General features: G+C 38.2%; 1 long non-coding RNA gene across 1 annotated transcript; it reads left to right on the forward strand.

Moving 5' to 3' along the window:
- The first annotated feature begins 38,474 nt into the window (after positions 1-38,474).
- On the forward strand, positions 38,475-40,230 carry LOC147370071 (uncharacterized). The gene is made up of 2 exons (XR_015168637.1): positions 38,475-38,591; positions 39,485-40,230. It is a non-coding gene; the product is annotated as an uncharacterized LOC147370071 (long non-coding RNA).
- Positions 40,231-60,948: the final 20,718 nt, after the last annotated feature.

Below are 60,948 nucleotides of genomic sequence, written 5' to 3' on the forward strand. Positions count from 1 at the left end.
CTTGTGGTGATGCAAAGATAGATTAGATGTTTTCTTATTCTCAAGGAGCTTGGAGATGAATGATTTTCTTATTATAAATAACTTACCAACAAATAAAATGTGAGGAGTCAAAATCAGATTCTGTTACCCTCTTCTCTTTATAATTCTCTCACTGTCAACATTGCCCCCAAATATTGTTCTTAGCGATTGCAATACCCTTTGACATTTCATCAGTATCAATTAATCAATAAATCTTATTTAAATCTCCTTTAAGTCCTTCAAGCTGGCTTCTTCCATCTATATTCAGGTTAAATGTATTCTTCATTCCAGCACCGAAACCTTTGAGTATGATTATTTCAATTTCATTATCTTCTCTAACCATCTTCAAATAGAGTTCAGTAGCCAGTGATCTTCACTTCCTTTTGTTCAATACATGCTGACGTTTGTGAATGTCAGGTCTACAGAGTCACCAGTGACACACTTTTATTCATTTCACATCAATAAATATTTGGTGCCTGAATTTTCTAGTGACTGAATGAGAAGAGGTTCTGCAGTCATTTGACTTATGCTTTCAGACTCTATCTACACCTCCAGGTTTTGTTTCTCAGGCTTCTGACAAACATTATGAATGCATTAAACTCGATTGTTTTGCCTACTCTACAGCCACAATTACACCGCATTCGAGGCTTAAGACACTGTAATTGTTTTCAGTCCCCAGTCTCATTACCTCCTTACCCTTCTCAACCTCCAAATGTATGCACCATCTGTCAACTCCTAAGTACTTTCCAACAGAATCCAAAGCAGCATACCCATATTCTCTTTCATCAGTCTAAGCAATTACATTTGTCAATTTGGGAGACTGCAATAATGTTAAGTCATATACAATCATCATGAATTTAACAAGTAGATCAGGGAGTCAAGGGCTACCAGGTTTACCCCTCTTCCTAGTTTGTATTATTCTCTTGCAAATTCAATTTAATCTGTTGCATTTCCACATTTAAAATGATATCTTCTTAATCTGTTTTCCTTGCTATGCTTCTTAGCTTGCTTCAGATGCATGTCTGCTGTGAGCCAAGGCATCAGCTGCTTTTCAGAAATTAAATCATTAGTCCTATTGTTTTATTTTCATCTCATGTTTTTATCCAATTACACATTTTGCAAAATTAATTTCACTTTATTAATGTGTTCAATATAATCTATGCAAATGATGTGAGATTTACCTATCTCCAGCCAGTCTTCTCCTTGCTTCTTTCTTGAATCCTGAAGATGAGAATAAGGGGTAGAACCTCCCACTTTGCCCTCTGGGCTTAGCTTTCTTCCTCACTTGGTTATTGAACAGATTCACTGGAGGTCTTATTATTTTCCCTTGCTTCTCTTCCTACAAATCAGAGATATAATTCATCCAGGCTTGGTGCTTTCTCAATTTTTAATAGCTCTAATTGCCTAATTATTTGCTCTGGTGCAATTATGAAACCTCCATACTGAACTTGTTTTCAAGAATATGCACATTGTTATTTTGCGTGAATATACAGCAGTTTGATTCTTAAATAAGATATGGAAATTTTACCTGCAGTGATACCCATTGTACACCACACTGTTCCTTCCTGTTGAGAAGTGTGTGTTTCATCATAGTGAGTACATGGTAGAATTGATCAATCAAAAATTTTATCACAGATCAACCTCTACGGAAATTTCTATGGAAATTTTAGATCCCATTTTTATTTTGATTCTGCAAACTTACTTGAGCTTTGGCAATGTGCCCTAACTTTCTCACAACGTTCTGTGAATAGTCCATCTGTGAAAAAAGTGGTGTGAATAACCTTGTATGCACATTAAAAAAGAGTAAAACAAGACTCTTCATAATATGCTTGGTCCTTGGAAGAAAAGCTATAACAAACTTTGCATATTAAAAAGCAGGGAAATTACTTTGCCAACAAAGGTCTGTATAGTCAAAGTTATGATTTTTCCAGTAATCATGCATGGTTGTGAGAGTTGGACCATAAGGAAGGCTGAGCACAGAAGAATTGATGATTTTGAATTGTGCTGGAGAAGACTCTTGAAAGTCACTTGGAGAGCAAGGAGATCAAGCCAGTCTACCCAAAAGGAAATCAGCCCTGAATATTCATTGGAAAAAGTGAAACTGAAGCTGAAACTCCAATCCCTTGCCACCTGATGCAAAGAGCCAACCCACTGGAAAAGATTGATGCTGGGAAAGATTGAGGGCAGGAGGAAAAGAAGGTGACGAAATCATTGGATAGCATCATTGGTCAATGGACATGAATTTGAGCAAGCTCTAGGAGATATAGATGTCCAAAAAATATGTCCTTTTCATTATAGGTGACTGGAATGCAAAAGTAGGAAGTCAAGAAACACCTGGAGTAACAAGCAAATTTGGCCTTGGAGAACAGAATGAAGTAGGGCAAAGGCTAATAGAGTTTTGCCAAGAGAACGTCCTGGTCATAGCAAACACCCTCTTTCCACAATACAAGAGAAGATTCTACACATGGACATCACTAGATGGTCAACACCGAAATCAGATTGATTATATTCTTTGCAGCCAAAGATGGAGAAGCTCTATACAGTCAGCAAAAACAAGACTGGGAGCTGACTGTGGCTCAGACCATGAACTCCTTATTGCCAAATTCAGACTGAAATTGAAGAAAGTGGAGAAAACCACTAGACCATTCAGATATGACCTGAATCAAATCCCTTATGACTATACAGTGGAAGTGAGAAATAGATTTAAGGGACTAGATCTGATAGACGGAGTGACTGATGAACTATGGATGGAGGTTTGTGTCACTGTACAGTAGACAGGGATCAAGACCATCCCCAAGAAAAAGAAATGCAAAAAAGCAAAATGACTGTCTGAGGAGGCATTACAAAAAGCTGTGAAAAGAAGGGAAATGAAAAGCAAAGGAGAAAAGGAAAGATATACCCATTTGAATGCAGAGTTCCAAAGAATAGCAAGGAGAGATAAGAAAGCCTTCCTCAGTGATCAATGTGAAGAAATAGAGGAAAACAACAGAATGGGAAAGACTAGAGATCTCTTCAAGAAAATTAGAGATACCAAGGGAACATTTCATGCAAACATGGGCGCAGTAAAGGACAGAAATGGTAGGGACCTAACAGAAGCAGAAGATGTTAAGAAGAGGTGGCAAGAATACACAGAAGAACTGTACAAAGAAGATCTTCATAACCCAGATAATCAGGACGGTGTGATCACTCACCTAGAGCCAGACATCCTGGAATGTGAAGTCAATTGGGCCTTAGAAAACATCACTACGAACAAAGCTAGTGGAGGTGATGGAATTCCAGTTGAGCTATTTCAAATCCTGAAAGATGATGCTGTGAAAGTGCTGCATTCAATATGCCAGCAAATTGGAAAACTCAGCAGTGGCCACAGGACTGGAAAAGGTCAGTTTTCATTCCAATCCCAAAGAAAGGCAATACCACAGATTGCTCAAACCACCACAGAACTGCACTCATCTCACACACTAGTAAAATAATGCTCAAAATCCTCTCAGCCATGCTTCAGCAATATGTGAACCATGAACTTCCAGATGTTCAAGCTGGTTTCAGAAAAGGCAGAGGAACCAGAGATCAAATTGCCAACATTGCTGGATCATTGAAAAAGCAAGAGTTCCAGAAAAACATCTATTTCTGCTTTATTGACTATGCCAAAGCCTTTGACTGGGTGGATCACAATAAACTGTGGAAAATTCTTCAAGAGATGGGAATACCAGACCAACTGACCTGTCTCTTGAGAAACCTATATGCAGGTCAGGAAGCAATAGTTAGAATTGGCCATGGAACAACAGACTGGTTCCAAATAGGAAAAGGAATACATCAAGGCTGTATATTGTCACCCTGCTTATTTAACTTATATGCAGAGCACATCCTGAGAAATGCTGGGTTGGATGATGCACAAGCTGGAATTAAAGATTCCTGGGAGAAATACCACTAACCTCAGACATGCAGATGACACCACCCTTATGGCAGAAAGTGAAGAGGAACTCAAAAGCCTCCTGATGAAAGTGAAAGAGGAGAGTGAAAAAGTTGGCTTAAAGCTCAACATTCAGAAAACTAAGATCATGGCATCTGGTCCCACCACTTCATGGGAAATAGATGGGGAAACAGTGGAAACAGTGCCAGACTTTATTTTTCTGGGCCCCCAAATCACTGCAGATGGTGATTGCAGCCATAAAATTAAAAAGACGCTTACTCCTTGAAAAGAAAGTTATGACCAACCTAGATAGCATATTAAAAAGCAGAGACATTGCTTTGCCAAAAAAGGTCCATCTATTCAAGGCTATCGTTTTTCCAGTGGTCATGTATGGATGTGAGAGTTGGACTATGAAGAAAGTTGAGCGCCGAATAATTGATGCTTTTGAACTGTGGTGTTGGAGAAGACTCTTGAGAGTCCCTTGGACTGCAAGGAGATCCAACCAGTCCATCCTAAAGGAGATCAGTCCTGGGTGTTCATTGGAAGGACTGATGCTGAAGCTGAAACTCTAATACTTTGTCTACCTGATGCAAAGAGTTGACTCACTGGAAAAGACCCTGATGCTGGGAGAGATTAAGGGCAGGAGGAGAAGGGGACGACAGAGGATGAGATGGTTGGATGGCATCACCAAGTCTATGGACATGGGTTTGGGTAGCCTCTGGGAGTTGGTGATGGACAGGGAGGCCTGGCGTGCTGTGGTTCATGGGGTTGCACAGAGTCTGACATGACTGAGCGACTGAACTGAACTGAAATTTACTGAGGAGATAGGAGGAACAGGGAAAGCTGGCATGCTATAGTCCATGGGATTGCGGAGTAGATATGATTTAGTGACTGAACAAAACAATACATTGTTTAAAAAGCAGATTTTAGCACTATGTATTCAAATGGACAATGATTGCATTTTTCCCTTTCATTTATATTTAACTTTCGTTTAAACATATTACCAAATTCCATTAAACTGATTGCTAAAAAAGCACTAGATTCATCAAAAATTATTGTTGGTAGCATCATTTCTCAGGGTCACATAGGTACAGGCTACATAAAGCTTTCTTTTAGATTGGAGATTTGGAAATGAAGTTCTCTTTTCCCCAAAAAGAGTAATTGACTAGAATGAAGGCTTAGATTTCATAGCTTTACAGTGATTCATTTGTTCTGGGTCTTCTTGATTGTAGTGTCATGTTCATTTGGGTGCCATTCTTTGAATAAGTACACTCACTTATGATATTGTATGATATTTAATTAAATACTATAAAAGTGTTGTTTCTTAATTCTTCTTTAGCACATTCTGACTACCCACAAATGTAGTACATTTTTACACATACTGCATCTATTTCACAAATGTATTTTGAATAAATGTGTGATAACAAGTGGAAAAGTGGAAAAGGAGAAAGAAATATATATTTATTTTTACTGAAAGTGTAGTTCATAATGAATTGTAGAGACTGGTGGTAATGTGAAAATGCAGCCCCTTCTTACAATTATAATATCTTATTTTCAAAGTGCTTTATAACTATTAATAATTTCAACCCAGTCGTATAACAATCGCCTTTGCAACTCCCAAATATATGAGAGCAGAATCAGCTAGGGAGCTCTGCTGGACCCAAGGCAATATGCTCGTGTCTACTTGATGATGGAGAGGGAAATGGCAACCCACTCCAGTGTTCTTGCCTGGAGAACCCCAGGGACAGAGGAGCCTGGTGGGCTGCTGTCCATGGAGTCGCACAGAGTCAGACATGACTGAGGCAACTTAGCAGCAGCAGCAGCTACTTTGATGACATAAAATTCTGACTGTGTAGCTAGGGTAGCTCCACAGTATGATCTAGGCTTCTTTGACAATATATTAGTTTTTTCTTGTGCACAATAAAGTACACTTTGTTTTTTTTTTTAATCTCACTGTTTATTTGGCTTAGGAATTTAGGTTTGGACTTAGCTGGGTTCTCTGCTCAGGGTCTCACAAGGTTTTTTTTTAATCTTTGTTTTTTTTTTAATCTCACTGTTTATTTGGCTTAGGAGTTTAGGTTTGGACTTAGCTGGGTTCTCTGCTCAGGGTCTCCCAAGGTTGCAACAAAGACACCAGTCCTTTCTGAAACACAGAGTTCTCCTCTGTACTCACATAGTTTGGGCCGAATTTAGTTCCTTGGGGCTGTAGGACTGAGGCTCCTTAGCTCTGAGAGAGTGCCACAGTGCTCTCTCATGTGGCTTTCTCCATAGGCAGCTCACATACAGCTGTTTGCTTCTTTCCAGCAGGAAAGCATCTCTGCTGCTTGGTCTCTTGCTTCAAAGAAGGTCTGGATCCTTTTCTAAAGGACTCACCTGATTAAACTAGCCTGATCCATGATAATCTCCCTTTTGAATAGCTCAAAGTCAGCATATTAGAGAACTTAATTACATCTGCAAAATCCCTTCACCTTTGCCATATTCTGTTGGTCAAGGAAAATGGATCATATAGAGGTGTGGGTAACAAGAAATAGGACTATGTTTGAGTTCTCTGTACCACAGTGGTGTTAGAACTGAGCCATTTCTCTGTTCCCCTTGATTTCTGATCATTACTTCTGATCATTTTCTACTCAGTGCATCCAAAGCTCTTAAGTTGTTAAATGCTTTCTGTAGGCAAGGTGTGATGGGTACTCTAGGGATACAAAAATGTGAAGATCTCAATTCATTAAAGAGAATCAGTTTAGTAAAGAAGAGAGAGAGAGAGAGCAAACAACCATCCTTCAAACTGTAATATAACTTAAACTGTGCTCCATGATCAAGGCTCAAAAAAAATGTGAAATTATGAGGAGAGAGGTGATATCAGACTAAACAAGTGTGTGGATCACTTCATAAATTAAATGTTACCATTGGCATATTTAATAATAATAATAACTTCTTCCCAGGTGGTGCTAGTGTTAAAGAACCTGCCTACCAATGCAAGAGATGTAAGAGATGCAGATTCGATCAATGGGTCATCAAGATCCCAGCATGGCAATCCACTCCAATATTCTAGCCTGGTAAAACCCATGGACAGAGGAACTTGGCAGGCTACAGTCCATAGGGTCACAAAGAGTCGGACACAACAGAAGCGACACACACACAGACACGCGTGCATTGGCATATAGATAGTTGCTATCTTAAATGCCCATAACTAAGCAGAACAGGAGACAAAGCGTGGACTAATGTCTATTTTAATTAACTAGTGACTAGATAATATAAGGAGGAAGATTTTAGTTTATTAGCCACTTTATTTGAGTAAGAAAGAACTGCCAAACATCTGCCAGTCAGAGATGTCTGTACATATTGAAAAGCAATAGATTTGACTTCTTTAAATTAACCACAGGACACAATCCCCACTCCTCAGTAATGATAAACATGAATATTTCTTTATGGGGTTGTATTTTAATTTGCTACACATTGAATTCTTCTACCCACACTCTGTGAATTTGATATTGTAAAAAAAAAAAAAAAAAACCATTCTGATCATTATTACTATACTGCTTATTTTAATTGCATTTTATTTTAATTTGCTACTCTTTGGATTGAAAAGACTCATACTGTTTTTCTATCTGGGACAATAGATTTATAAACACTCAAACTGGGCACATTTCACAAAAGGAAGAACCACAGGAGCCAAGATATGGAACCACGGGGTGGGAAAAGGTTTTTAAAGTAACCCCTGAAGACATTGTGTTTCAGGTCAGATTATATTTCTTACCTTATTCTGTAATATCTTGGGAGATTTTCAGTTTAATATTAATGGATGCATATATTATTTTAAATAAATTAAAGGATAATTTTAGAAAAGAGCAAATACTTCTAACTATAAGAAATAGAAGTTGTGCATAAATAATTATCTGCTATAAGCAGTTAGCCTGTTTAGAAAGTGTCATTTTTGGTGCCTCTTTGACTCACAAAACTCTTCACATCTGAAACATGATTGTCTGTACCTACTCTTCATTTCAGGTCATGATATGAGGGGGGAAAATATTGCATAGAGTATCCTACAGCTGTCCTCCCAAGCATTTATGAGTTAAACATTTACTAAATAAGGAACAGAACTCTTAGCACCCCTTGCTTTAATTTATTTTTCTCAATGTCATGCTGCTTGTAATTTTGAATAACTGCTTTTACCTGCTGTGAGGAACAGTAACCACTGAGCATTGTGTTTTTGCTCAAATCCTATTTGTTGTTATGGAAACAGCATCTCTATTAAGCTTCCTGCTGCAAAACGATTGTAGAAAATGTTACTTAAAATGTTCACCAGCAAAGGAAGGGGGGAAAGTGAATTCAAACAATACCTGACTATTTCTGTTGTATGACATGAAGATGTTTGAAATATAAAGTGTAATAATGATGACTGGGCAACTTCATTATCCCAAATCAATGCATTGAATAAGAAAGGGACTATTGTGGAGGTATGCAAATTAAAAGGAAAAAAGTATAATGGATTATTCAATTTTACAGAGTTCAAAATGGTTTGAGTGTTTGGAATAAGAGGTTCTTAATTTGATGGTTTCATGAGGGATGAAACACAGAGTTCACCTAGGTAGAAAGCTGGATTTAATTGTCTGTTATTCTATAGAACACTTTTCCTACACAAAAAGCACTTGTATTTAGGTAGCACAGTTACATGACATTCATTTGTTTCAAAGTGTATCGGTAGATTTATCTTAATTTCCTTATATAATTGCACATTGGATGATAAAGCCTCTGATTGTGCATCAGGTATTTATACACATTGTGTTCATGATCCAATGGACATTGTTAGCTACACTTCAGTATTTCAGCCCTGTGTAATATTTAAACGAGAAAGAGAAACAGAAACTCAAATCCTATGGTACAAAACTTTTATCCTTCTCTCCCCTGTTCCTGTGGACAACTTCTAAAAGTGAAACATGTTTACCCACATAATTGAGAGTCAATATCATTTCTAGCAGGGGGAGTATGCAACACTCCTTCGGGTAAAGTTGTGGTTCAGTTCTGTATCAACATGCACAAAACGGAAGCCACCAATCCCTTGTCATTTACAATTTCTACAGCAGACAGTGTGCCGTGTCCTCTACTGACATTGTATAGAGCCTCTTGTAAACATAGGGAGACTGGTAAACTGGAAGTTGTCCCTGTTTTACAGATGAAGAAACGAATCCCTGAATAGAAATAACTTTCTCAAGCTCACCAGCTGGGGAGTGACAGAGCCGAGATTTTTCCCTAAGATTTTTGTTTCTCTAAAAAACATGTTCTAAGAACATTTAAGGCAACATTTCTATACAAGAAATACTCAATTATCTAAACTTAACTTTTCTACTGCCTTTTTTTTTTTTTTCTTGGAGGGGGAAGATGGAGGGGACTAGATTTTTCAGAAAATGGTTTCATTGTGTTTGTCATGTATATAAAGTTGCGTCTGTATGCAAAAACAGAAAATAACTGGCTTGATCCACTCATTTACTTAATTGGAATAATGAAAAAATTTTGAAATATAAACAAAATTAAAGTTTGGTATGCAAATGTCTGCGTGCATGCCTCTATAGATGTGTATACATGTATGTGTGAATAAGATTGCTTGAGGTAGCAATAAGGATCATGTGTAATGTAAAAAAGCAGAAGCAAGGAAAACTTTCACTTGTAAATACCACAAAAAATTGTGTGTTTATATATATATACACACACACACACACACACACACACACACAGTTGTTGCTGCTGTTGTTCAGTTGCTAAGTTGTGTCTGACTTTTTGTAGCCCCATGGACTGCAGCACGCTAGCTTTCTCTGTCCTCCACTATCTCCCAGAATTGGCTCAAGCCCCATGTCCATTGAGTTGGTGATGCTCTCTAAACATCTCAGTTTCTGCTGCCCTCTTCTCCTTTTGAGTTAAATGTTTCCGGGCATCAGGGTCTTTTCCTCTTTGCATCAGGTGGCCAAAGTATTGGAGTTTGAGCTTTAGCATCAGTCCTTCCAATGAACACCCAGGACTGATCTCCTTTAGGATGGGCTGTTTTGATCTCCTTGCAGTCCAAGTGACTCTCAAGAGTCTTCTCCAACACCAAAGTTCAAAAGCATCAATTCTTCGGTGCTCAGCTTTCCTTATAGTCCAACCCTCACATCCGTACATGACTACTGGAAAAAACCATAGCTTTGACTATAAAATTTACATGTAGAAATATAGTATATATATGTATGTATATATATACATGAAAGTGAAAAGTGGAAGTGAAGTCGCTCAGTCGTGTCTGATTCTTTGCGACCCCGTGGACTGTAGCCCACTAAGCTCCTCCATCCATGGGATCCTCCAGGCAAGAATACTGGAGTGGGTTGCCATTTCCTTCTCCAGAGGATCTTCCCGACCCAGGGATCGAACCTAGGTCTCCCGCATTGCGGGCAGACACTTTAACCTCTGAGCCACCAGGGAAGCCCATATATATATATATATATATATACACATATGTATTTCTATATAATATGTACATATACTGTATATATTCCTCATAAAGCACCTATCAACTGGAATACTAAGTATTATGAGATATGCTATATAATATTGAATGTAACCAATAAAATCCTGATGCAACCTTTTGTTACCTACCCTTTAAAATACTTTATAAGGCATTTCAGATTTTTAAAAGATGAAAATGATACAATTGCTTACTATTTTAAAATAGAGCAGTTCAGTTATGCCGTTCTTACAGTTAATTAGTAAACTTTTGTTGTTAAGCCTAGGAATATACCTGAACTTCACAAAAAAGTCACCTTGTTTGCAGTGATGGTGTTGACTTTCATTGCATAGAAATTATGGCCTTCTTTTCATATGAAAGAAAAATACAAATTTCTCAGAAATAGCTCCTAAGGCTATAATTTTTGCGATCACTGGGAAGTGATTCTAAATGATACCTAAAACAAAAGCTTCCCGCTGTGTAAATATGCTGAAACTATACTCCAGAGTAAAATATTCTGATTTCTTACACACCTGTAACATTTGTAGAAGGAACAGACAGAGCAGATCAGTACTAAATGGAAGGGGTATCAAAACGGGGAAGGAAAATTGGAACGAGTGTGTTCTTGCTGGTCATAGTTGCCTCTAACGGGATCCACACTTAGGAAGCTTGCTAAACAGCACCTGCAGTAGCAACAGGAAGTGAACACTTGAGGCACGTCCTCCGCCTCTCACCTCCCGCCGGATTCCTTTTGAGAGCTGAAGGACTTCTTTATCCAGTTCTTGAAAATTCTTCTGGATCACCACCCTGTAGCACCTTATCCTAGGCTAGAAAGAGTTGCCTAATGTACGGTCATGACCCGTCCCCCAATATGCGTGAGTCTATTAACTAGTCAATGCGAGAGTGTAAAGGCATGGTCGCCTGTTGCAGCACAGGACCACCCTGGAGGCCATCCCAGCTTCAGAGCTCCCCGAAGCTAGTGGACTTAGTTGAGGCCGTGGCTGAAACCATCACGAGGCTCAACTTTTATCGAATCCATTTTCTCAGAAATCTAACTTGCAATCAGAACTAATGTTTATTAAGTCCATAATATATGCTAGTTGTTTTTTTTAAAGCATTTTAAATTGATTCATATGTTAATTCACATATTCTTCTCTATTAATTCATATGTTCTTCTCCACACAATTATGATCTGATATTTGAGATAAGAAAATTAAATCACAGAGAAGTTACATTACTGGCCTGAGATCATATAGCTACAAAAATGTAGATTGGGTATCTGAAAGTCTCATTTCAGAGGGTATGTTCTTAAACACTGGGCTATACTGAATTAGGGCTCAGTAAGTAAAGAATCTACCTGCAATGCAGAGGACCTGGTTTGATTACTGAGTCAGGAAGATCCCCTGGAAAAAGAAATGACAACCCACTCCAGTATTCTTGCCTGGAGAATCCCATGGACAGAGGAGCCTGGTACAGTCCATGGGGTAGCAAGAGTAGGACACGACTTAGTGACCAATCCACCACCACCATACTAAATAAACTATTTGTGAGTTTGTTACACTCTGCATATTTCACTATTGTTTGCATTCTGTCAATATTTAGTGCTGAATTACACATGGTGAAAGACAGCCATATAGCAAATATATTTTGTGAAACAAAGTAAATGTTAAATACATTAAAGGAAATATTTAATGTCTTAAAAATAAATAATTATTTTTATTCAATGTGGACTGTAGGCCCACATTAAAACAAATAGTTATAACACTTTCAATATGATCAAAGACAAAAGTGGCTAGTAAAATTGGAGGGAGGTCAGCATCAATGTAGAATTCTTGAAGAAAGCTTTGTAGAATAGAATAGAATTGATCACGTCTTTGTAGGATTAGTAGGATTCAAATAGACAGTGAAGAGGCAGGAGATATTTTGATGTGGGAAACAGGGTTGGCAAGGAGAATCCGATTTGCAGGGATTTGGATTTTACACATGACACTGTCTTTCAGTGTTAGGTATAGGAGAATAAACACATACACACACAGACACACAGGTATGCACACATGTATGCAGACATGTGAACCATACACAAGGAAAGACATGTGTGGCCAAGGAGGAGGAAATGCATTAAATTGCACATCATCATCTACATGAAGGAATATGTGGACCAAATACGCTAGAGTGCATTAGAGCAATGGCGAGCTTGTGGCCTAAAGAAAGAACCTAGATGTAGTAAATGTTATTTATAAATACCTTGGTATATTTTTCTGTTCTGGTTTTCTACAATGAATTGTATAGCTAGCGAATGCAAGAGGGAAACACACCTCCCTAAGCCTTCTTTACAGTTTAGTTTCTGTAATAATTTGAACACTTAATATTAGTTTTTGTTTGCATAGTAATGTGATAGCCATCTCAGAAGTATTCTCTTTTTCTATCATATGATATTTTATACATAATACATCTGCTTATGTAATTTCATCAACATATTAATTTGTAAATTTCAGTGTCACAAAGAAATGTGTCTGATCTTAAATAATTTTTAAGCCAAAGTTTCAAAATTTGGAATCATGAGAATAAGTTAGAAAAACATGACTTAATTTTTTCCCCAAATTAATATTCTCTTGTTATACTTAAAATAGGCTAAAAATGATTAGGAAATATATATTAAAACATTTATTGCTCTCAAATATACCAGTGTGCATGGGGGTATGGAAAGCCACACTTCCCACTAATTTGAACACAGGAATTTTAATCATTGGATTTTTTTGTGGATTAGTGTTCTGTGGAATACAATTTGGGACACACAGTTTTAACTTGTAGTTGATTGTCTGTTGTGCTTGTTAAAAATATATATGAATATTCTGTTGTGTGTTCTTTGGAAGAAAATGGCTTGATAAGCAAAATTCTGCTTTGTTCGTTATTTCACTTGGCTTGAAGTATACATATACCAGCCCCACCACACACACACACACACACACACACACACACACATGCATACATGCAAAGGGGTTATGGTTTAGCTTGGAATAAGCAGTGATTTATTCAGTTTTTATTAAGTGATTTACAGTTTTTAATTGGTTCTAGTCTTAGCTTTTGCTGAGTTGCAATTATTATCACATACGATTTTACACAGAGAAAATGAAATAATATTCCCTTCCCTCTTGCTGCTGATGCAATCAAGATTTAACAGCTTCTGGATGTAATTCAAGCCACACCAAAATCTAAAATGCAGCGGTCCCGTTCTTGATCCAAGCTGCTTATACAGTTTTTTCACAGGTCAGCACGCCCACTTCCTAGAACTTGTTACAAATGCTCTATCCTTGGCCTTGGCTCACTGACACATACTTGGATCAGTGTGGATGGGGGTCTAAGACTCTGTATTTTAATCATCCATCCAGAGAAGTCATGCTCAGTGACCTTTGGGAATAAGGATTTGAGCCAAGCTAAGTATTCTGTGGAGGAAACACAACAGTGAAAAGGCTAGGGTGGGTGAGTAGGTGGGGTAGGGCTGCAAGAATAGCTGTTTCTCCTGGGGTGGTTTCCAACCTGGTGACACTTTTAGACAATGAGAGAGACAGAGAAAACACGCAGTGGGAAGGAGGTGCCCTTTTTCATGCTTCCTATACAAGCTCCGTCTGGCTTCATGTTCTGTGTGGCTGCCAGGGTAACGTAGAACATCTGAGTCGATGCTATGATGGAGGCCTGGAACTTGAAGCAGCAGTTCATTAGTTCCCTGAGCAGTAATAGAGTTTTTAAGCTATTATTATTACTTTATTTCTCCCCTATCTTTCTTTCTGCCTCCTTTTTTTTCACCTCTGTTTTTGCTTTGCAGTAACTTTCCATATTTAGGAAGAAGGAAGAAAGAAAAGAGATAAACAACAGGAAAAAGAAAGGAGATAAAAGGAGAGACTACATTTAATAAGCTGAATTTAATCCAAATGCATGCCTTCATGTCCCATGCACCCGTCTAAGCTTCACTTGTGTTTATTTAATTTTTGTGTTAAGGACATAGTCCTGCATTTAAAGACAGATACAAAAATCTTTTGCTCTATTTCCATAGACTTGATCTAAATTAATTGGATTAAATTAATTAATAAGCTGTACTGTTCTGAGCAAAGCCTGAGACCTTTTATTCAAAATATCTATAGTAGCCTCAAACCTACCCTTCAAAATGAACCTTTTTCTCTTTGAAGCTTGGATGCCAGCCATGGATGCAATATAAGTTAATGCCAAGAGAGATCGTTTAAGTGCGGTTATTAAGGAGACTATGATTGATGGAGTTTGTAGCTGGTAATGTGATTCCCCTTTGGCTGCTCAGTGAACATCGGCAACAGATCAATATCTCATCTGCATGAGATTACAGCCACTTTTGACAATAGCAGTGAGAAGAGTTTAAAAAAAAAAAAAACACAACATATTTGGCCAGAAATCATGATGGTTATTCCAGTTTAAAAGGTAATGCAAATAACTCCTTTTTCAGATAGGAATTTTTTTTGTTGTGGCAGTTTTTGTTCAGCATTGATCAGACCGATTTCTTTTTACCCCTCTTGTTCATTTTTTCTGTTTTAGACAAGGTAGATTTCTAACATGAACATATAGAAAACTGTCCACCTACCAAAAGAAATCACAACAGGTTTGACAAAAACTTGAACGTTTTTCCATCTAGAAGTATCCCAAGTGTTTAAATAATTTAGAAACCTTGAAGGAATATCAAGACTGTAGATATTCTCATTTAACTATTTCTTTTGCATTGATTGGATGAATTATGCTATGAGTCTAGTGAAGTGAAGTCGCTCAGTCGTTCCGACTCTTTGCGACCCCGTGGACAGTAGCCTACCAGGCCCCAAGGTCCATGGGATTTTCCAGGCAAGAATACTAGAGTGGGCTGCCGTTTGCTTCTCCAGGGGATCTTCCCAACCCAGGGATCAAACCCGGGTCTCCTGCATTACAGACAGACGCTTTAACACTTGAGCCACTAGGGAAGCCCACATAGGTCTAAACCTGAGTAATTCTATGTGGTCTCTCTCACTGGTGCTCTATTTCTCTGCTCTTACTCTACGAACCCTCTATTGCTCAGCACCTGCATAGCCCACCACATTACAAAGTTAGATTCTTGGGTGACTTGTCTATTCCTTGACCCTGCTCTGGATCTTTCTGATTTGCTGAAAGCAAGATCTTACCAGTTATCCTTACCTAGCCTCTGTCAAACTGCTTTTAACATACAGAGTACTGTCATTTTCCAACTAAATACTCCCCTTCAACAGTAGTATCCTGCTTCTTCTAAGAGAGACCTGAAGGATAAGGAAGGGAGTGTACACACTACCGGGCCCTTTGACAAAAGGAAGTTCAAGTGCAATCACATGAAGAATCAGAAGCTCTTAGGACTATGTTACCAAGCCCTTGAACTGAGGCGGGTTTGTGTAGGTACAATGATTTAGTGTCTTTTGTTAAAAATAAGTACGATTTTTTATTTAGATTAGATCTTAAGTAATGCGTGGCAAACTTATTTTCAAAGGTGGTAAAATTCTTCTCCATGAAAATTATGTTGAATCATCTTCCTATGCTATCATATTTTCTGCCCTTAGGCTCCTGTTTTTATTCAATTCTGCAGGCTATTTATTTTGATATCATAAGCTCCTAAAGTCCTGGCAAAACAAGTAGAATTGAAAAGAAGGGATTATATAAAGGTGTAAAGCTTAACAGAAATAAAGTTCAAAATAAGATCCGAAAATCCATTTCTGGCATAGGATTTACTTATTAATATGGAATAATTTTCAGACTGAGCTTTTAGAATATCATAATGCTGTTTTAATTTAGATTCACATTCAAACAATTTGATTGTTTAAATTTTCTTTCAAAATTGATTTTATATATACTGATCTTCATATTCATATACATGGGCATATGAAGAGATAGATAGATAAGATTCATATTCCTTTGAAAAGATTTAGTGACCCAGCAATAAACAGGTCTTGTAAATTGTACTGTGTCCTCTGAAAATCTAACTCAGACTGAGATTTGCAAATTGAGATTTAGGATTACTTATTAATATGATTGTCCTTGAATATTAATGGAATGTGTGCAAAGATTCCTTGCTGACAGAAAAAAAAAATCAAACAATTGAATCTACCCTTTGAGGCTGACAGGCTAGTTCTGATAGGCTTTCACAAAAACAGTTCAAAATTAATCATACCTTTCTGTGTATTGCTGTTAAGGTTTAAGTTATTCTTTTCTTTTATTTTAATGGAATGGGGAAGAGGATCATAGTATAATGGGGTCCACATGTTTTCTGAAAATTCTCTGAGGAGTAAAATCATTTGTAACCTATAAGGCATCCATCTAAAGCAAGTGAAAATGAGCCACGCTAGTCAAGAATTAGAGAACCGAATGCTCTTCTAAAATCGCTCTTTCTTAAGCTCAGGAGTTTTGCTTTTAAGAATTTACTTCTGGTCCCACTTCTGACAGTCCCAATTGCACGTCCTCATTTAGACTCAGGAACCTAACAAACTATTCTTATTGATAAGGCTTTTTAAACTTTGATTTCTTGAGTTTATACTCTTCTATTTGACTGACCTAATCCTCTGAGCTGACCCTGTAGTTTTAAAAGTGTTTCCCAGGAGAAATTAAACACCTATCGATTTTAATTCTTTAGGAAAGGGGCTTCCAAGGAAAATTTATCTTCTCTAATGTGTAGAAAGAAAAGAACAAACAAGTATTGGACCAGTTTTTGGCTCACATGATAGCAATTGTTTTTAGACTGACTATAATATGTGTCAAAAGTCAAATTCTATAACTAGTGTTTTATATGTATGTATATGTAGTGTTGCATGTATATAGTTGTTGCTATTACTGTTGTTTCTTCATTCACACTGAATTCTTGTAAAAGCAAATTGAAGCTATATTATATATTATGGTTCCAAATGACATATATTGAATATTTTGATAATTACTTTCTAAATGAAACTTCGAAGTAATATTTATGTCTGTTCTCTGAGTCGTTCCCTATGTTGATTAGTAATTGTATGATACCCATTTACTCCATAAGTCTTGCAATGAGCATTGAGTGAAAAGCTATGCAAAATCCAAGATCCGATTTTGTCAATACCCCTTCACCAATTGTGAAAGAAATATTTTAGTAAGAATATTTGAGAGCAGTTGAAGCTTTTAAAGAACTGAATGCAAGACATGGGCTGCCTCTGCCTTTATATGTTAATATTACCCATTTCTTCTTTTCTATTACCTGTCCCTGTTGTTAAGCTGGTTCACCTTAAATTACTAATCCAAGAAAATTTAAATATCTGCTTTCAGAAAGCAAGTTTATCCTGTCATGCAACACACTTTCCCATAACAACTACACAGCCAGACAAGCAAAACAAGATAATTTTAACCTAAGAGTTTCTCCTGCCAACTAAGACAATAATAGAATCAGCCCCCTGCCTGATGGTCCTCCCCCTCCACCAGGACATACTGGAGTTTGTAGCTATGAAGGATCCAACCTTATAGGTCAACGGTTGGCTTTGAGGCTCTAGAGCAACAGTTCTCAAATTATCTGTGTTGAAGGAACACTTTTTCCCCCCACCCATTTCAAAGACCAATATTCTTTTGAAAGTGAAAGTGTTAGTCCCTCAGTCATGTCCAACTGTTTGGACCCCAGGGACTGTAACCCACCAGACTTCTCCGTCCACGGGCTTCTCTAAGCAAGAATACCAGAGTGGGTTGCCATTCCCTTCTCCAGGGGATCTTTCTTATCCAGGGATGGAACCCAGTCTCCTGCATTGCAGGCACATTCTTTGCCAGGTAGGCCACCAGGTGATACCCCCATATTCTTTTACAATACAATAAAAATGCATCACTTGAAAAATATTCCCTTATTTGGATGTCACAGGAACATCAAATTGCTATAAAAGTTTCTAAATGCTTTAGGAAGGCTAGTAACCGCTACAGTGTTTGAGCTATTTTATCTTGGTGTAAACAGTGTACCTGCTGGCAGGCTATTGAGGGCCCTGGCTATTGTTTGGGGAAGTGTGGAGATAGGTATTTTGCAGAGCTCTCTCTGTATTCTTCCAATGAGTGGAGAAATAGCAAGTGATTACAGACACAGGGACCAGAGAAGACGATCGTTCCTTCTGGGATTTAGTTCTCATTTAGTTCTCAGTGGGTCTAATAAAATCGATGGTGATGATGCTGGTGACAGCAGAGAGAAGGCAAAGAAGAGGAGGAGGAGGAGACAGTGGTCACTACTGCTAGCGTAGACTTCTCTCTTTTTTTAATTAATTTATTTAATTGGAGGCTAATTCCTTTACAATATTGTGGTGGTTTCTGCCATACATTGACATAAATCCGCCACAGATGTACCTGTGTCCCCCATCCTGAACCCCCTTCCCAGCTCCCTCCCCACCCCATCCCTCAGGGTCATCCCAGTAGCATATACCTCTTGAGTCTACCCCAGTCCTGAAACTTGGAGGATTAACTGCAGGGCTCATTACAATGGCAATGGCACTTTACTTCTTTTGCACTGAGAATTCGCCTCTCTCTTTTGTCCTGTAGAAACCCTTAAAAACCCAAATGGAGAGGACTAGACGAGCAAACAGTAAGACATCAATCCATTGCAATTTTCATCCCACAGACACCAAGAATTTAAGATAGATGATAAATCCGTCAAAGCTCTGTGGCCAGTCTTTCATAAAAACCTGCTCTAGGATGCACTCACTACTCTGCACCATTTTTTAAAATTTGCTTGAGAGTAATAGCATGTATTCATGGCAACCTTCATGAGATTACTACCTATAAATTTCTCAATTCAACCAAGGTAAATGCAAAAACCACTGTCAGGAATGATACTATCTGGCAATCTGTCTTGTACAGATAACTCGTGCAGGGCTATGGTGGCCAGAGATAACCGTGGGATGGGATTTGGAGCACTCAGCCATTCTGTGGAATCACTGTCAGTAACTTCTTCATACTGTGAAGTTCATCGTCAATACCTCAGAAGACTGCCATTTTTGAACACAACTTAACGATTGTTTAAGCGAATGCTTCCTCAGAAAACTTCAGTAAAATCTGGTAGAACAGAAAGAATTAAACCCCTTGCCTTGTTTTGAGGGTAGATGACTCACACATTGCAGTCTGTGGAGCTGAATACTAGGAACTCAGACAGAACAACGCTGGAAGGAAATTTCCTTTTCTGATTCTTACCTGCTTCTTAGAAACCTGATGTATGAGCCTGTATGTCACTACCTGGAAAGTTTCCAGAACTTATCCTATATTTAGCTTATAGTTAGAGTTTTATTAAATTAAGATAAATCCTCTGGGTCTACCAGATCTTCTGTTAAATTTCTAGGATAAGGATTATTAGTTGAAAATCTTAATGTTATACACTGGCCTTCATTGACTGGGAAGCATTGTATCTGACATAGCATGGTCAGTGATGAATTATTGCTAACAAATGGATTCCCTGGTGGCTCAGACGGTAAAGCATCTGCCTGCAATGTGGGAGACCCAGGTTCGATCCCTGGGTCAGGAAGATCCCCTGGAGAAGGAAACAGCAACCCACTCCAGTACTCTTGACTGGAAAATTCCATGGATGGAGGAGCCTGGTGGGCTACAGTCTGTGGGGTTGCAAAAAGTCAGACACAACTGAGCAACTTCACTTTCTAAGAGAAGAATGAGAAAGCTGGCTTAACACTCAATGGTTATGTTTTTCAAAAAAATCATCCAACAAGAAGAAAAAAAAATTTTCTGTAAAAACGTGGTTCTACTCATGTGAATTATTCATTATTCACTTACGGACATTAAAGAATATAGACTGTATAATCAGTCAACTTGAATTTTGATATAATATTTGCTATTTCTTAGCAATTTAAACTTGAACAAGATACCTTATTCCACTTATCTCAATTCTCTTATGCTGTAAATTGTAATAATAATACTACTTACATCAAGCATATCATACCCTTCCTAAGAAACTTATATACCACCCCCTCATGAGAGAATCTAATGTTTTCTCCAGGAAGCATCCATTGTGTTGTTGATAATGGTAGCTATAGTGTGATTTTATCCTTTCAAGAAATAATTCTGATAAACAGCTTGGCGGGAAGTGGCATGAGAAAGTTGCCTTCCTGATTATTGTCATACCCCAAAGCTGGCCCATCTTGAGTTCAGGGTCATTCATTAGTATTGTTGGAAATGCTGCAGGTTCTATGAACATCTAACCCTGGGTCTTTAGTAGAAGATATGAAGGCTAGAAATCATTGTTTGGATGTGGGCTGTAGCTTAGGAAAGACTTAAGGGCTTAAATTACTCACGTTCAGATCTCAGCTGTGCTGCTTACTAGCCTTGTGAGTTTGAGTAAGTTTAACTTCTCATAGTATCTGTTTTCTTTTCTGTAGAATAACAGCAAGAATTGCTACTTTATAGGATTATTTGAGGACCAACCATCAATAAACACAAAGAGAAAACACCATGAAAGTCACTGTACCAAGGTCAAGGTGCCATGTAATTTGGAGTGTTTTGATAGTTACTATGCTACGCTCTCCGGAGAAGGCAATGGCACCCCACTCCAGTACTCTTGTCTGGAAAATCCCAGGGACGGAGGAGCCTGGTGGGCTGCAGTCCATGGGGTTGCTGAGGGTCAGACATGACTGAGCGACTTCACTTTCACTTTTCACTTTCATTCACTGGAGAAGGCATGGCAACCCACTCCAGTACTCTTGCCTGGAGAATCCCAGGGACGGGAGAGCCTGGTGGGCTGCTGTCTCTGGGGTCGCACAGAGTCAGACACAACTGAAGCAAGTTAGCAGCAGCAGCAGCAGCAGCATGCTATGCTCTCAATTTCATTTATACAAATATTCTCAAGACAGTTTCTCACTGCGGCAGAGCATGCACCACACATCCTTGAAATTAAAAGTAGATGTGCATTGCATATTCCTGTAAAGTTAAGCAGAAACCATTTATTTCCACAAGCTAAGCAGAGCCATTTACAAGCCAAGTTACATTTGATCTTATCTGAAGATATTTTATAACTAATCTTACAAACTTTGAACTATTGTGTTCAAAATACTGTGGATAACTTCTTACTCTAGCATACATAAATACTATAAATGGAATCCACTCTTTATTTTCTGAATCTGAGTTTTATTGCCTGAAACATTTCCTTGGACAATTTTAAAAATCAGCTTTTCATCAAGAATTTTAAAGTGTTTTTTTTTTTTTTTTTTAAGAATTACAGAGTCAGGGAAATCCCAAATTTGGAATACAATTCCAAAATCCCTCCCAAATTTATTGTTCAGACAGGTGGCTCGACTCCCCAGTTCAAGCAACAACGCGTTCAGCAGTGTTTAAATCTCTGAATTATTACAAATGCGGTAGTGAGAATTGTGTTAACAGTAAGTGCACAGGTTTATTAAAGGTCTTTGTGTTAGGTGAGACAGAGGAAGAAATCTTTCTATAGCACAAATGTAGGCAGTAAATTATCAGAATGTACATGATCCTATAACATCATCTTTACTTTGTTAACCTCAAAATTAATGAAAGTTGCTTAGCATATACATAAAAGAAAACAAATGAAATGATGTCAAATGGCAATAAACTCCAAGCCCTTTGGCCACTGGTAAATGTTAGTATTGATGGGAAGTTTTCTCTAGTTTCTATCCATAATTCTTCAAAATTTACATTTCTGAGATACTTAACATTATATATTGGGGTCCAGCTTCCTTTTAAAAAGTAATATTATCCCCATCATTAAAAGATTTATATTTGACAGTTCAAGAAATAGGTAGTTTATGTTTTCATCACTAATTATCAGTTTGACCAAAGCTATCTTGAACCAGTTTTTTATTTTATTTATTTATTTTGGTCTCATAATATACGGAAAGAATAAAATCAAAATGAACACATTCACACACAGGAAAACATTCCCTGACATAAAAAACTGACTCTAAGATCATTTAGGTGCTTGGAACATAGAGATGTTATTCTGGTTATTTCTGCACAAAGTTGGAGTGAGGTGATAAAGAGGCAGAATATAAAATATGGGGAAAGAGTGTATCCTAGCAAAACGGTCCAAACGTGATTAACTTGATTTAATCTCAGCTCAAACACACTGATCTAAAACAACAATGTTACTTCAGTTTTAGTTCAAATGTTTAGAATGTTTGAATTGGATGTAACTTTTATTCAGTTTTACAATTTTCTTTGTCAAGGGAAAGAGAGGAGATATTGTAATTCAGTGCTTATCAGAAATTCAGTGCTTTCTTGGTTAGAAATCTTCACATGTAATAACTTAAAAAAGTGTCATTAATCCTTTTCTATATATACTTTTTTCTATGCTGGAGACAGGAAAATATCAGCTTATAACATCAAAGTACTCTGTGGTTTCTAGCACATTGTATTTGAAGGAAACTGAGTTTTGAACAATTGGTTCTCATTTTTGAAATACCATTGCATATGTAGCTTTCCCTGATAACTAACACAATTGTACTTACATTCTATTTCCATTCATTTTATATATTCTAGATGGGCCTGGGTGGTAGTCTGTTTTTCCTACATAAAAGGAATGTGCAGGATATTTGAAATTCGAATAGTAAATTTTGATGATCAGTTTTACTGATTGTAAAAAGCATCTGAGAGAAAAATATCAGTGAAAATGAAGGGAATGGCAAACACTATAAAGGAATTAATAGTAACTCATTAAAAGATTTGAGTTCTATAGAAAACATTCTTTTATATCCACAGCTCAGTTATGGCAGCAAATAAGAATTTGTATAGCCAGACTTCAATGAATGTTTCAGCTTCTAAGATATTTCATAGTTAAAATCAATTTATGTTGTTTAAAAATGAAATACAGATGTAACATATCATTTTATACCTGCTACGCAGACAGTAATGTAGAGGTATACTGAGGGGAAAAGTGAAGAATCAAAGCACAAAATCTGAAATAAATGTGGGTGAGTCATACAGTATATATCATCCAAGCTCTCAAAATTGATTCCTTAGAAATCTTGGATGTATCAGGTGTAAGTGAGTAAGAGACAGAGAAAACTAACTTGCCTCTGTGACGTCAAAATTCTAAGTCATTTCGAGCTTGGCTTCCATATCTGTAAGATGGGAATAAAGATAATACCTATAGCATAAGATTATTGTAAGGATTACATGAGCTAATGTGTAAAGAATGTTTACATCGTTCTATCGAATTACAACAAATACATTGCATTTCTCTTTCCCAGACCACAGCAGATGTATCATAGTAACAATTAGAGAAAGACATTTAGGGTTCTGCCACTAGCACCATAGTCTTTGGAATCCCAGACTCCAAATACTTTATCTTTTACCCACGGGGTTTTTTAGGCGTAAAGTCTACAAGCAATAAATGCTGGAGAGGGTGTGGAGAAAAGAGAACCCTCTTACACTGTTGGTGGGAATGCAAACTGATACAGCCACTATGGAGAACAGTGTGGAGATTCCTTAAAAACTGGAAATAGAAGTGCCATGCTGCTGCTGCTAAGTCGCTTTAGTCATGTCTGACTCTGTGCGACCCCATAGATGGCAGCCCACCAGGCTCCCCCATCCCTGGGATTCTCCAGGCAAGAACACTGGAGTGGGTTGCCATTTCCTTCTCCAAGGCATAAAAGTGAAAATGAAAGTGAAGTCACTCAGTCGTGTCCGATTCTTAGCAACCCCATGGACTGCAGCCTACCAGACTCCTCCGTCCATGGGATTTTCCAGGCAAGAGTCCTGGAGTGGGGTGCCATTGCCTTCTCTGAGAAGTGCCATATGACCCAGCAATCCCACTGCTGGGCATACACACTGAGGAAATCAGAATTGAAAGAGACACGTGCACCCCAATGTTCATTGCAGTACTGTTTTTAACAGCCAGGACATGGAAGCAACCTAGATGTCCATTAGCAGATGAATGGATAAGAAAGCTGTGGTACATATACACAATGGAGTATTACTCAGCCATTAAAAAGAGTACATTTGAATCAGTTCTAATGAGGTGGATGCAACTGGAGCCTATTATACAGAGTGAAGTAAGCCAGAAAGAAAAACACCAATACAGTATACTAACGCATATATATGGAATTTAGAAAGATGGTAATGATAACCCTGTATGCGAGACAGCAAAAGAGACACAGATTTATAGAACAGTCTTTTGGACTCTGGGAGAGGGAGAAGGTGGGATGATTTGGGAGAATGGCATTTAAACATGCATATTATCATATGTGAAACGAATTGCCAGCCCAGGTTCGATGCATGAAACAGGGTGCTCAGGGCTGGTACACTGGGATGACCCTGAGGGATGGGATGGGGAGGGAGATGGGAGGGGGGTTCAGGATGGGGGACACATGTACACCCGTGGCGGATTCATGTGAATGTATGGCAAAACCAATACAATATTACAAAGTAACTAGCCTCCAATTAAAATAAATTAAAAAAAAAAGAAGAAAGAAAGAAACTAATAGCACTTAGTTAACACTTAGAATGCCTCAGGGGAATTCTCCAAACAGCTGTGGTTCATGACTCTCCCAAGATTCCTCTATATGTTCCAAATTGTTACCTGCTCCTCTGTCAATTTTATGCCTCTTGTTCAATCTATCCTCTTTTAAGAGTTACCATGGAGTAAAACATAGGAATCGTTGTTCTCAGTCCAACAAAGTTGGGGGTTCAGGATGGGGAACACATGTATACCTGTGGCGGATTCATTTTGATATTTGGCAAAACTAATACAATTATATAAAGTTTAAAAAAATAAAATAAAATGCGATATGAAAAATTAAAAAAAAAAAAAAAAGGTTTTGATATCCAAAACTGAAATCTTACATTCCTTTACTGGGTTAAGTGATGCAGTATTCATCAGTAAAAGTACTTGGAAGTAGAGTTGGTAATTTGTCAGAATACTGATACATCATTTATTTAAATTTTGTTTTTAACTATATGAATAGAATCATCATTTTTTTCTCTGGATATTTTTGTCAATATCCATCTAATATGGGTAGGGTAGAAACCAATTTATTAAACAGAATATATACTTTGGCTGCCTGATGCAAAGAACTGGCTCATTGGAAAAGACTCTGATGCTGGGAAAGATTGAAGGCAGGAAGAGAAGGAGATAACAGAGGATGAGATGGTTGGATGGCATCACCAACTCAATGGACATGAGTTTGATAAAGCTCTGGGAATTGGTGATGGACAGGGAAGCCTGGCATGCTGTAGTCCAGGGGATTGCAAAGAGTTGGACACAACTGACCGACTGAACCGACTGACTGATTACCTAAAGATGTATAAGTATACAATTTTATACTGCTTTCAAAGGTGTGCATCTTCTATAAATACACATCTACTTTCTTTTAGACAAACATGTTAAATATTCCCTCCCACACACATATTTCTCATATAAAAAAAAAAACAAACATAGGAATCATTGTTCTCAGTCCAACAAAAAGATGCAGGCTCTACTCTTCTCTTGCTTCTCTCTGCACAGAAAACTCTGATGTGTTCAGCTTGGTTTGAGCCTCCTCTGTTTAAAAAGCTGACATCAGTTCTGAGAATGAGCCAAAATGGTGAATTTCAGTGGACGTGTTTGAAAGATGAACCATGTGTATTTTTTGTAAATGAAACCTAGACTTGCTTTTTGCTCCCCAGGGCACCTGCAGAGCCTGGCACACATCCTTGACCCTGTTTCTCCTCATTCAGGTGTGTGGACTGAGAATTAGAGTGCAGACTTCTCAGAATGGACAGTCCCACCCTCGGGAGCAGCCATTCTCTCGAGGGATACAGGCATCACCCTTGCAGTATGGGTTTCATCCAGCCCTCAGCAATGAGAGCCTCAACACACCTGCATATTACAGCTCTGACTCTGGCTCTGGTATCCCCACTACAGAGCAATTAATAATTAATCAAATTTTGGAGATATATACAATACCAATATGCTTTTTACTTTTTTTTGGTGCTAGTGGTAAAGAACCCACCTGCCAATGCAGGAGGCACAAGAGAACTGGGTTCAGTCCCTGGGGTGGGAAGATTCCCTGGAGGAGGGCGTGGCAACCCACTCCATTATTCTTGCCTGGAGAATCCCATGGACAGAGGACATCGTGAGCTACAGTCCATAGGATCTCAAAGAGTTGGACACGACTGAAGGGACTTAGCACAGCATACACGGATATGCATAGTTTATGACTTGAAAGTTTTCCTCGTAAATGAAGAAAGGAGGATTATGCAACTAATCTGAGATTATGCAACTAATCTGGGGAATTGTGATTGCATCAGGGAAGGAGGAAAAGGAGAAAGGACCTGCTTTAGTAAGAAGTGAGACTTGAGGGATAGTTCATCTGGGTGGAAGTGAAGGAATCTATCGGTCTCATGGGTACTGAGGAACAAATGAGATGGAATTAAAAATATAAGAAAACCATGTGGTTTCATATATCAGAATTTCATCAGTTTTTTTCTTCCAGTTTTATCGAGATTTAATTATCTCAATATAATAGAGCACTAAGTTTAAGGGGCACAGCCTAATGATATGACTTAAATACCAATGAAATGATTTTCACAAGTTTACTGAGCATCCATTGTCTCATATAGATACAAAATAAAAGAAAAAGGAAACGTGTATTTCCTTGTGATGAAAATTCTTGGGACTTACTCTCCAGACAACTTGCACATGTAATATGTGGCAGTATTAATTGCTTCAATCCTGTTGTACATTGCATTCCCAGTATTTATCTTATAAGAGAAAGTTTGTACCTTTTGACCGCCTTTGTTACCATATAGAGATATTGCATTATTGTTGATTGTATTCCCCACACTCCATATACACTTCTCTGTGACTCATTTATTTTGTAAGTGGAAATTTGTACCTCTTAATCCCCCTCACCTATTCTACTTAGGCCCTCCACCTGCTCCGCTCTTTTCAAACTAGCATTTTTTTTTCCCTTTAGAAAAACACCCAGAAGTGGAATTACTTGATTGTATAGTATTTTTACAACGTGCTATGCTTAGTCGCTCAGTTGTGTCCTATGCTTTGCGATCCCATGGACTGCAGCCCGCCAAGATCCTCTGTCCATGGAATTCTCCAGGGCAGAATGCTGGAGTGGGTTGCCATGCCCTCTTCCAGGGCATCTTCCCGACCCAGGGACTGAACCCAGTTCTCTTGTGCCTCCTGCACTGGCAGGTGGGCTCTTTACCACTTTACCGTCTGAGCCACTGGTATAGTTCTGCTTTTAACTTTTTCAGGTACCTCCATCCTGTGTTCCATACTGCTGTACCTATTTACATTCCCCCTAACACTGCACAAGGGCTCCATTTTCTCCACATCCTTCCCAATACGTGTTATTTGTTGATTTTTTGATAATTGCCCTTCTGAAAAGAGCCAGGTGATATCTCATTTTGATATTGGTTTGCATTTCCCTAATAATTAATCATTTGACCATCTTTTTATGTGTCTGTTAGCCATCTGTATATCTTCTTTGGGAAAAAATATTTTTTTTTCTTTGAAAAAAGGATTTTCTTTGGAAAAAAAGAAATGATTTTTTTTCTTTGGAAAAGAAAAGATTTTTCATTTTTTTCTTTGAAAAAAAAAAAGAAGATATACAAGTTCTTTATTCAGGACCTCTGCCCATTTTTTAACTGAGATCTTTGTGTTTTTGATGTTGAGTTGTATGCATTCTTTATATATTTTAGATATCAGTCCTTTGCCAGATATTTCACTTGCAAATAGTTTCTCCCATTCAGTAGGCAGCCTTTTTGTTTTGTTAATACTTTCTTTTGTTTTGCAAAAGTTTTTAGCTTGATGTAGTCCCATTTCTTTTATTTTTGCTTTTGTTTCCCTCTCCTGAGGAGACATATCCAAAAAAAATATTGCTAAGACAGATGTAAAAAAAAAAGTACTGCCAGTTTTCATCTGGGAATACTTTCTCATACCATATAGAAAAATAAACTCAAAATGATTAAAGGCTTATATATTAACCTGAAACCATCATTTTTTATCTCAGCAGTAGTAAACTTGAGAAGAATAAGATCAAGAATACTGTAAAATATATAGCACAGATTATATATCATCATACTTTATAAATATAAAAATGAATAAATAATGTGTCACTTAGGAATGCTTTTCCCCTCGGGTTTCAAAAACTTGACTCAGTGACTTACAAACATCCAGTGTCTCTGTGAGGTCAGTGAATGGATGCAGCTTGCAGTTCCAGTAACGATATTCCTATTCAGAGCAAAAAAGAAAAAAAGCAAAGTGAGCAGTATCAGTGCGTCCCTGCTTCCTGTCGCCTTCTCAGTCTTCTGACTGCCTTGTATGCAGGCACACGCACACACGCACAGATTGTCATTGCTGCTGCTGTTGTTCATCTGTGTGCATCTATTTACCTTGGTCAGATACATCACAGCCCTATTCCTAGCTGCAAGTCAGTTTTAGAAATTTAGTTGCTAGCTTTTTGGCCTCTATCATTGGCAGCTATTCGTTGGTAAAGAAGGAGCTTAGGAATGAATGCCAGGTAAGAAAGAGACCAGACAGTGTCTGCCATCGATGTCAACTATTTAGACTATTTGCTATCAACAAGTATGTGAGCTTCCAAAACCAGATAAATACACACTGTACGGGCTGTCAATGTCAATTCATGGGCAAACAATGTTGCATAAAAGTGTAGAGATCTTTTTAGGCTTGAATGTGAGTTTCAGTACCCACCCTTTGTCCAGGTTTGTGAAACCTAGAGATCATAAAATTTTATGGCCAACATGAACACACATATGCAGCAGTGATTAAGCAGAAGAAATCTATTGAGATCATTTATGCCATAAATGTAAAGATTCTCTTCTTTAAAATACATGCTCTGTATCTTGAATGAAAACTAATGTACTTCCTACTTGGAATCTGCAATCAACGGCCATATTTCTGATATACTAAATTTTAAAACTTTAACTAATAAGTAAATACCTTCTAGAGCTACTATATTCTTCTCTGTAATCATTCAGACAAGGCCTGCATTTTATAACAAAATTATTTAACTTAAGTAACACCTTGCTTTATCAGGTTAGTAGTGTGTTTATGATTCAGTTGCAATTACAATAATGTAACTATTCTTGACTTTTGGCTTCTTTATCATTGCTGAAAAGGGGTGAGAAAGGTAGAGAGATGTCTTGAAGTACCGAATATTTATGTCAATATGTTAGCAAAACTCTTTTCTTAAGTCTCCTAGGTATTACTGCAACCTGTGTTTCTTCACTAATTTTGATTATGGCTAAAGAAGAATATTTTTAGGGGGACTTATGTCGGAGAAGGCAGTGGCATCCCACTCCAGTACTCCTGCCTGGAAAATCCCATGGACAGAGGAGCCTGGTAGGCTGCAGTCCATGGGGTCGCTAAGAGTCGACACGACTTCACTTTCACTTTGATGCATTGGAGAAGGAAATGGCAACCCACTCCAGTGTTCTTGCCTGGAGAACCCCAGGGACGGGGGAACCTGGTGGGCTGCCGTCTATGGGGTCACACAAAGTCGGACACGACTGAAGCAACTTAGCAGCAGCATGTCTTCCCGGTACTCCAAGCTCATGACTTGTTTTTTGTTGCTGTTTGGTCTCACCACAATGATATACACATTGGTTTGTTACTTTCACTTGCTTTTTGAATTCAAGGAAGATAATCAACCCGAGAATAAATATTCTAGTTAGCACGTTGGTAACTTGGGGTAAGAGCTGCATTTGCCGTCACCAAAGCTAAAGAAAGTGAGACAGACTACACAATGGCACCCATCATCATTGTAACAAGATGAGTAGTTGAAACCTTAATTGTGCTTGCTCACTCCCTCTCTCTCTCTCTCTCTCTCTTTGCTGCAGAATTGTCAACAAGTAATTAGAAAAGTAATTTTCTTCTCCTTTTCCAACGAGGGCAGAATTTCCAGATAAACTATAGCATGCTTAGTTCTATTTGAATTTCAGGTCAATAGCAAATCTTTTTTTTTTTTTTTTTGGTAAGAGAATCTACAAAATATTGCTTTGGATAAACTTATACTAAAAAAAAAACTTTGTTTATCTGAATTTCAAATTTAGCTAAACATGTGCATTATTATTTGCTAAATCTAACAACCCCTCTTAAAGGGGGTCTCAGCCATGTGCTCTCTCCCCTCCCCCTACCCCCAGGATCTAGAGGCCCCAGAGGAGGAAGAATGTGCTGAAAGTTAACAGCTATTTTGATTCATGTTCATAGGGGTGGATTACAGTTTATTATCTTTGATGAAGGAGGAATATTTTTTTCCCCAATGGTACTAGATATGTGTGATCCAAATCGTGGAAATTGGGAAAAAGTGTTTCCTCAGCTGGAATATGAGGACAGGCGTGCCAGCAGCCAATGAGCAGCAGGCAAGAGGGCTGTTCCTGACCCGGGAACACGGTTCTGGCTCCACTGGCCTCAAACATTATCATCAAGGTACCAGCCTGAGCAGAGATCGGCCATGCGAAGGCGTCAGAGAAAGCCAAAGTACCAGAGAATTAATTCCTGATAACACCAGGTGGTCACCTAAGAAATACTTGAAATCCCTAATATACTGTATAACTTTGGAGAGGAAGATGGTGTCAATGAAGAAAAAAAAAAAAAAATTGTCCGCATGGAACTTCTTGCCAACCTTGGCTCGTGGAATTTCAGAACAATCCCTTATCCTGTGTAGATACATGCTGATGTTTGACATCTGTAGAACCTAAAGGGAAAATGTGATCTTTCCCTGAGGAGTGAGAAGAGGTGTGTGAGAGAATTGCGTGTGTCACACTACAGCTTGATATCAGCTTCTGAGAAGGCGAGCATTACCCAATGGAAGTGGTGACATTCAGAGAACCACTGGCTGTACCCTTCAAGTAGATCAGTTCAGTTCAGTTCAGTCGCTTAGTTGTGTCCAACTCTTTGTGACACCATGGATAACAGGCCATCCTGTCCTGGCGTGTCCATAACACTCCAGGCCTCCCTGTCCATCACCAACTCCCGGAGCATACCTAAACCCATGTCCATCGAGTCGGTGATGCTATTCAACCATCTCACCCTCTGTTGTCCCCTTTTCCTCCTGCCTTCAGTCTTTCCAAGCATCAGGGTCTTTTCAAATGAGTCAGTTCTTCTCATCAGGTGGCCAAAGGATTGGAGTTTCAGCTTCAGCATCAGTCCTTCCAATGAATATTTAGGGTTGATTTCCTTTAGGATAGTTCTTACAAAATTACCATGTATCTAGACCACATTAGAGTTCCCTTATTAGAGTCAAGAAAAAAAATCTGCTTAGAAAATAGAAGTTAATCTTGAATATTGCATGTAACAGAAATTATTTCAAATAAGAGTACATAGCACATAGGTATGTATATGTATATATGTGTGTATTTATACATATATAAATATATATATAATACTCAATATATTAGGATGCCAAGTACATTTTTTAATTGTCCAAAATCTAAATGCAGTTTAATACCTATCATCATAATCTCTGGCTATTAAAACCTGTTTGAAAATTTCCAGAGATGTTAAAAGCTAAGGGAACAAATCAAACATGACATTATTTTTCTCTCAGTTGTTTTATTTTGTGGTCCACTCATACATATTCTTTTTGTATGTGTGTGGGTCTTGCTGTGGGAGGTGTTAATTTAGTCAGGAGCCTCATGAGTTAAGTGAGGTTGGTAAGAACAACAGTGTACTATTTATTACCTAAGCTTGTTAGGTATGGCTTAAGGAGGTACATACATTTACAAATTACATGACTCTCATACTGTAATACTTAGTTTGCATCCTTTGAGGGAATTTTGTGAAAATTGATTTTAAGTGCTTTGGAAATAATTGATCTGTCGCTCTGCAATATACTGTATTTCCAGTATAGTCCCGCAAAGCTGTCTCATGGCACTTTCTTCCCAGACTTACCTTTGATGTTGATTTGGTCCCTTCCAGTTATAACAGCCTCGCGTAAATTTTCAGGTTGCAAGACTGACAGACAAGTATTAGCCAGCATCATGTTCACCTTTTAACAATGCGTCAGTGAGTCACTTCTAAGACTGATTTAAATACATTTGAATGTTGAACCCAATATGAATGTGAAGACATTAAATAAATGCAGTGTCTACCTGAATCTGAGATCATGCCGCACATGTGTATTTGCATGCGTGATGTGCAATCAACACATAAATGCACTGAGTGGATTTATACTATTCTGTGATAGCACGTTCAAAGAAATGTCTTCAACATGAAAAGCAATGTAAAAATGTAAACTAGTGAGGATGTTTTAAAACAAATATTCTCTCCGAATGGATTTCTGAAGCCTTTGCTTTAGTATTTTCTGTTGAGAAAGTGAGGTTATTTTTTGTTAGTTTGCGTTTTGTTTGAAATGAGAGAAATGGGGAGCTTTGTCAGGTAGTCCATTGCAAGTATAGCGGGAAGGCCTTGCTGATTCTGAAGGGAAAACTAAATTCTTGCCTAAGTCGTTTCGTTTCTAAGAGCAAGGAATGCTATGTCTGGCAGAACTGGGCAATGATGCAGCCAAGCTTGGCACCCAACCTAAGCTGAAGATACCTCGCCAAAAGGCTTCATTACAGTGATCATATGTAGTACCTTACCTTCAAGAAGTACATGATAACTTTCAGTGGTGTTGACATAACTTTCTCCTTACACACCCAGGCTCACAGACACACAGACACATACACACATCCTTACTCTTACCCATATTCCTAGGGTAATATGGTAGTCTCTTTGTATTTCAATTCTTCTTTCCCTATTTTCTTTCTCCTCCAGAAACAGAGAAAGGTGTAAGCTAGTCTGGACCTTAAGATGGAGTAACAGTCATTAAAATGCAGGTGCACTTGGGCAGTTGCTATATTTGGCTTGCTCATCATTTCATCCTATAACTAGTACAGTACCTAGAATATACTGGGCAGTATATGTTCGTTGCAGAGAAGGCAATGGCACCCCACTCCAGTACTCTTGCCTGGAAAATCCCATGGACGGAGGAGCCTGGAAGGCTGCAGTCCATGGGGTCGCTAAGGGTCGGGCACGACTGAGCGACTTCACTTTCACTTTTCACTTTCATGCATTGGTGAAGGAAATGGCAACCCATTCCAGTGTTCTTGCCTGGAGAATCCCAGGAATGGTGGAGCCTGGTGGGCTGCCGTCTGTGAGGTCGCACAGACTTGGACACGACTGAAGTGACTTAGCAGCAGCATGTGTTTGTTGAATGATATAATGGGTTAAATTACCCACCATTCCTGTGACTGGGATAACGAGAGTAAAGTTTAATAGAAAATGACTCTTGGTAAAGTAGGAAACAGCTCTGGATCCAGCTCTGCCAGTCACTAGTTTATGGCTTTGAATCTGTTTCTCAACTTCTCTGGGCCACACACTCTGCAGAAATTGAAGAAATTGGGCCAGATGATAGCTAAAATCTTCTCAGACATATCTTTTCATATTCATTAGGCCTTGTCTAAGAATTTCATTTTGCCATCAAATTAATTTTACTGACAACAGTTTATTCTCAGAATCTCCCAGTTTGTTTGTGACCACACACTATGATCTGTAGTTACTGAGAATTCTCTATTATCTAATTTTCTTGAACCAGAAAATAGAATACAAAGTTCACCAAAATTTTGCTGGCCTTTTAAGTTATATGTGTGTTGAGATGCTCAGTCTCGTCCAACTCTTTGTGACCCCGTGGACTATGGGACAACCGCCAGGCTCCTCTGTCCATGGGGATTCTCCACGCAAGAATACTGGACTGGGTTGCCATGCCCTCCTCCAGGGGATCTTCACAACCCAGGGCTCAAACCCAGGCCACCCGCATTGCAGGCAGATTCTTTACCATCAGAGCCACCAGGGAAGCCCTTTAAGTTATATATTCCCTTCCACAATTATTTTGTTGTGTCTAATTAGAAATATCATTAATAACCTTAACACATTAATTACCTATGTTCTGAATTTTGTGTTTTATTGTCAATAACATTTTTTAATTGCCTATAAATCAATTCCTTGTAGACCTAGTCCACTTTCCCCCCAGGAAAATCTTATAGCTTATGCTAATTTACAGAGCTATATGCACATTATGAATAGTTAATAAATTTCTGTTTCTTATTTCAAAAGTCATTTTTTTCTATTTCATTGTATGATTGTATTGTGTATGGAAAATTATGCTAATTCTCTAGCATTTGAATATTTTGATCCATAGTTCACTTCTTTATTGATGTTTAAATGAGATTTCTTCAAACTTTACTAATGTTTTTGACAGATATAAATATTGTTCTGATTGCATAATGTTACATGCTAAGTCACTTCTGTTGTGTCTGACTCTGTGCAGCCCCATGGACTGTAGCCCACCAGGCTCCTCTGTCCATGAGATTCTCCAGGCAAGAATACTGGAATGAATTGCCATTCTCTTCTCCAGGGCATCTTCCCAACCCAGGAATCGTACCTGTGTCTCTTATGCTTAACCTGCATTGGCAGGCAGGCTCTTTACCAGTAGCACCTTTTACAAATTATCATGTTTATTATCCACTAACATAATCTCTTTCTTCTAAAATATTTTCTATTAATATATATGTAATATTATATAACTAAGCCCATATTTTATAACTTTACACATTTTCCCAAAATTTTCATATGTAAAATCAAAATGATAAATGGTAAAATTACTGAAAATTATGCATTTTAATACTTTTTATTTTTTTATTTTATAATATAAATTATACATTTAAAAATAAATATCTAAACCATAAGAGTAATTTTCAGCTTTTCTCAAAACTTCACAAGCTTATACTGTCCAATAAATTTATAGGCTAGAAATATCCCAAGTCCATTGAAATAATGAAAATTAAATCACGCGTACTTGCTATTCTCTGTGAGTCCTGGCTGTTTCTCCAGTGGTAGTGACGGATTATGCTGAGTCCCCCATATTTTCTGCTTTATACAGCACATTGTGGCGAACCGACAACTGAGGTTAGAAAATATTAACTTTCGTTCATGTGTGCATGCCAATGGTTAACAAGGATCTTTAGAAGTATATGGTACACATTATGCATTTAAATTTCACACATAACCATTTTTCAAATAACTATAATATAGGAGCTTCTTCCTTTTATCTCACAGGAAACTGCCCTTTCCTCAGGGAAATAAAACTCGTTCAAAGACCTACCATAAGTGAATTCATACTACAGATAGTTTTTACCATATGTGTTATGAGACCAACAATCCAAGATACTTTCAGCTTTGAATCTGAATTTCCTGCCCTCTGTCGGGTTAAACCAAGCTCTTCACGTTGCGGTGAATTTGAATGCATTTCAAGTGAATTATATACTGAAGATAATACTTTAAAATAAGTGGAGGGTAATTAAACATTCATTTTTTATTCATTGAAGTAACAGTAATCATAATAAATCATTTAAAAGTTAACTCATTGGAGTATAGTTGATTTCCAATGTTCTATGAATTTCTGCTGCACAATAACGTAAGTCAGCTGTATGTGTGTGTATATATACATATATATATATATGTAAGATCCCCCTTTTCTGGGTTTCCTTCCCATTTAGGTCACCACAGAGCACGGAGCAGAGTCCCCTGTGCTGCACAGGAGGTTCTCACTTCTTACCTATTTTAAACATAGTAGTGTATCTATGTCAGCTCCAGTCTCCCAATTAACCGTCCCCTTGGTGTCCATACATTTGTTTTCTAGATCTGTGGCTCTCTTTCAGCTCTGCAGTTGAGTTCATTCGTACCATCCTTCTAGATTCCACATATTAAGCGATACTGTACAATATTTGTTTTTGTCTTTCAGACTTACTTCACTCAGTATGACGATTTCTAGGTCCAACCACATCTCTGCAAAGGGCACAATTTCATTCCTTTTTCATAGCTGAGTAATATTCCATTTTACATATGTACATCTTCTTTTTCCATTCCTCTGTTGGACATTTAAGTTGCTTCCATGTATTGGGTATTGTAAATAGTGCTGTAATGAATATTGACATGTGTATCTTTTGAATTATATTATCAGACAGTATGATACAAGCACAAAAACAGAAATTCAGATTAATAGAGTAGGATTGAAAGTCCAGAAATAAACCCACACACTTATGGTCACCTAATCTATGACAAAGGAGGCAAGAACTTACAATGGAGAAAAGACAGTCTCTTCAAAAAGTAGCACTGGGAAAAGTGGACAGCTGCGTGTAAAAAAAATAAAATTAGAACACTGTCTAACTCCATGCACAAAAATAAACTCAAAATGGATTAAAGACCTAAATGTAAAGCCAGACAGTATAAAATTCTTAGAGGACAACTTAAACAGATCACTCTTTGACATAACTCACAGTATGATCTTTTTGACCCACCTAGGAGGGTCTTTAGAGAAGGAAATGACAACCCACTCTGGTAGTCTTGCCTGGAAAATCCCATGGATGGAGGAGCCTGGCTGGCTACAGCCCATGGGGTCACAAAGAGTCGGAGACGACTGAGCAACTTCACTTCAAAGGAGGTTCTTGAAAATAAAAACAAAACAACAACAACAAAAAATGGGTCCCAATTTAACTTAAAAGCTTTTGCACAGCAAAAGAAATCATAAATCAGATAAAAAGACAACCCTCAGAATGGGAGGAAATATTTGCAAGTGAAGCAACTGACAAAGGTTTAATCTCCAAACTGTACAAACAGCTCATGGTGCTCAACACCACAAAAACAAAGAGCCCAATCAAAACATGGGCAGAAGAACTAAATGGACATTTCTCCAAAGAAGACATGCAGGTGCCCAAAAAGTGCGTGAAAAGATGCTCAGTGTCACTAGTTACCAGAGAAATGCAAGTCAAAACCACAATGACGTATCTCTTCACCAGGTCAGAAGGGTCATCATCAAAACAATAAAAACTAGAGAGGGTGTGAAGAAAAGGTCGTCCTCTTACCTGCTGGTGAGAATGTGAATCGGTGCAGCCACTGTGGAGAACAGCGTGGAGGTTTCTTAAAAGACTAAAAATAAAACTCCTGTGTGACCCAGTGATCCTACCACTGGCCATATACCTGGAGAATGAATCTGCTTTGGATTCATTTGGAACACAGTCCATAATTCCAAAGAATCCAACCACACCTTGTTTATATTCCTAATCTGTCTTTATAATAACTCTGCTTTGTGAAGCAAAAAGTCATTTGATGACAGTATAAAGATATAGTTTATTCTTATGTTGCTTATTATGTGATAATACATTGGCTACACATGAATAAACTGTTCACCTCAATTCTGCAACCAGCATTTTGAACTTGTATGGCAACTAATGCTTCAATATATCAATCGAAGGAGTAGAGAGAGATCAGCGGTAACCTAAGATAATTTTCCTTTTCTAGTTTTTTGGGGTTCAGCGACATCTCAAAACTTTTACTAATCTTAGAAGTCAGGTCAATTATAATAAAAAACATACTAAATTTTAATAGTAAACAACAGTTTTGAACATATAAATTTTAAAAAGCCAATTAAGATGATTCTTTAGTAAGATTTGATTATACCTATTATGTTAACAACCCCGAGATAATGTAAAAATTGTAGACACTGCTTACAGAAAAAATTCTCACCTTCTAAAATTTCCCCACTGCTTAAATTCAGTTTTGTTTCTCCCATACTATCCTTTTGTAGGGAATGTTGACATCAACCATGAATGAATTGATTTGAATTGCATTGGCATTGAATTCTTATGTCAAAATTCAAGAGGTGGATTAGAGAGAAACTGCCATCCAAAGATTGTTTTCCACAAAGTTCTTTTGAATTATGCATAAATGACATTTGGATTCTGCTGTTTGAAGTTTATAATTCAGATAGCTTTTAAAATTTTAATGAGTTGTTTGGGACATTTTACCAAACAGATAATGACCAGTCAGACCAACTAAATAAGGATCCTGAGAAGTATGTGGGACACTTACACATTTTGACTTCTTTTCTGTCCTCTGGAATATTCCATGCTATTCACTACATTATAGTTTTTAATTACTGCATATAATTCTATTGAAAAGTCATCCTCAGGTCTTTCAAATGTCCTATATAAATGCAGAATAATTGAGTGTAATGATCTTTCCATAAATATATATGTTCCAGCAAAAGATTTTGATCTCTTTAGGAACTGATTCACGTACATCAAGATTATAAACTGAAACACTAAAGAAACAAGGCTACCACTTATGAATTCTTCAAAATGTACCAAGCAGAGAAAGGAAGGAGAAGGGGAAAGGTAAAAAGTCTACTGACTGACATGGCTTCAAACTGTGACTATCTCCACAGCCCAAAGAAAACGCGAATGCAATATTTTACTGCAGAAAATGTGTATCTGTACAACCAGTGATAGGGGTCTTTTAAGAAGTATTTTATTAGTTTACTTAAGGAAATATTCAAGTTCAATAGTTCAGAAATTATTAGAAGTTCTGAATTCTGTTATGCTCTTAAAAAATTAGAATTTATCAACGTAGATGTTATTCAAGGATGATGGCTTAGACAAATTCTGTGAGTTGAGAGGGGGTTATAAGGTAACTCCAGATATTCCCAGTATGACTCATCAGTTAACTTCTGCTGGGTGACAACCACCCCAGTTTCTGATGGCCTAAAGCAGTAACCATTTGCTCAGCTCATACTACTGCAGGTTGGCCGTTGGCTCTAAAGCCAGCTTAACAATGTTGATGGCCTTGGTTGGGCTTCCCTAGGTGTCTAATTTATCTGCCAGACAGGTGAGGGCTGGTGGTTCAGGCTGGTCTTGGCTGGGATGGCATGTGCCTGATCCAGCGGGGAAGCCCAGGCTTGACAGTTGAGGGCTGGTGGTTCAGGCTGGTCTTGGCTGGGATGGCATGTGCCTGATCCAGCAGGGAAGCCCAGGCTTGACAGGTGAGGGCCAGTGGTTCAGGCTGGTCGCTGCTGGGATGGCATGTGCCTGATCCAGCGGGGAAACCCAGGCTTGACAGGTGAGGGCCAGTGGTTCAGGCTGGTCACTGCTGGGATGGCATGTGCCTGATCCAGCAGGGAAGCCCAGGCTTGTCCACAGTACAGTTCTTCAGGATCTCAAGACAAAGAGCATCATGGAACCTTGGCTCAGAGCTCGATCAGTGGCACTTCTTCCTTATTCTTGTCGGACAGGACATTCCACGGGCCAGTCGGGATTTTCAGTAGAGAAGTGGACTCTACCCCTTGACGAGAGGAGCTGCAGAGTTACATTGCACAGAGGATGCATGTGAGCCGCGTGGGCCATTGTGGTATTTCTGCCTTTGCAACACGCAGTCCTCTCCTTTGCATCTTGTGTATATGGAAAGTTGCCACATGGACTCAAAACTGTTGCCAGAGGTGTTCTCGAAAAAAATAGTTTGGCTGAAGAGTCTAATATCTTTCACTTGTCTTGAAGACATTTTATCCTTTTGCTTTATTCTGAGTATTTATGGGGTTGGAGGCATTCAAGGAATGGTATTGAGAGAATGTTAGATGAAGCCAAGCTATTCTGAAAACAGCTTATTCCATTTTTCCTTTTCATTTATGCCATGTTAGAGGGTATATTGAACTTGTGTTTTCTGGTTTAGTGGCTGTATTTCTTCCCTCCTGGAGTTAATATATCCCTGTATATATAGAATGCAACTGGATATTGCTTAATGACATAGTATATAATAAGAGTTTTGGAAAAAGCAAATTTAAAAATTAATTACTGTGGTCCTCTGATTGCTTCTATGATGGTAGATAATGAGATATTTTAAGTTTGTAGCTGCCATTAATATTTTATAGATAATAAAATACAGAAGTGCTGTAATTATAGAGTTTTCATGTTTATATCAATGAGTAGTTGGAAAACAGCAGATAAAATTTAATGTATGAAAAAATAAAACACCAAGCAAAAATCTATGCTGTTTCTTCTAATGTGACATGATAAGAGGTAACAGGTACAAGCCAGGAAAGAGTCACAGGAGACATGGTTGATAATGAACAGTGAACACTGGCCTCATCAAGATGGGTTTTAGAGAGAATTTAGGCAACATGAACTTCTCCGAACAGAATGTGTATTTTGCATCTAGGTGCATCCCAGATTTGCACAGCTAAGAAATGTCGTCGTGGAAAATGAAGTGAAGTTTAGAGAAGAGGATCAAAAGTTGTAAGTTGGGATTTTATCTTACAGTAAACTAGAATTACTACAACTTTTCAATCTAGAATGCATACTTCTATGTTGGTAGACTTTCCACCAGATCTTGAAATACTAGAACATTGGGGCCACACTTAAGAATGATTTCTCTCAGTACACGGCCCTGGTTGCTCTAATTCTATTAAATTTTCTAGAGGTCTAGAGATAAATCCATTGAAAAATGGTTTGCGGTGGGTTAGGCAGTCAATATTTCTAAGGTAACAGGTTATAATGACCTAAAACCCATAATCCAAGTGAAATGTTTATGCCCTTCCATTAACCCCTAAAAATTACCAAGCCTCTCATATTGTAGCACTGAGATTTTATAGACATAGATACTATAAATAGAACCCTTTCACCTCATGGGAGAAGAAAGTAAAATCCAGAGAATTTGAATGACTTTCTCCTCATCATACAAGTGATTCTGAATTCTGACCTGAGAGTCAGGTCCCAGATCTACACATGCAATATAGGCTTTGCCATTAATTCTTTCTTATACCATCTTTCACCTGACATGAATCATTTCCAGTAGATTGTTTCAAGGGTAACCCACAGGTAATCTGATTCTTCAACCTTATTTTAAGACTGATTTTTCTCACTTAATTATTCTTATAAATGGAGAGTTATTCCTTAAGTAATCAGGTAAGAAGCCTGGAATCACTTCTTTCTGTTTTTTGTTTTTGTTTTTTTTTAACAACCCTTTCCACCATATATTATATCATCCATAAAGTTAACAAATATTTATTCATATATTATTTGTCCCACAACTATATCAAGCTCTTGGTAGGAAGGAAACTATCCCTTGGATTTATAGGTTCAATCATTCCATGTGCCTTTCACTCAATTTCTATCTCATTTTCTTCCTCCCCATCATCATCACCAATAGTCTATATTATTGTAATAGCTGCTATATAGTTTTCCTGTCCAGTATTTCTTTTTTTTTTTTTTTAATTTTTTTTTTCTTTAATTTCAGGTATACACGTGCTCCCCATCCTGAACCCTCCTCCCTCCCCCCTCCCCATACCATCCCCCTGGGCCGTCCCAGCGCACCAGCCCCAAGCATCCAGCATCGTGCACTGAACCTGGACTGGCATCTCGTTTCATACATGACATTTCACATGTTTCAATGCCATTCTCCCAAATCTTCCCACCCTCTCCCTCTCCCACAGAGTCCATAAGACTGTTCTATACATCAGTGTCTCTTTTGCTGTCTCGTATACAGGGTTATCGTTACCATCTTTCTAAATTCCATATATATGCGTTAGTATACTGTATTTATGTTTTTCCTTCTGGCTTACTTCACTCTGTATAATAGGCTCCAGTTTCATCCACCTCATTAGAACTGATTCAAATGTACTCTTTTTAATGGCTGAGTAATACTCCATTGTGTATATGTACCACAGCTTTCTTATCCATTCATCTGCTGATGGACATCTAGGTTGCTTCCATGTCTTGGCTATTATAAACAGTGCTGCGATGAACATTGGGGTACACGTGTCTCTTTCCCTTCTGGTTTCCTCAGTGTGTATGCCCAGCAGTGGGATTGCTGGATCATAAGGCAGTTCTATTTCCAGTTTTTTAAGGAATCTCCACACTGTTCTCCATAGTGGCTGTACTAGTTTGCATTCCCACCAACAGTGTAAGAGGGTTCCCTTTTCTCCACACCCTCTCCAGCATTTATTATTTGTAGACTTTTGGATCGCAGCCATTCTGACTGGTGTGAAATGGTACCTCATAGTGGTTTTGATTTGCATTTCTCTGATAATGAGTGATGTTGAGCATCTTTTCATGTGTTTGTTAGCCATCTGTATGTCTTCTTTGGAGAAATGTCTATTTAGATCTTTGGCCCATTTTTGATTGGGTCATTTATTTTTCTAGAGTTGAGCTGTAGGAGTTGATTGTATATTTTTGAGATTAGTTGTTTGTCGGTTGCTTCATTTGCTATTATTTTCTCCCATCATGAAGGCTGTCTTTTCACCTTGCTAATAGTTTCCTTTGATGTGCAGAAGCTTTTAAGTTTAATTAGGTCCCATTTGTTTATTTTTGCTTTTATTTCCAATATTCTGGGAGGTGGGTCATAGAGGATCCTGCTGTGATGTATGTCAGAGCGTGTTTTGCCTATGTTCTCCTCTAGGAGTTTTATAGTTTCTGGTCTTACGTTGAGATCTTTAATCCATTTTGAGTTTATTTTTGTATATGGTGTTAGAAAGTGTTCTAGTTTCATTCTTTTACAAGTGGTTGACCAGATTTCCCAGCACCACTTGTTAAAGAGATTGTCTTTAATCTATTGTATATTCTTGCCTCCTTTGTCAAAGATAAGGTGTCCATATGTGCGTGGATTTACCTCTGGGCTTTCTATTTTATTCCATTGATCTATATTTCTGTCTTTGTGCCAGTACCATACTGTCTTGATGACTGTGGCTTTGTAGTAGAGCCTGAAGTCAGGTAGGTTGATTCCTCCAGTTCCATTCTTCTTTCTCAAGATCGCTTTGGCTATTCGAGGTTTTTTGTATTTCCATACAAATTGTGAAATTATTTGTTCTAGCTCTGTGAAGAGTACTGTCAACAATATTACTTTCCTATTCAAAGTCTTCATTGATTCTTCATATATTCAAATCCCATTCCAACCCATATTTATATTTCCTGCCTTATATATCTAGCTGTAGCCTTTAAGGTTATTAATAAAAACATTAATTGAGCATTTCCTATGGGTAAAACTCAGTGCTAAATATACTAAGAAAGACATGTATGAGGCATAGTGTCCAAAATCCAAATGCTAACATTTTATTAGAGAATATGGGATCTTGTATACACATTATTCAGTTCAGTTCAGTTCAGTCAGTCATCTCTGACTCTTTGTGACCCCATGGACTACAGCATGCCAGGCTTCCCTGTCCATCACCAAATCCCAGAGTTTACTTAAACTAATATCCATTGAGTTGGTGATCGCCCCTCCAAACTTCTCATCCTCTGTCGTTCCCTTCTCCTCCTGCCTTCAATCTTTCCCAGCATCAGGGTCTTTTCAAATGAGTCAGCTCTTCACATCAGGTGGCCAAAGTACTGGAATTTATTTCAGCTACAGCATCAGTCCTTCCAATGAACACCCAGGACTGATCTCCTTTAGGATGGGCTGGTTGGATCTCCTTGCAGTCCAAGGGACTCTCAAGAGTCTTCTCCAACACCATAGTTCAAAAACATCAATTCTTCAGCACTCAGCTTTCTTTATAGTCCAACTCTCACATCCATACATGACTACTGGAAAAACCATAGCCTTGAATAGACGGACCTTTGTCAGAAAAGTGATGTCTCTGCCTTTAATATGTTATATAGGTTTGTCATAGCTTTTCTTCCAAGGTCTTTTAATTTTGTGGCTGCAGTCACCATCTTCAGTGATTTTGGAGCCCGAGAAAATAAAATCTGTCAGTGTTTCCACTTTTCCCCTATTTGCCGTGAAGTGATGGAACTGGATGCCATGATGTTCATTTTTTGAATGTTGAGTTTGAAGCGAGCTTTTTCACTCTCCTTTTTCACTGTCATCAAAAGGCTCTTTAGTTCTTCTTCAATTTCTGCATTTAGAGTGATATAATCTGCATATCTGAGTTTGTTGATTCCAGCAATCTCGATTCCAGTTTGTGAGTCACCCAGCCCAACTTTTCCCATGGTGCATATAAGTTAAATAAGCAGGGTGACAGTATACAGCCTCGATATACTCCTTTCCCAACTTGGAATCAGTCCATGTTGCATATCCACTTCTAACTGTTGCTTATTGTCCTGCATACAGGTTTCTCAGGAGAGAGGTGAGGAGGTCTGGTATTCCCATCTCTTTAAGAATTTTCCACAGTTTTTTGTGATTCACATAGTCAAAGAATTTAGCATAGTCAATGAAGCAGAACTAGACATTTTTCTGAATTCCCTTACTTTTTCTGTGATCCAGTAGATGTTGGCAATTTGATCTCTTAACCCTTCAGTTACTGTCTCTGATACTTCTGGTTTATTAACCATCCTGAGTTTAATCCTAGATAATTCCATTCTTGAAAATGGAATATTTCTGGAAAATACACTTTACATACACTACGTTTAATGAATGTTTAGTGAAACTAAAACTGAAAACATTTTCGGTTGTGTTACCTAGTGATCTCATGTAAGGAGTCACATAATATATTCCATCTTGAATCCTGTAATGAAAATGTCTATGGGCAGTCACCCAGAACCATCTGCCTGCTTGAGAACTTGGGTCCTTACAGGAACTTATGTGAACATGGTCTGGGTCTCAGATAACCATGATTTCTGGGGCTTTTCTTGGTCATGCTACTCTCTGCAAGGCTGAGGGCCAGCTGCTTCTCAAAGCTAGTCTCTCCCCCTGGCTGCGTCATCCTGACTCAGGACCAGGCCAGAACGCAACGGTGTTTCCGCTGTGGGGTGAGGGGAATGGATGGTGGAAAGTCTTGCGTGGTTAGAGAGGTAGAGGGATGGTGCATTTTGGGGAACTTTAGCTTTTTGCTCTTCACCTTATTATCCTCTTTAAAGTTGTACCTTGAAATATATCACTTTTATAATTAAAAAGAAATAAAAGAAAAATAAAACTTTTTGGAAATATCCACAAGCTTCACAGTACTGAGATTATGATCATATATTCTTTTAACACTTGGTGTTATCATTTTTACTGATCACACCATGACTAATTTCCTTCATAACCATTCTGAAATAATTATCTTCTGTTCTATTCATCTGGTTAGAATCTTTACTGCTCTCAAGTGTATGACTGATCCCTAATAAGCCACTTGCACACTCTTGAATAATATTCCTCAAATTTTATACAATTAACTTGTGAATAATTATTTATAATGAACTTTTTTTTAAAGTAAATTTAGAAGTTATCAAAAGTTTGGATAGGAAGAACATTATTAGTACTGATCACTGTTTTTAAAATAGGACTTTTTAGTTACACATTATTCATAAATAGGTAGATGAAAATAATTTAAGTAATTTGAGACAAAAAAATCTGTTTTTAGTGGAACTCTGTTACTCATTGCACTGTAAAAATTAATGCATGCTTTTGCTATTTCTATCTTCTCACGTTCTTGACATTACCTAATAATTTCTTTTTTATGAAAATCTTATCTATTATTCAAGATCTCACTCATAAGCCACTTTCTTGAAGAATTCCTTGACAAATTTCTAACAATCAGTTTAACCTAGCATATAATGTCCCCAAAGTTCATGGTTTATAACCAGAAAAACTTATTTTTCATATTTTATGCTCACTGTTGGTCAGCTATAACTCTGCTCTATGTCTCCTAGATGACAAAGAAGCATATATCTGGGATCCTTCTGGTCTTTTAGGAGAGTTATAAGAGAAATATGGCAACCCCAAACTAGCTTTTAAGCTTTAACTTGGAAGTTATTCATTCACTTAGGCTCCCAAGTCATTGACCAGAGCAATTCATATGACACATTCTGAGTCAACATGATGGAATTGTACCATAAGTCACATGTCAGGTATGATATCCACAGAATTAGAAAGTATACGCCACACCCAAAAAGGAACACAAAATATTTCAAACAATAATATAATCAATAGCATTGTTTATTATAATGGAGGTAATTCTATTTTTGAATTTTCCTCCCATGTTCTCATCAACTCTATTATTGTTTCCTAGAATTTTGTAAATCCTTTTTCATTTCATCCATTTCCATTCTTTGCCTCCCCTTCCTTCCTAGTTCTATTTTTCAAAATTCTACCCATTACACAATATTTCAATCATGATCACATACATTCTCAGAGGCCCCCTCGGTATATTCAACTTATATTTGAGCCCTTTCTTATTTGACTTAATGTATATTGATTTTTGGCACTAGCTTTATTCAGCTGTGTACAATACTTTTGTAAATGTGTGTTCATGTATTTTCTCCCAAGTCAAACATATGATAATGTACTTAGCAAGACTGGAGCCTTGACATATTCTTCCCCATTGTGTAGGAGGAGCTCTGATCGTTCAGGCTGCAGTGCCCAATGCACCAGTCCAGCTAGACGTCCCCCAGGCCTTTCCTATTCAGGACAGAATGTAGACAAACCTCTTATTTGTAAACGTGAGTAGGACTAGATTGAGTAATCATTTCTCCCAGTATGTGCTTGGTGTATAGGGAAATTCATACCAGCCCCCTGCTCTTCTCAAATGTTTATTGAATACATTCATAGGTAATCTTGCAATGAAGGGAAGGACTATTGACCTCTGGTTAGATACATAGTGTATTAATAAAACAGTGTATGGTGTGTGAATTGAGGTACTTTCTTCTATCTTTTTTTTTGTTTGTTTGTTTTTGTGAAAAGAATAGCATAATGAAAAGCATATCATACAAGGAAAGGCAGGAAAAAGCACTGGGGAATTTAAAGTTATGGAAACCACTGGAAGTAAAATGATGACTATCAGAGTGAAATACTTGATAAAATCAAGTAGGAAAAAGCCAATAAAGCATCTGTATGACCAGGGAATTAGAAATTGAAAATACAGAGAAAGGGGTTCATTATCTAAACAATTAATGGGATGATACATAAGCCCCATTTAGAGAAGCAAGGTTGAAGTTCTTTCAAAAAATGCAGAGTTTTTTTTCATAGTTGTTGAATCATCTTCATGTCACGCAGTTTGTTATTCTTAAAATTGAATACTGAGAAAAAGATAAGAGCTATAGTTCTTAGAAAAATGAAGAGTAGATGAAAGAGAGAATTTGAAGACATTATCTAATAGTCTTCATTTTTATAAGCAGTTACTGTTGAAAAAGCTAAAATTACAATAATGATCTTAATGTAGCCAAACCAGCATAAATTAAATAGGAATTTGTCTGTCAAATAATGTGACCAATTAACCCAATATTATACTGAACTTTCTGGTTCAGTACAATCAGAATCCTGGTCATATTATTAAGGATTTAAATATGTGTTTTTGTATACATGTTTAAATATATGTTTCACATTTTGGACTTACAGTGAAAGGATAAAAATGGGGACTAGAGAGATGAGAGAGAAGACATGTGGAAAATCAATCAAGAGGAAAGTTGCTTGATATCTGTCAGGAAAGATATTTCAAAGAAGTTAAAGGCTAAAGCAAGGTTATAAAGGACTTAAATTCACTTGGGCAATTTTAGCTTTGAAAATAAATGACGAATTGCTCGAAGAGCTCATAGTAAATACTGCAGTAGACTTTCTCTCCTCCAGCCCATCAGAACTTGACATACCTTTGGGAAACTAACTTTGCCCCAATATTAGTTTCCATTGTTTGTTTGTGGTTGATACCAACCACATCCCAATTTATATACCTTGCCTGCTGCTGCTAAGTCGCTTCAGTCGTGTCTGACTCTGTGTGACCCCATAGACGGCAGCCCACCAGGCTCCCCCGTCCCTGGGATTCTCCAGGCAAGAACATTGGAGTGGGTTGCCATTTCCTTCTCCAAGGCATAAAAGTGAAAAGTGAAAGTGAAGTCACTCAGTCGTGTCCGATTCTTAGCGACCCCATGGACTGCAGCCCCCAGGCTCCTCTGTCCATGGGATTTTCCAGGCAAGAGTACTGGGGTGGGGTGCCATTGCCTAGTGAAACATAATACTCTCTCCCCTAAACAAAGGGATGGGATCTGGCATAGATGCATAATTAAACCAGCCTGAGGACAGCCATGCTGTTGAATTCACTTCAGTCCATAAAATGGAATTATCTTTTTCTTAAATATGCAGACAGTCTGGAATGGTAGTGGTCATCGTTACATTTTCCGTACTATAGCGGCTACATTGCTCCCCCGTTATGACTACTATATTGCAGAAGACTGCTGAAAATGGAGTCAACGGAGAGGAAAGAAAGCTAAGACATGGAAGAGACATCACAACAACTCTGTTAGCGAGGTGCTATTAATGCCATTCTAAAGAAGAAGAAACTGAAGCTTGGATATTTTATTCCCCCATTCAGCTCGTAGCACCAAGTGGCTGAGTCAGGGTACCAAGCTAGGACTGTGTGGGTCTAGATCTCTTGTACATTTAACAATGTAAGTCTGAACTTTATACATGCTCTCTCACCCCTGAAACTCTTGGGGTTTTACAAGGGATGTCATAACCCATCTATAAATGAGAAAACAAATATGGCAAAATTCAGGTATATATCCAAAATAATGAAAACAACAACAAAATAAGAAACATGGTTGAGACTCATCTGCTATATTCTGATTACCAAAAAGGCCATATCTTTGGCATCAGACAAAATGCCACTTTTATTAATTCACTTTTAAAATATTTTAAACAACAAAAAACAGTCAATTCTGTGATAACGCCAAAGCAAATGATACATATGTCTTTTCTACAAGGAATTTGTAATTCAGAAGACGCTTCGTAAAACTAATATAAAATAGCTTGTATATTATGACTTGAACCAATTAATACAGTTAAATATGTTCGGAATTTTGAGGGGAAAATATAACGTGATAGAACAATTTACTTCCCATCAACTCTTATCCAATCATAACTTCTCAAACACTGATATGATGTGTGGTTTAAACTGAGCATCTGCATGCTTATGGGAAAAAGGAAAGATATCTGTGCCTTCAAAGAAGGAAAGAGTAAATCAATATCAGATATTTTCCTCAGAGCATTAGATGTTGAGTTCATAGAGGAAAAGATTGAGTTGACCGATTTATTTCTTAAGAGTGCTTAGCAGAGTATTTATGTCCAGTTTTATTCAATAGCTTTTAACTCTGTATCTGATTACTGGGTCCAAGATTCGTTAAACCTTAGGAAATTTACATTCTAAAGATGCATGCTTTAAGCTCCAGGAGATCAGAGGCCTTGCCTCCCCGCCCCCCACCCCCGCCCCTTATTGTTTTGCTTAGTCTTAGGTTAGCTCCATAAAAAAGACAGAAGTTTATTCTTGCTCATAAAAGAAGTGTATAGTTCTACAAGTAAGCAATCAATCAGTCCAGGGCTGGTCTGCAAGTGTGAAGAAGCATGAAAAAGAGGCCAAAGGAGTCCTCTTGCTCTCTTAAACATTTACACCTTCTTCCTAGAGGAAGTCACACACTGTCCCACTTAGATATCCATGGCCAGAGTTTACAGGAATGACTGCATATCAAGTTGCAAGAAAGGCTACAAAATTAATCTTTGGTTCCAGGCTCTAGTGCGGTATATGTTAGTCGCTCAGTTGTGTCTGACTCTGTTTGACCCCATGGACTGTAGCCCACCAGGCTCCTCTGTCCATGAGATTCTCCAGGCAAGAGTACTGGGGTGGGTTGCCATGCACTTTTCCAGGGGATCTTCCCAACCCAGGGATCCAATTCAGGTCTCTTGCATTGCAGGCAGATTCTTAGCCATCTGAGCCACCAGGGAAGTCCTCTAGCACAACAACTGTTCTTTTTTTAAAAAAAAAAAAGGAAAACAAAACAAGTAGTCTTTAGTCTCTGCTAAAATTGCCATCTCTAAAGTGTCTCTAAAGTGTCTGGGCTTCTCTGGTGGCTCAGCTGGTAAAGAATCTGCCTGCAATGCTGGAGACCTGAGTTTGATCCCTTGGTCAGGAAGATCCCCTGGAGGAGGGCATGGAAACCCACTCCAGTATTCTTGCCTGGAGAATCCCATGGACAGAGGAGCCTGGTGGGCTACAGTCCACGGGGTCACAAACACTGGGACATGACTGAGTGACTAAGCACACACAAAGTGTCTGCTACTACTGCTGCTGCTAAGTCGCTTCAGTCGTGTCCGACTCTGTGCGACCCCATAGACGGCAGCCACCAGGCTCCCCCGTCTCTGGGATTCTCCTGGCAAGAACACTGGAGTGGGTTGCCATTTCCTTCTCCAATGCATGAAAGTGAAAAGTGAAAGTGAAGTCGCTCAGTTGTGTCCGACTCTCAGCGACCCCCTGGACTGCATGCAGCCTACCAGGCTCCTCCATCCACGGGATTTTCCAGGCAAGAGTACTGGAGTGGGGTGCCGTCGCCTTCTCCGCACAAAGTGCCTAGTGTTTGCATTTTACCTGTTTTACCAAAGTTCATTGACCGTCTGGATCCTTGCACTGGGGTCCTTGCCTAAGACGCGATCCTTGCACTGGGGTCCTTGCCTAAGACACGCTTCCTCCTTGGCCATTTGTTACATGTGGACACACTCTTCCACAGCTCCAAACGGAAAACGAAACAAAGCTTTCAACACGCTCACCTTTGTTACAAACCCTGTCCTAGATGAACCACAGAAGACTTTAATAAAAATCACTGATGTTGGCCATAGGGCTCCTTGACTGTAACTGAAGGTAAACTGGATGGGCATCATTTTTGTTGTTTAAATTGGATTGTCATTCTTAAATAAGTCAGCTGGTTCCTTGTAAAGAAAGGTTATGAAAGACCTTCACAACCGTCTGTAATAATGCATGTAGACATTCTCTTCTGATTTTGACCTTGATTTTTCATTTCTAAGAAAATCTGAAGGATACATTAGCTATGAGTATAAAGGTGTCCCCCCCACCATTTTATGCTTAATGTTTTTCCTGTTGAAGAGTACTGAGAGGGTTGCCATTAAAACTCAATATACCTTAAATCAAAAAGTTCCTCATTTACCTTTCTTAGTCACTTGTTTTATTAATTTTATTCCTATATGAAATATGTATTAAAAGCCACTATAGGTTCTGTGCTAATCTAAGCCCTGGAAATGAACACACACACACACACACACACCAAACCAAGCTCTGTAGAGAATTTGCTTTATAAATGGGATGAAAAACACAAAATGAAAAAATCCACTTTGCAGACATTATTTTCTAAGTCATGGTAGTTCTAGAAGGCAAGAGTACCATAAAAGAGAACAATGCATGTGAGCCTAGGGTTTCAGAGGCAGTAGCCCACTGAGGGCATGACACTGGAATTGTGGTCTGGAGGATGGGCAGGGAAAGTTATCAGGTTGAGAAATAAAAGGGGAAGATTCCAGGCAAGGGGGCATGAATATACAGATGCATGCATGCATGCATACACAGAGTAGTGAGGTGTGCTCATTTATTCCACTGGCATTTATAAAGCACCTGCTCTAGGCACATGGTGCAACAAGACAGTAAGATACTCATTGTTGCTGCCCTCTGAATGCTTACAGGTGAGGGAGAAGAAAGAGCTCTTATCAATGAGTGCAGTGCAGCAGCATACACAACAACTAGAAACAATGACAGACTTTATTTCTTGGGGAACCAAAATCATTGTGGACTTCAGCCATGAAATTAAAAGACATTTGCTCCTTGGAAGAAAAGCTAAGACAAACCTAGGCAGTGTATTAAAAAGCAGAGACATCACTTTGCCAACAAAGATCTGTATAGTCAAAGCTATGGCTTTTGCAGTAGTCATGTATGGATGTGAGAGTTGGACTATAAAGAAAGCTGAGTACCAAAGAATTGATGCTTTTGATCTGTGGTGTTGGAGAAGACTCTTGAGAGTCCCTTGGACTGCAAGGAGATCCAACCAGTCCATCCTAAAGGAGATCAGTCCTGGGTGTTCTTTGGAAGGACTGATGCTGAAGCTGAAACTCCAATACTTTGGCCACCTGATGGGAAGAGCTGACTCATTTTGAAAAGACCCTGATGCTGGGAGGGATTGGGGGCAGGAGGAGAAGGGGACGACAGAGCATGAGATGGCTGGATGGCATCACCGACTTGATGGACATGAGTTTGAGCAAACTCTAGGAGATAGTGATGGATAGGGGAGCCTGGCGTGCTGCAGTCCATGGGGTCACAAAGAGTCAGACATGACTGAGCGTCTGAACAGAAAGAAGTATTTCAAAGTTAAGATAGGCCAGAAGAATCATTGTCTAGTTCTCATAGTGGTGGGGAAAATATGCCTGATAGAAGAGCTGACTCCTGAGCCATGGGGTTATGATTTTTCTGTTAAGCTTCCTCTTTCTGTGCCTCTGTATCTTCTTTGGGATTTATCGGTGTTTATTAAAAGCCTAGTATGCAAAGCTTTTTGTTACTAGCTGAAAAGAAACCAAGAATATTTACAATCCATTATCTTTGAATTAGGAACTGGCCTTAACTGTCTAACAGAATAAGTGAATAACTTTTATCTCAGCGTTTATTTATGTCTCCACTGAGCCCTTTAGTAAAAATCTCAGACAGAAGCCCAGTAGAAGGTGGCCAATAACTAATTCTGATTGAAATATTGAGGTTAGGAAGCTGACAACTTCCCCTACTCACTCCATGAGAGACTAGCTGTGAAACCTGTTCTCTAGCAATGCCAATTTGGGAAATATAAGAAACTTTGTCCTGGTTATCTTTGCTTTTATCTTTTAATACCCAGCTTATACTAATTGGCATTTTAATTATGCATTGACTAATATGCTTTTGTCATTTAGAAGTCTCCACATGAAAAACAAAATTTAAAATATTTAAATTAACTTTGCTAAAATTAAGCAACATAATTCTAGACAAATAGTTATTCCAGACTTTACCAAAGAAGCAAAAAGCATTAGAAGACCATCAAAATAAAGCTACAAAAACCATAGCTTGATAAATGTGACTCTGAGGGCTAGTGATTAGTTGTAAAGTTCTTCCTAAATAATAAGTTTGTTGGAGGCATTGATAAAGATGAATTTCATAGGCAGGTGAATGAACCTAGACCAAAGTAGCAAATTTCTATAAGCCATGATAATCAGTTATATAACAATCAATTAAATAGTAAAAGAAAGTCCAGTTAAGCTAGATTTTTATTACTGTAAGGAGATATAAAAATAATTAATATTATAGTTTCTTCCATTTGAATTTTATTTATAATTCATTACAGGTTCTAACTCACTTTTTCTTAAGTAGAGATAAAAACAGCAAGTCCAAATGGAGATTCGAGTCTGACATTTTCAAAAAATAAAGAAGAAAATCAAGTAATGGCTTTGTCTGGATAATGTGAAATATACCAGCCATATAGTTAAATTTAAGTAAAAGTATTTAAATGAAGTGAATCCATTAATTTGATACTATATTTGAATAAATAAAAGCATAATTGACACTTAATTTTAATTTCCTGTGTTGACCTTAATGAGAAAGAAAAACATTCTGATAATCTTTAAAAGGCCTAGTGAATACTTTGTATAAAAGAATATTGAACAATGTGTAATTCATTCTTGCCTATGGAAAGCTTATGTAGTTCATCAGATACATTGAAAGTCCATTCATATAGAGGGTTCACAGGAGGAAAAGCCCAGCTATAGTTGCTAGTCACCACATTTCAAGAGGCAAAAAACATATCAAAAACTCAAAGCTTTTTTTCTCTTTAAAGCCTTAGAGATCAATTTCCTCCCTGAATTCCTTACAAGTTTAAAAATCAAAGTACTAAACACAGTACTGAAATATTGTCAATGAACCATTCTCAAAAGATTTTTTTTTTCAGTGTTTCAAAGAAAAGAACATGTAAAGGTCCAAAGTGCTATTTTTAATATCTCACAATCCTTGACTGTTGTGAAGTAGAATGAATCAACTCAAAAGTTCTAATCTGGGTTGTATAAATAACCAAATTTCCAATTAGACTTATGCTAATTGCAAATGACTGGAGATCAAATGCAACATGGTTTTTAAGAGGAGAAGCAGTATTATTTTGTAGTTAGTATTAATGGCAAGGCAGTTTCATGGTCCAATAACTGGTTAGCTTTGAGCAAAAAGACGGACTCGTTGAAACCGTCAGGTGTCATATTCTTTCTCCATCTCTGTTTTCTGTTTTCTCTGAATAAGCCCCACACTTAGGTTTCATATCATGGCAACATGGAGCCTTTTGCCTCTTCTCAGGTCCCATCCAGTAGGAATATGTGCTTGCACAGCCATTAGGTGAATGCCCATTAGGCACATGCCCGTCACAGATTCCAGAGCTGTGGCCAGGAATACAGGATATGTGGCCTGATGTAGATCTATATCATATGGCCACCCCAGGAGCTGCTGGGAAAACCCCACCTAGAATTTATGACCTGGGACTGGGGAGGGAGGAATACATAGAAAAAAAGAGACTGTTGTTAGAAGAATGGGAAATGAGTACAACAAAAGCAAAAAAATACTTATCCACTACATTTTTGTAATCAGTATTTGTGTGTGGACTGAATGTTTGTGTTGCCCTAAAATTCACATACTGAAATTCTAATTGCTAATGTGATGGCTCTTGGAGGTGTGGCCCTTGGGAAGTTAATTAGTGTGAAATTAGGTCATGAGAATGGGCCCTCATGGTGGAATCAGTAACTATAAAAAGAGAATGAGACAGATCTCTCTCTCTCTCTTCATCCTGTGAGAAAATCAAGAAAAATGTCCTTTCCAGAATCAGACTGTACAACTGTTGTCTCTGACTTCCCAGACTCCAAAAATATGAGACATAAATGTTTATCTGTAGAATTTTGTGACAGTAGCCAGATTTATGATAATTTGTACATTAATGCTATAGTAAGTTACTTTAATTGAGTGTTCACAATATACCATGCTTGATGACTCCTTAATATTTTGATTATTATTATTATGCTATTGTTCCAAGTTTGAAAACAATAAAATATTGACTAAAATCACTATATATATCTGTGTGTGTGTGTGTATATATATATATATATATTTAAAATATTGATTCCTAATGAGTGTAATGCTCAAAATTCTCCAAGCCAGGCTTCAGCAATATGTGAACCGTGAACTTCCTGATGTTCAAACTGGTTTTAGAAAAGGCAGAGGAACCAGAGATCAAATTGCCAACATCTGCTGAATCATCAAAAAAGCAAGAGAGTTCCAGAAAAACATCTATTTCTGCTTTACTGACTATACAAAGCCTTTGACTGTGTGGATCACAATAAACTGTGGAAAATTCTTCAAGAGATGGGAATACCAGACCACCTGACCTGCCTCTTGAGCAATTTGTATGCAGGTCAGGAAGCAACAGTTAGAACTGGACATGGAACAACAGACTGGTTCCAAATAGGAAAAGGAGTATGTCAAGGCTGTATATTGTCACCCTGTTTATTTAACTTCTATGCAGAGTACATCATGAGAAACGCTGGACTGGAAGAAGCACAAGCTGGAATCGAGATTGCCAGGAGAAATATCAATAACCTCAGATATGCAGATGACACCACCCTTATGGCAGAAAGTGAAGAGGAACTAAAGAGCCTCTTGATGAAAGTGAAAGTGGAGAGTGAAAAAGTTGGCTTAAAGCTCAACATTCAGAAATCGAAGTCATGCCCACCACTTCATGGGAAATCGATGAGGAAACAGTGGAAACAGTGTCAGACTTTATTTTTCTGGGCTCCAAAATCACTGCAGATGGTGACTGCAGCCATGAAATTAAAAGACGCTTACTCCTTTGAAGGAAAGTTATGACCAACTTAGATAGCATATTCAAAAGCAGAGACATTACTTTGCCAACAAAGGTCCATCTAGTCAAGGCTATGGTTTTTCCTGTGGTCATGTATGGATGAGAGAGTTGGACTGTGAAAAAGGCTGAGCGCCAAAGAATCGACGCTTTTGAACTGTGGTGTTGGAGAAGACTCTTGAGAGTCCCTTGGACTGCAGGGAGATCCAACCAGTCCATTCTGAAGGAGATCAGCCCTGGGTATTATTTGGAAGGAATGATGTTAAAGCTGAAACTCCAGTACTTTGGCCACCTCATGCAAAGAGTTGACTCATTGGAAAAAACTCTGATGCTGGGATGGATTGGGGGCAGGAGGAGAAGGGGATGACAGAGGATGAGATGGCTGGATGGCATCACTGACTCGATGGACGTCTGGGTGAACTCCGGGAGTTGGTGATGGACAGGGAGGCCTGGGATGCTGTGATTCTTGGGGTCGCAAAGAGTCGGATATGACTGAGCGACTGAACTGAACTGAATGTGTGTAAAGGCATAATAATGAAATGGACAGATGCATGAACTTAAATATCTCAAATGTTCATGAAATTTGAAAACTGTGTTCAAATGAACAAGAAAGAAAAGAGAAATCTTGCCTCCTGCTATTACTTAATTGGCAAGTTAATCTGCTTTCCTATTTAATTTAAACCTAAATTTACACTGCACCGCTGTCCTTTTTGAGTATACTAACTTTATGCCAATAGATTAAAATTTGTTCTTAAAACTATTGGCAGGATTTCAGGAAACAAAGACAAAAGAAAGATGAGATTGAAATAGAAAGACAGAGGCTAGGAAACAGACATGGAGGAAGAAAAGAAGGAAAAGTAGGAGAGAAGGAAGTAAAGAAGGAAGAACATACATTTTATTCTTGAACGATTCCTGAATATTCTTGATCAGCTAAAACATTTACAATGGGGATATCTTAGTAAGGTACTATTAATGAAATTATTTTTAGTGTCTTAGTCTCTTTCAAATTGTTCTGTTAACTTGGAAATTTTTGCGTGTGGGGAAAAAAAAAAAAAAGCACTGCTGAAAACAGAACAAACAAGCAAGCGAGCCTCTCTTTCCTTGCTGGCTTTCAGTCAGTTTTCCCACTAAATGGAGAAACACAGCAGCGTTTTCACTAGACAACTGAAGCGCACAATTTCACAAACAATCCTGAGTGTGTGCTGCAGGGCATGACCATGGATGGTGTTATCTGGTCATGTTCCATGTTTTATATCTGTCATCCACTGTTCAGGCGTTTTCTTTTCTTGCGCTCCCTAGGTGTGAGAAAAAATTTGGTTAAATGAGAAACTGTTTCAAGGCATTTTAACTTAAGATTGAAAACATTTTGCCCATCTTATAGCATGCAAACATACCTTGGAAAGTTTAAATAAAGAAGAGAGGTAAAAATTTGCATTAGATGTGTGCAGATGTGCTTAAGCAAAACTGGCTCAAAGATGTACTTGGATTACATTTAATTTTCTTCTCTCCAGGATACATTCTAGTGTCACATCAAATCATACACCTGTTTTTAAATCAATAATGGTATTCTATGTATATTATGTGAAGACATGAACAGAGATAGAAATACTTTTATAATTATTTTTTCACCAAGTCTATGTTGCTTATTTCAAATTCAAATGTTTCCACAGTATTTGCCTCAATTGAATTACTTACCTTGAAATAATTTCCAAAAGTGGCTAAAACAGGTCAATGAGAAATTAAATTAACATATTGGAACTTTTTACCAAATATTTATTTTACTATATATATTATTCAATGTTATGTAAAATTCAGAGGACTTATTTCAAATTTATTGTCCAAAAAAAACCCCACATTTGTTTTATAACCTTATAGAAAATAGAAATTATTTATTTATCTATAGCAGTTAAGCTGGAATCAAGATTGCTGGGACAAATATCAATAACCTCTGATACTTAAAGCTCAACATTCAGAAAACTAAGATCATGGCATCCAGTCCCACCACTTCATGGGGCAAATAGATGTGGAAATGATGGAAACAGTGACAGACTTTATTATTTTGGGGCTCCAAAATCGTTGTAGATGGTGACTGCAGCCATGAAATTAAAGGACACTTCCTCCTTTGAAGAAAAGCTATGATCAACCTCAACAGCATATTAAAAAGCAGAGACATTTCTTTGTCAACAAAGATCCATCGAGTCAAGGCTATGGTTTTTCCAGTGGTCGTGTATGGATGTGAGAGTTGGACTGTGGAGAAAGCTGAGTTCTGAAGAATTGATGCTTTTGAACTATGGTGTTGGAGAAGACTCTTGAAAGTCCCTTGGACTGCGAGGAGATCCAACCAGTCCATCCTAAAGGAGATCAGTCATGAGTGTTCATTGGAAGGACTGATGCTGAAGCTGAAGCTACAATACTTTGGCCACCTCATGCGAAGAGTTGACTCATTGGAAAAGACCCTGATGCTGGAAAAGATTGAGGGCAGGAGGAGAAGGGGACGACAGAGGATGAGATGGTTGGATGGCATCACTGACTCAATGGACATGAGTTTGGGTAAACTCTGGGAGTTGGTGATGGACAGGGAGGCCTGGTGTGCTGCAGTCCATGCAGTTGCAAAGAGTCAGACATGACTGAGTGACTGAACTGAACAGTTAAATTAGGGTGGCATTTAGAAACCGCTAAACTGTTCAGGAGGGACCAGCATGTCTTTGCAGGGTGCTCCTTCTCCATCTTGGGAAGGGTCAGAGCGGTCCTCTGAGTGCCCTGGCTTCCTGACAGTGAGGCGGGGGCAGCCTATGTGATGACTGACGGGCAGGGCTCAGACACACACAGCCGCAGGTCACAGAGCACGGAATCCTCTGCTCCACCGCACCTGAATTCTCCCCGTTGTCCATAAACAAGGTCAGGTTCATCACGTGGGGTGGCACTGCTAGGTAGTCATGGTGAACCCAGACACATGTGAACGGAGCTAGATGGATTCTCCTGCTAATCAGTTCTTTCCCCCTTACTAACACAAACTAGTTTAAAAATCAGCTGATCATCACATGGCAAGCCTGGGACAACAAATTTAGTCTCAATGCACAAAACTGGTCAAAATATCTTACACTGCAACTTCAAGCCAATCTTCAAGCCAACTCCAGGGCTCTCTCCCTATCATGTTTATGTAGAGGAGGCCCGCTGTCATCATTTCAAGACTATGCTTCTTACTTTCTTACTTCATCCTCCAGAAGACAGTTTTCTAAGCCTTAAAAAAAAAAAAAAAAGAAAAAGAAAACTTTTTCTTATACCTTAAAAAATAAATAATAGTCACTACTTTATAAAATGTATGATCTGTTGTTAAATATGTGAGGGAAGGATGGCTTATCTTTAATGCCTTTAATACTTGAAACTATTCTGAAACCAGGACGATTGATGAAATTTCAAACCACTCTAGCTGCCCCTTCAGCTTCTACCTGCTTTCTACCCTCATTCCTTTCTGCTCACAAGACCCTTTAGGATAAAATCTCGCCACTTTCAGATTCTTTTTGTTTACCAATATATTTATCATTTTAACATGTTTTATGACGAATCAACGTGTTCTTTACTTAATGGAACCTTTTCCCCACATGAATACAACCAAATAAATTTTCTCTACGAGTTCATTTCTAAATGCTTTTCCTATTAGTTTTTATTTCAAGCAGAAGAAGGAAAAAACTCTGACCCTGGTAAGTGAACTGCCATTCAAAATATCCTAAGGCACAAAGCCAATTTTCTTTTTTCTCATTTCCTGTCTAGGGTGACTGGGAGTTTCACATTAACCAGACCGTATCTCTCTGTTCTTTTTTCTCTGCCTTTCTTCAGCCAGGTAGATTTACCTTTCCCAGGATACTCTCATCAGTTTTACGATCTTCTTTTTCCTTCTTTCTCATTGCACCAGAAGTGCTTTGTTTGCATTGTAAGTTAACTAGACCAATCTCTGTCCTTTTACAAAGCCTTTGCATTGGCCAACAGGAGTTGCAAGCCTCCCATTCAGATCAGTCTGTAACACTCCCACAGATTGGCAATATTTGCATTATTTTGAACTTTCTCTCTGACTGGAGGCTTCTTCCCTACAACATCCTGACCCTCCCAAGAATCCATAAAACACAAAGTGGATGTCACTAAGGTGGCAGTCCTGATCATTGGAAAGACAGATGCTGAAGCTGAAGCTACAATACTTTGGCCACCTGATGCGAAGAACTGACTCATTGGAAAAGACCCTGATGATCAGAAAGATTGAAGGCAGGAGGAGAAGGGGATGACAGAGGATGAGATGGTTGGATGGCATCACTGAATCAATGGACATGAGTTTGAGTAAACTCTGGGAGTTGGTGATGGACAGGGAGGCCTGACGTGCTGCCGTCCATAGGGTGTCAAGGTGTTGGATACGACTGAGCGACTGAACTGAAGGTGGCTCAGTGGTAAAGAATCCACCTGCCAATGCAGGGGACGGGGGTCGTGAAGATCCCCTGGAGAAGAAAATGGCAACCCACTCCAGTATTCTTGACTGGAGAATCCCACGGACAGAGGAGCCTCACGAGCTACTGTCCACGGGGTCGCAAAGAGTCAGACATGACTTAGTGACTAAAGAACAACACAGCAAACGTGCAGTAGAACAGTAATCAATGTGTGTATGCTTGGCCCTTGCACAACACAGGGGTTAGGGGCATTGATCCTTGTGCAGCTGAAAAATCAAGTATAACTTTTACCTCCCTCAAAACTTAACTGGTAGCCTACAGCTGGCAGGAAGCCTTGCTGATTATACATTGCCAATTAACTAATATTCTGTATATTATGTGTATTCTACACTATATTCTAACAGTAAAGTAAAATAAAATGTTATTAACAAAACATAAGGGAAAACATGCTTACAGTACATATGTGTATTATTGAAAAAAATCTGTCTATAAGTGGACCTGGGCAGTTTATATAGGTGTTATTCAAGGATCAACTGTCTAGTTTGTATTTCTCTCTTCCTGTTTCTACAAAAAAAAAAAAAAAGAAAACAACTTACTAAAATTACCTCTGTCTTATAATTTATGGTGTAGGAGAATTAAATAAGCAGGATATTTCCTTGCAAAACTTATCTGAGTAGGACTTTATGAAAACA

The sequence above is a fragment of the Bos grunniens genome, chromosome 7 (genome assembly GCF_055505025.1).
Source record: "Bos grunniens cultivar Pamir isolate PY7600 chromosome 7, Bosgru_T2T1.0, whole genome shotgun sequence".
NCBI classification, from domain to species: domain Eukaryota; kingdom Metazoa; phylum Chordata; class Mammalia; order Artiodactyla; family Bovidae; genus Bos; species Bos grunniens.